General features: G+C 37.7%; 1 protein-coding gene and 1 pseudogene across 1 annotated transcript; both read right to left on the bottom strand.

Annotated features, from left to right (window-relative positions):
* Nucleotides 1-37,104: 37,104 nt before the first annotated feature.
* LOC123905145 lies at nt 37,105-47,902 on the bottom strand (annotated as a pseudogene).
* Nucleotides 47,903-48,573: 671 nt separating this feature from the next.
* Nucleotides 48,574-51,186, bottom strand: LOC123909316 (two-component response regulator ARR14-like). Its single transcript, XM_045960141.1, has 5 exons — nt 50,265-51,186; nt 50,021-50,167; nt 49,585-49,926; nt 49,194-49,270; nt 48,574-49,072 (listed from the first exon to the last, which is right to left on the bottom strand). Exons 1-5 carry the CDS (start codon nt 50,383-50,385, stop codon nt 48,746-48,748), a joined length of 1,014 nt encoding a protein of 337 aa, XP_045816097.1. The 5' UTR covers nt 50,386-51,186; the 3' UTR covers nt 48,574-48,745.
* Nucleotides 51,187-55,205: the final 4,019 nt, after the last annotated feature.

Genomic DNA, 55,205 nt, shown 5'->3' with positions numbered 1-55,205 from the left:
TGAGATTATGGTGACATCTTCAGCAGCATCATAATCTGAGTCACTGGATGACTCTTTCTTCCTCTTCAGTGTATCCTTTTTCTTGCCAGGAGGGGAGAGAACCTTACTCCAACCTTTGACTGGTCCAACACCTTTTGTTTTCACTCTTGGTGCAGGAGTCTTGCTCGTAGTGGCCACAGCCTTCCCTGTACAGCTTCTCAACCTTTTTGTTATACCACCAGTTGGTTTTACAGCAGTCTTGGCGGTGACATAATCATCAACATCTACTACATCCTTTTCTTTTTCCTTCTCAGCTTCTGCAGATTTGTCAGCTTCAATCTCTGGTTCTTCGGTGGGGATGGACTGGTTGCTTTCTTCAGATTGAGTGTCCCCTTCATTATCATAAGTACCCTCATCAGCAGTTCCAGTTTCTTCATCTGTGGACTCAGATGTTGTGACAGTTGTCTCAACATTTTTTTCAGCAGCAGTTTCCTTCACAGGTTCTTCCTCAGCAGTTGCAGTTTCAACTTCTTCATTCACATTCAAGGATGTTTCAACATCCTCCATGACAACTTCTTCAGTAACAACAGGGGTTGATTTTTCAGCCACCATCTCAGCAATTGTTGGTGATTTATTAGCAGTTTCTGTTTCAACCTCTGTAGGAGTGTCTTCCATCTCAGTTTCAACAGGAATAGAATTAAGATCTCTCTTTTCAGCTTCAGATCCCAAATTTTCTTGATTAGGGTTACCAGCAATTGAAATAAGTGTTTCAACAACTTCAGACACAGATATAGGGTTCTGAGATTCAACTTCAGTTGTTTTCTCGGATGTGTTAACATTCGATTCAAAAACCAAATCAGACATAGAAAGAGCAAACTTAGATTTATAATCCCTTCTATTCCTTTTAGAAGTTCCTTTCTCAGATTTATTATCAGATGGTGAGATAGCATCACTTACTTTTGAAGTTTTCTTCTTTTCAACCGATTTTCCCTTCCCTTTCTTCTCAGCAACACTTGATTGGACTTTGGGTTTGGAAGCACGAACAGTTGTAACCGGTACAGCATCCTTGATGATTTTTTAGGGTTCGATCTTTGCTTTTGATCGAGTAGAACGACCGAACTTTGTAGTTTGGGAAGATTCAGACATGTTTGGATGATGATTTTTGAGTTTTAGGAAGTTGAATGGATGAAAGTTGAAGTTGGAAGTGGAAGAATAGGGTTCACGATAAAAAATTAGGATTTGAGTGGAAGTGTATTGATAGCGTGTACAGACACATTTAAGGGAAGTTTGTAATGATTTCCCTAAATTAGCGTGCATTGATTGATGGGAGAGAAAACGGTTTCCTTTTGCACGCCTCAACTGCTGTAACTGTTATGCTTCTTCATGCAGGCAAATTCCCAATTTGCCCCTTAAAAATTCAAACTGATTAGCATCAAGCGCCTTTGTAAAAATGTCAGCTAGCTGTTCACTTGTATCAATGTGCTTGAGTTCCACACAATTTTCTTCAACAAGGTCTCTGATGAAATGATGCCTGATGTCTATGTGTTTGGTTCTTGAGTGTTGAACTGGATTCTTTGATATATTGATTGCACTCAAGTTGTCACAATATAATGTCATGACATCTTGGTTGACATTATATTCTTTCAGCATCTGTTTCATCCACATCAGCTGGGAACAACTGCTACCTGCAGCTATGTATTCAGCCTCTGCAGTAGATAGAGACACACAATTCTGCTTCTTGCTGAACCATGAGATTAAATTGTCACCCAAAAAGAAGCATCCTCCTGAGGTACTCTTCCTATCATCAGCACTTCCAGCCCAATCTGCATCACAATACCCTATCAAAGTAGAATTCTTTGTCTGGGAGTACAGAATCCCATAATCACTGGTGCCCTTTATATACTTCAGAATCCTTTTGACTTGTACAAGATGGCTTATCTTTGGCTTGGCTTGATATCTTGCACAAACACCCACAGCAAAGGTGATGTCTGGTCTACTAGCTGTAAGATACAAGAGACTGCCAATCATGCTCCTGTATAGGCTTTGGTCAACATCAATGCCATTCTCATCTTTGGTTAGCTTCAGATGTGTAGCAGCTGGAGTTCTCTTGTGTGCTGCAGTGTCCATTCCAAACTTCTTGATCATATTCTTCGCATACTTGCTTTGAGAAACAAATATGGTGTCTTCCATTTGTTTGACTTGCAGACCAAGGAAATATGTCAGCTCACCTACCAAACTCATTTCAAACTCTGATTGCATTTGTTGTACAAAATGTTGCACCATCTTTTCAGACATTCCACCAAATACTATGTCATCAACATAAATCTGGGCAATCATCAGCTTCTCTTCTTGTTCTTTAACAAACAAGGTTTTGTCATGGCCTCCTTTTCTGTATCCTTGACTAACAAGAAAATTTGTCAGCCTTTCGTACCAGGCCCTTGGAGCCTGTTTCAGTCCATAAAGAGCCTTCTTCAGCTTGTACACATGATCAGGATTAGCAGGGTCTACAAAACCTTTTGGCTGCTCCACATAAACTTCTTCATGTAAGTACCCATTAAGAAAAGCACTCTTGACATCCATTTGGTACAGCTTAAATTTGAAGATGCATGCTATACCAAGAAGTAGCCTAATAGATTCCAGTCTTGCTACTGGCGCAAATGTTTCATCAAAATCAAGTCCTTCAACCTGAGTATACCCTTGAGCCACTAATCTTGCCTTGTTTCTTGTTACAACACCATTTTCATCTGACTTGTTCTTGAACACCCATTTTGTGCCTATGACATTAACATCATTGGGTCTAGGAACAAGATCTCACACATCACTTCTTCTAAACTGAGTTAGTTCATCTTGCATGGCTTCTATCCAAAACTCATCAGTGAGAGCCTCTTTTACATTTTTAGGCTCAACCTTTGAGACAAAACATGAATTAGTAACCACTTCATTTGTCCTTCTGGTAGCAATTCCCTGGTCAGGATTTCCTATGATGAGATCCTTGGGATGGTTCTTCTGTATTCTTATTGAAGGAACTTTTCTCACAGGACCAGGTGTAGGAATTATTGATTCATCATCTAAATCAGATTCTTTCTCTGCTACAGCTTCTTCAGATGTTGGCAAAGTTGTTGCAACATCATCTTCAGTATCAGATGTTTTAGCAGATGTCAAATCATCTATCACAACATTGATAGATTCTACTATTACCTTGGTTCTCTGGTTGTAAACTCTATAGGCCCTGCTGTTTGTTGAGTATCCAAGAAACAATCCTTCTTCACTTTTAGGATCCATTTTTCTTCTGTGCTCTCTATCAGATAGGATATAACACTTACTTCCAAACACATGAAAGTGTTTGACAGTTGGTTTTCTGCCTTTCCACAGTTCATATAGTGTAGTAGAAGTTCCAGTTCTGAGTGTGACACGATTGTGAATATAACAAGCAGTATGCATGGCCTCAGCCCAGAATTGATATGGAAGATGTTTTGCATGCAACATCACTCTGGCTGACTCTTGTATTGTCCTGTTCTTCCTCTCAACAACACCATTTTGTTGAGGTGTGATTGGAGCTGAGAATTCATGCTTGATTCCTTCAGAGATGCAGAATTCAAGAAAGCTTGCATTCTCAAATTCTTTACCATGATCACTTCGTATCCTTACAATAGCAGAGTTCTTTTCTCTTTGGAGTTGAAGACAGAGTTCTTTGAATGCATCAAAACTTTCAGATTTGTCTTTTAGAAATTCAATCCATGTGAACCTTGAAAAGTCATCTACCATGACAAACGCGTACCTTTTTCCTCCAAGGCTCTCCACTTGCATTGGCCCCATCAGGTCTATGTGCAGTAATTCTAGAACCCTTGTTGTGGTAAGATGTTGCAACTTTGGATGCGACATCTTTGTCTGCTTCCCTATTTGACATTCTCCACATATACTTCCTTCCTCAATTTTGAGTTTTGGAAGACCTCTGATTGCCTCTTTAGCTATTGCCTTCTTCATGCCTTTGAGGTGCAGGTGGACAAGTTTTTGATGCCACAACTTTACCTCATCTTCTTTACTAATAAGACATGTTGGTACATCTTCTTCCTTAGGGATCCAGAGATAGCAGTTGTCTCTTGATCTTACTCCTTTCATCAACAGCTCTCCTTGCTCGTTTGTAACTAGGCATTCAGCTTTTGTGAAGTTAACTTTCATGCCTTGATCACAAAGTTGGCTTATACTGATTAGATTAGCTTTAAGCCCTTTTACAAGCAGCACATTATCTAGCTTTGGTAAGCCATGGTTTGCAAGTTTACCAACTCCCTTGATCTCTCCTTTGGCTCCATCTCCAAAGGTTACAAAACTGGTAGCATATGACTTCAAGTCTTCAAGATAGTGTTCAACACCTGTCATGTGTCTAGAACAGCCACTATCAAAGTACCAGGTTTCTCTTGAAGAAGCTCTCAAGGATGTATGAGCTATTAGACCTGTGATCTTCTTCTTTTCTCTCCATTCCTGTCTTGTTGTAACATTAGGGAAGACAGGAGTATAGAAATCTTGATGAACTCTCCTTGGATATCCATGCAGCCTATAGCAGAAAGGCCTAATATGTCCTTTCCTTCCACAATGATGACATGTCCAGTTATAGAACCTGGGCACAGGATGTTCCATAAGATGTTGCGACAATCCTCCTGACACAAACGTGTTGTTGATTGGTGTAACGACCCATTTTTCGTATTCGTATATTTTATTAAATGTTATTTTATTTATTAATTGGCTTTTATTATTTTAGTGAGCGACGAATAATTATTTAGCCGATCGTAAGTTATTAGGCGCGAGAACCTTGTTTTAGGCTTAAAGGGGCGTGAGAGGCATGGGCCTAAGCCATTTGGGCTTGGTTCATGACATGAGAAGTAGTATAAGTAGCAAGTCAAACATATGAATAGTATCATAAATTCATTTCTTTGAGTTTGAGTGAGTAGAAGCAAGATAGAGCAAGAGCTAGGGTTTTGGCTAAGAGAAAGCTTGAGCAAGAGAAGGCTTGGATCATCATCTTTGCTTAAGGTAAGAGATTAGAATTCATGATTCTTGAGTGGTAAGGAGAGGGGAGATTGTCTATGTCTCCGTTCCCGAACTCTCCCACTCAATTTCTTTTAGATTTTGATTAAGCTTTTGTATGTGAGTATGATGTTCTTCATCATCACTTTGTATGTGTTAATCACTAGTTTGATTTCATGAAAAATATGTATGTGTTTGGATCATGTTGAAAAAGTTTATGAAAGTTGCTTAAAACTCAAGTAATTGCCATGATTTTGATTGTTAGAGGTATTTGGATGTTTGGAAGGGATGATTAATGTTCCTTGATACCATATATGTTTGGAATGGCTGTTTATATGAATTTATAACATGTTTGAATGAATTTTTGAGTTGATTTAATGTTAAACCGCCTTAGATAACTCAAGAACAGATATTCTGTTCTGGTGTGGTTCGCTAAGCGACCAGGAGTTCGCTGTAGCGAACAGGTTCGCTGAAGCTCGCCAATGCTCGCCATGAGCAGGTGACTTCCGGGTGAGGTTCGCGTAGGCTCGCTAAGCCTTCGCTCAGCGAATAGTTCGTTGAAGCTCGCCAATGCTCGCCATGAGCAGGTGACTTCCGGGAACGTGGTTCGTTATGTCTCGCTAAGGCTTCGCTTAGCGAAGGCCTCTGTGACAGCAATTCTTGTTGATGGTTGTAAGTGTGATTAGGCACTTGTAACATGGTTTAAGGGTATCCTTACATGATTGTTGATACATGTTGATACTGTTAATGCTTATTGTTAATCGTTATATGATTGATAAACGTGTATGCAATAAGTTGTAGCTTAATATGAGCAATGTTATGTTTTGGCATTAATTTGCAATGTTAAGTGAATGTGTTAGGATTGTATTCCCGCATTCATAAAAGAGTAGCTTCGAGCTAGAGAATATCATATGGTTGATATGTGTATGCATACATGCATTCATGATTGTATGTGAACATTGGAAACTTGGGTTCCAATAACGAAAATGGATTATGTGTCCATAATGAAGCCGAGGATCGGATTAGATGAATCCATGAGTCCAGAGCTGCTATCCAACAGGATATAAAACTGTTTTGGCTTATCCAAGGGAGATAAGATGGTTCGGTAAGTTCCGACATATCCAGCATGATATAAAACTGTTCTTGGTCCACCGTTGGTGTGACATCTTGGTACCACATGCATTTAGTTATGTCTAGGGATGGCATGACAGTGAATTAATTGGCATTAGATACCTTAGGGTAAATGCGCATATATTTGATAAATGGTACGTGACATTATTTGGTTGAATTGTGTTGAACTTTATTAATTGATAATCGTTTAGTGCGATGTTTTGGCGTGAGTTAGAATATGTATGATGTAGTTCGAAAGTGTAAGGTCTTTCTTATGCTCGTATGATATGCGATTATGTTTTCTAACTCTCTGCTTTGTGTTATTTGCTGGACCTTTGGGGGTTCAGATATTCAGGCTGAGGATTGTGCCGACGTTTAGACTGCTGTTCTAGCGTGGTGTTGAAGTACCTTTTGGTGAGGAGACTTAGCATAGATTACTCCTCTTAGTACTATCTTTTGACTAGAGTTTGTAAATAGTGAATGCTCTGGTAATGTAACATCGAGTCGGGGTTTACGCTTGGATTTCATCGTATATCGGTGTTACCTTTTTGTTATGCTAGTTCTTGTATAAGTGACATCCTTAGGGATGAATATGGCTTATGTATATATATATGTATATATATGCATGCTTGGTTTGATTGGAATCCGCTGTTGCTTTTCATGTTAAATTTCATGATGCTCTGTGTGTATGCTTGTGTTTAATTACCGCGTGGCACTCTGCCTTTACACTTGTTGAAAAGTTTTTAAAATTACGTTTTTAAGGGTAGTATGGGTTAGGGTGTTACAATAGTGGTATCAGAGCAGGTCGGTTCGTGTGAACCAATTAGGACTTTTCTTTTCCCCGTATGAGCATGTGTAGGGAACACTGTTAGTACTTTCTAACGTCTAGTTGTGATTCGTTCAGGAATCATGGCTGCTGCGAGAACGAATGCTCAGATTGCGGAGGCTTTGGCCGCACTCACCAACATAGTGGTTAGAGATCATCAACCTGGAAGAGAGGTAGAGATGAGGTTGGAAAGGTTCATGAAGCAGAAACCGCCAACATTTACCGGAGGTTACAACCCGGATGGAGCTCACAAGTGGCTGGAGGAACTTGAGATAATTTTTGAAGCAATGGATTGTTCCGAGGAAGGGAAGACAACCCTTGGGACATATGTGTTGCGTGAGGAAGCGAATGTGTGGTGGAAGAATGCTAAGTTGAGGCTAGGACCCGGTGGTATGGCTATACCATGGGCAATGTTTAAAAGAGAATTTTTGGTCAAGTATTTTCCTGTGGATGTGAAGAACAAGAAAGTGGTGGAATTCATGGAACTGAAACAGGGAAATATGACGGTAGCTGACTATGCCGTCAAGTTTGAGACTTTGTGTGCGTTTAGCCCGCATTACAACACTTTGGAAGCGGAGAACGACAAGTGTGTGAAGTTTGAAAGTGGTCTACGTCCAGACATTAAGCATATGATTGGATTTTCGCAGATAAGGGATTTTGCGACCCTTGTGAACAAGAGTAGGATCTGTGATGAAGATGGTAGAGCTAAGGTGAACTACTACAAGGCTGCGAATGACCGAAAAGGGAAAGGACAAGAGCGCGGAAAACCTTATGACAACCGCGGTAAAGGGAATACCAGTGGTGGTAAGAAGCCGGTGAATGGAAGTTGTTACAACTGTGGAGAAAGGGGTCATATGTCTTATGATTGCCCTAAGAAAGGAGATAGGTGTAAGAATTGTGGAAAGCTGGGCCACAAGACCGAAGTGTGTAGGACAAGGGTGGTGTGTTTCAACTGTGGTGAAGAAGGCCACAAGAGTCCGACTTGTAAGAAGCCCAAGAAGGTGATGGGCAAGGTGTTTGCTTTGAGTGGAGAGGATGCTAGCCTTGAGGACAATCTCATTAGAGGTACGTGTTTCATCTATAACACTCCTTTAATTGCGATTATAGATACGGGAGCGACGCATTCTTTTATTTCTTTGGATTGTGTGAAGCGTCTTAGTATTCCTTTAACGGATATGATGGGTAGGATGGAAATAGAAACTCCTGCTAATGGTTCAGTGATTACCCGACAAGTATGTCGTAACTGCCCCGTAACCATTTTTGGTAGGCACTTTGGTATGGATTTAGTGTGTATTCCACTTAGTGGTATGGATGTGATTTTTGGTATGAATTGGTTAATCTTCAACCGAATTCATATCAACTGTCGTGAGAAGGCCGTTGTTTTTCCGAAGCCGGAGGAGAACTTGCATTTGATGAGCGGGAAGGAAGTATCGGAAGCGTTGAAAGAACATGCCGAGATGTTCATGATGTTTGCATCATTGAAACTCGAAGGAGGAGTTAAGATAGAAGAGTTACCGATCGTTTGTGAATTCCCAGATGTGTTTCCGGATGATATATCTGACGTGCCTCCAAAGCGAGAGGTAGAGTTTTCTATCGACCTAGTACCTGGAACTAGTCCGATATTGATGTAGGAGGATTTCTTCAGTATTTTATTATTTTAGTTAGATTTAGTTTTATTATATTTTAGGTAGATTTCTTATTTTTATATTTCACCTAGATTAGTTATTTTTATATTTTAGGTAGATTTGTTATTTTTATTTAGCTAGGTTTGTTATTTTTATTTTTACAATCTTTTAGAAGATTTGTTATTTTTATTTTTCACTACTATTTAAGGTAAACTATTGTAGCCTTGAAGGCAACTTTTTCATTCAATAAAATTATAGAGAATTTTCTCAAATTTGGTGGACTCCAAATTACTCTTTCGGTGGACTCCGAAACCCTATTTTGACAAGTTTGTGTTTGCGGCTTGTCTTTATCCATTAGGTTTAGCGTTTTGCTAACCTTCACGCTTCCGTTCTGCGTCAGATATCGATGGCGCCGTATCGAATGTCAGCGTCTGAGTTGAATGAATTGAAGAAGCAACTTGAAGAGCTGCTTGAGAAGAGGTTTGTTCGACCGAGTGTTTCGCCATGGGGAGCGCCGGTATTGCTTGTGAAGAAGAAAGATGGAAGCATGAGAGTATGTATAGACTATCGTCAGTTGAACAAAGTGACGATCAAGAATAAATATCCACTCCCGAGGATAGATGATTTGATGGATCAACTAGTTGGAGCTTGTGTGTTTAGTAAGATCGATTTGAGATCTGGATACCATCAGATTAGAGTGAAGACGGAAGACATACCTAAGACTGCATTTAGGACGAGGTATGGGCACTACGAGTATTCAGTTATGCCGTTTGGTGTGACCAATGCACCTGGAGTTTTCATGGAGTATATGAACCGAATTTTCCATTCATTTTTGGATAGATTCGTGGTGGTGTTCATCGACGACATTTTGATTTACTCAAAATCCGAGGAAGAGCACGAGGAGCACTTGAGGATTGTTTTACAAGTCTTGAAGGAGAAGAAGTTGTATGCCAAGTTGTCAAAGTGTGAATTTTGGATGAAAGAGGTGAGTTTCTTAGGGCATATAATTTCAAGTGGAGGAATCGCGGTAGATCCTGCGAAGGTTGACGCTGTGTCACAGTGGGGAACGCCGGAATCTATTTCAGAGATTAGAAGTTTTCTTGGTTTAGCCGGTTATTATAGAAGATTCATCGAAGGTTTTTCGAAGTTGGCTTTGCCGTTAACCAAGTTAACGAGGAAAGATCAAGCGTTTGTTTGGGATGGTATTTGTGAGAAGAGTTTCCAAGAGCTCAAGAGAAGATTGACTACTGCACCTGTGTTGATTTTACCTGATGCCAAAGAGTCGTTCGTCGTGTATTGCGATGCTTCGAAGTTAGGACTTGGTGGAGTGCTTATGCAAGGGGGTAATGTGGTAGCATATGTTTCAAGACAACTGAAGGTTCACGAGAGGAACTATCCAACGCATGATTTGGAGTTAGCCGCAGTGGTGTTTGCTTTGAAAGTGTGGAGACACTACTTGTATGGATCGAGGTTTGAAGTGTTTAGTGATCACAAGAGTCTGAAGTACTTATTCGACCAGAAGGAGTTGAATATGAGGCAACGGAGATGGCTCGAATTCTTAAAGGACTACGATTTTGAATTGAGTTATCACCCTGGAAAAGCCAATGTAGTGGCCGATGCATTAAGTAGGAAAACTTTGCATATGTCATCATTGATGGTGAAAGAGTTAGAGTTGATTGAAGAATTCCGAGACTTGAGTCTTGTGTGCGAGGTTACTTCTTCAAGTGTGAAGCTTGGAATGTTAAGATTGACGAATCCTTTTCTTGAAGATATTAAAGAACGTCAGAAATCGGATAAGAAATTGATGGAGAAGATGGTACTCATCAATGAAGGCAAGGAGACCAATATCAAGATTGACGAGAGTGGAGTCATGAGATTTCACGGAAGAGTTTGTGTACCGGATGTACCCGAATTGAAGAGAATGATCATGGAAGAAGGTCACAGAAGTGGTTTGAGTATTCATCCTGGAGTAACCAAGATGTATCAGGATTTGAGGAAGTTGTTTTGGTGGCCGGGAATGAAGAGGCAAATTTCTGAATTTGTTTATTCATGCTTAACTTGTCAGAAATCGAAGATTGAGCATCAGAAGCCGTTTGGTTTGTTACAACCAATGTTTATACCCGAATGGAAATGGGATAGCATTGCAATGGATTTTGTAGGAGGTTTACCGAAGACCAAGAAAAGTAACGAGGTGATTTGGGTAGTAGTAGATCGTTTGACGAAGTGTGCTCACTTCATTGCTATCAGGAAAGGTACTTTGGTGCCTAAGTTGGCCGAGATTTATGTGGAGCAGATTGTGAGGCTACATGGTATTCCAACAAGTATTATTTCGGATAGAGATCCGAGATTTACTTCCAGATTTTGGGAAAGCTTGCAAGAAGCTTTAGGAACGAAGTTGAGGTTGAGTTCAGCTTATCATCCTCAGACAGATGGTCAGTCGGAGAGGACGATACAATCCTTAGAGGATTTGTTGAGGGCTTGTGTTTTGGAGCAAAACGTGAATTGGGATTCTTGTTTGCCGTTGGTAGAGTTTACATACAACAACAGTTACCATTCTAGTATCGGAATGGCACCGTTTGAGGCTTTGTATGGGAGAAGGTGTAGGACAGCTCTGTGTTGGTATGAAACTGGAGAAGGTGCAATTCTTGGACCAGAGATTGTACAAGAAACAACAGAGAAGATTCGGATGATTCGTGAGAAGATGAAAGTGTCTCAGAGTCGACAGAAGAGTTATCATGATAAGAGGAGGAAGGACATTGAATTCCAAGAAGGGGATCATGTATTCCTACGAGTTACATCGACTACTGGAGTAGGACGTGCGTTGAAGTCAAGGAAGTTGACATCGAGGTTTATTGGACCGTTTGAGATTTTGAAGCGAGTTGGGAAAGTTGCGTATAGGATTGCATTACCGCCATCATTGGCGAATTTGCACGATGTTTTTCATGTATCACAGTTGCGCAAGTATGTGTCTGATCCGACACACGTAATTGAATCGGACGATGTTCAAGTGAGGGATGACTTGACCATCGAGACTGTGCCTTTGAGAATCGAAGGGAGAGAAGTGAAGAGGTTGAGAAACAAAGAGATTGCATCCGTGAAAGTCGTGTGGGGAGGACCGGCTGGTGAGAATGCGACGTGAGAGTTGGAAAGCAAGATGAGAGATTCTTATCCCGATCTGTTTCTAGGTAATTTCGAGGGCGAAATTCTTTTAAGGGGGGTAGGATTGTAACGACCCATTTTTCGTATTCATATATTTTATTAAATGTTATTTTATTTATTAATTGGCTTTTATTATTTTAGTGAGCGACGAATAATTATTTAGCCGATCGTAAGTTATTAGGCGCGAGAACCTTGTTTTAGGCTTAAAGGGGCGTGAGAGGCATGGGCCTAAGCCATTTGGGCTTGGTTCATGACATGAGAAGTAGTATAAGTAGCAAGTCAAACATATGAATAGTATCATAAATTCATTTCTTTGAGTTTGAGTGAGTAGAAGCAAGATAGAGCAAGAGCTAGGGTTTTGGCTAAGAGAAAGCTTGAGTAAGAGAAGGCTTGGATCATCATCTTTGCTTAAGGTAAGAGATTAGAATTCATGATTCTTGAGTGGTAAGGAGAGGGGAGATTGTCTATGTCTCCGTTCCCGAACTCTCCCACTCAATTTCTTTTAGATTTTGATTAAGCTTTTGTATGTGAGTATGATGTTCTTCATCATCACTTTGTATGTGTTAATCACTAGTTTGATTTCATGAAAAATATGTATGTGTTTGGATCATGTTGAAAAAGTTTATGAAAGTTGCTTAAAACTCAAGTAATTGCCATGATTTTGATTGTTAGAGGTATTTGGATGTTTGGAAGGGATGATTAATGTTCCTTGATACCATATATGTTTGGAATGGCTGTTTATATGAATTTATAACATGTTTGAATGAATTTTTGAGTTGATTTAATGTTAAACCGCCTTAGATAACTCAAGAACAGATATTCTGTTCTGGTGTGGTTCGCTAAGCGACCAGGAGTTCGCTGTAGCGAACAGGTTCGCTGAAGCTCGCCAATGCTCGCCATGAGCAGGTGACTTCCGGGTGAGGTTCGCGTAGGCTCGCTAAGCCTTCGCTCAGCGAATAGTTCGTTGAAGCTCGCCAATGCTCGCCATGAGCAGGTGACTTCCGGGAACGTGGTTCGTTATGTCTCGCTAAGGCTTCGCTTAGCGAAGGCCTCTGTGACAGCAATTCTTATTGATGGTTGTAAGTGTGATTAGGAACTTGTAACATGGTTTAAGGGTATCCTTACATGATTGTTGATACATGTTGATACTGTTAATGCTTATTGTTAATCGTTATATGATTGATAAACGTGTATGCAATAAGTTGTAGCTTAATATGAGCAATGTTATGTTTTGGCATTAATTTGCAATGTTAAGTGAATGTGTTAGGATTGTATTCCCGCATTCATAAAAGAGTAGCTTCGAGCTAGAGAATATCATATGGTTGATATGTGTATGCATACATGCATTCATGATTGTATGTGAACATTGGAAACTTGGGTTCCAATAACGAAAATGGATTATGTGTCCATAATGAAGCCGAGGATCGGATTAGATGAATCCATGAGTCCAGAGCTGCTATCCAACAGGATATAAAACTGTTTTGGCTTATCCAAGGGAGATAAGATGGTTCGGTAAGTTCCGACATATCCAGCATGATATAAAACTGTTCTTGGTCCACCGTTGGTGTGACATCTTGGTACCACATGCATTTAGTTATGTCTAGGGATGGCATGACAGTGAATTAATTGGCATTAGATACCTTAGGGTAAATGCGCATATATTTGATAAATGGTACGTGACATTATTTGGTTGAATTGTGTTGAACTTTATTAATTGATAATCGTTTAGTGCGATGTTTTGGCGTGAGTTAGAATATGTATGATGTAGTTCGAAAGTGTAAGGTCTTTCTTATGCTCGTATGATATGCGATTATGTTTTCTAACTCTCTGCTTTGTGTTATTTGCTGGACCTTTGGGGGTTCAGATATTCAGGCTGAGGATTGTGCCGACGTTTAGACTGCTGTTCTAGCGTGGTGTTGAAGTACCTTTTGGTGAGGAGACTTAGCATAGATTACTCCTCTTAGTACTATCTTTTGACTAGAGTTTGTAAATAGTGAATGCTCTGGTAATGTAACATCGAGTCGGGGTTTACGCTTGGATTTCATCGTATATCGGTGTTACCTTTTTGTTATGCTAGTTCTTGTATAAGTGACATCCTTAGGGATGAATATGGCTTATGTATATATATATGTATATATATGCATGCTTGGTTTGATTGGAATCCGCTGTTGCTTTTCATGTTAAATTTCATGATGCTCTGTGTGTATGCTTGTGTTTAATTACCGCGTGGCACTCTGCCTTTACACTTGTTGAAAAGTTTTTAAAATTACGTTTTTAAGGGTAGTATGGGTTAGGGTGTTACAATTGGAGTATGTATAGTGGCATTGTTGAACTTCATCTGTTGCTTTACTCTTTCATGTTCAAAACCAATGGGCTTAGGTTTCCCGTAGTTTTGTCTTTGTAACATTTCCTCAAAGGCATCAGTACCTTTGGTCATCATTTTAGCCACTTTTGTGACTTGATCCAAGTCAGCATTTAACTTGGTCACTTCTTCACCTTGTTCAGCAACTTTACACAGGAGGTTAGACTTCTCCATTTCCAACTGTTGAATTTGACTATTCTGATCTTCAACCTTAATGTTGAGATTTTCAATGTTCATGAGTAAGTCATTTTTCTCAGCTTGTAGTTTACCATTGATCTTCTTTTGTTTCTCTAATGCTTTGCAAACTTCTATACTTCTATTATGAAGATCTTTATAAGTAGCAGCTAGTTCTTCATAAGTTACCTCCTCATCACATGATTCTGAGTCAGATACACAAACCCCGGTTAAAGCATTAACAAATTTGGCAGATTCTTCCTCCTCTGAATCTGTATCAGACCATGAAACCACAAGGCTTTTCTTTTGCCTTTTTAGAAAGGTTGGACATTCAGGTCTGATATGGCCAAAACCTTCACATTCATGACATCTAACTCCTCTTTCATCTTCATTTGCCTTTTTCTAAGAACTGGACTGTTTGTTGTAGTTGAATCGACCATTTGGCTTGGACCTTTGATCTACTTTCTTCATCAATTTGTTGAATTGTCTCCCTAGCATAGCCATAGACTCAGCTAAGCTTTCTTCTCCTTCAGATTCAACTTGTAAGTCAGCAGCATTGCTTTTTGAGGAAAAGGCTAGATTCTTATCTTTCTTTTCATTCCTCCTGTTCAAGCCAATTTCATAGGTCTGAAGTGATCCTATGAGTTCATCTAAGTTTAGGCTGGAGAGATCATGAGCCTCCTCAATGGCTGTCACCTTCATATCAAATCTTTTAGGCAAAGATCTGAGTATTTTTCCAACCAACTCCTCATCTGAGATAGGTTTTCCAAGCGCATCAAATGAATTTGCGAAATCAAGCACATTCATTTGAAAGTCATGAATGGTTTCTTCCTCCTTCATTCTGAGATTCTCAAAATTAGTTTTGAGCATCTGAAGCTTAGATAGCTTTACTTTTGATGTTCCTTCATGAGCCTTTCTCAGAATTTCCCAGGCATGCTTAGCAGTAATACATCTCTTTACAAGCCTGAACATGTTAGCATCCACACCATTGAAAATATCATACAAGGCTTTGGAGTTGCCAAGTGCCAGATCATCCTCATCTTTTGTCCATTCATCATGTGGCTTCTTAACATCAGTTTTATTGCCATCTTTGTCAAGAACCATTGGTGGTTCCCATCCACGTAACACAGCCTTCCATGTCCTGCTGTCAATTGATTTTATGAAAGCCTCCATACGAGATTTCCAATAATCATAGTTCTCAGGACCTGTCAGTAAAGGGGGTTTAGACACTGACCCTCCTTCTTTATCCATTGTACCAGAAAGTACTCTCCCTGGAGCTCACCCAAAATAACAGAACAGGGTGCCTGCTCTGATGTCAATTGAAATTCTGGTATCACTAGAATGATGTTACCTAAGATGTCCCAACAACTACTTTGTGAATAATGTTGTTTTCTATTGTTGGCACATCTAATATCACATATAAAAACTGACAGAGAATAAATAAATGACACAAGTAATTGTTAACCCAGTTCAGCCAACTGCCTACTCTGGGGGATACCAATCCAGGAAGGAAATCCACTAATAGCTCTAGTTACTAAGACCTCCAGCAAACCCTAGGATTTACGCCTTAAACTAAGACCTCCAGCAAACCCTTGGTTTACGCCTTATAACCTCGACACTACTCATGCAACTTCTGCCTAGGAACTCCTAGACATGAGATCCCATCTCACTTCCACTCACACAACACAACCTGTGTTGTTTAAACAATGTTAGGAATGATGTGGCGACAACTTGTCAAGACAACACTTCACTTTTGCTTAAAAGCTTCAAGTGAATCACACACGGTAAACTCCGTACTTCAAAGCTTAGGAGTCACCTTAAAATAATAAACTTACTTCTTAACTCGTGTTATAGAATCCACAAGCAAGAATTACAATCAAACAATAAAAGACTCAACAAAGACTCAATATGTGTAACTAATACTTTTCAATTGAGATACCTAGTCTTGAGCTTGGTCTTTGTATATATAATGATTAGGCACGCTCCCCTTTCTTCACAAATGCTCAGACGCTCCTTGAGAATCATAAAGGGTGATCTGATACTTTTTCAATCTTCATTAAGGATATATCAAGACTTTCCAAAAGTGTTTAAAGGACTTTATATGATAGGATAAGTCATCCAGCTATTTCATTAAGTTTGTCTTATCCTTAAAACTCCTGATCAGATCAAATCTCCATTAAGCGTGCTCTTTAAGTGAATTTCCATAAATAGCAGATGCTCTCATAAATGCGCGAGATTTCCTTGAATAAATATGATGTTGTAACATGTTTTCCAACATCTTGTTAGTATATTTGTTTTAGCAAAATTAAGCCAATTCAAATATCCAACAATCTCCCCCTTTGGCAATTTTTGGCTAAAACAATTACAGGCCATTACCCTTGAGAGATTAAAAAGCGCAATCCTTCAAATCACCATGGTCACACAAAAGAAGGAATAATGTTAGAGCATCATTTAAACAAAATTTCACATAGGTGAAAAATGTATGCATCAAAGGCAGCAGCAGCGGAGTTATCATCAAAAAGCCTCGAGCAAAATAAAACGTGGTTTTAGAGCAAATGATTAATCATATCATATGTCATATGTCATCAAAGGTGTTGTGACATATGGGAGCACATCTTCTAGCACCTGTTCGTCCAATCAGGGCAGCATCCATTCAGTAGCAAACTCCCCCTGACTTCATCAGCTTGTGCATCATCTCAGGGTAAAATTTTTACTCCCCCTGAATACTTGCTTACTGCTACTTAAAACATGTCATAACAAAAGACACAACAACATGTAGCAGAAACAAACAAACCAAAATACTACTCCCCCTTTTTAGCCACAAAATGTGCCAAAACAGGAAAGTTAAGTATCCAAAGTGCAGAATTAAACAAAATACAGACCATGCACTCAGAAGGTGCTAAAATCCAGGGCACAAACAACCCACAAACCAAATAACAAAGTGCAGTAAAAAACAGTAAACAGATTACAAAATCATTCATCATCACTGCTATCAGAGGCTTCATCCTCATCTGTAGCAGTATCATAACCTTCTTCCTCATCTGCATTGTTTTGTTCACCTGCAGCAGCCACATTTGCACTAGCTTTCACAGGTACCTCATCAGCTTCCAATCCTTCAATCATCTGCAAGAACACTTTCTTCCTTTCCTCAAGCTCAGCCTGCTGTTTATCTATTTCCTGACATTGAACCTTTAAACCAGCAATAATCTCCTTTTTGGTCATAACACCAGCTCCAGCAGCAGATGTCCCAACATGATCAGTAACATTGTGATTACCAAAAAGCTTATGATGAAAAGTAAAACCAGATTCTCTCTTCTTTGGTGTGTCAGTCACAACCTTGATGTCTGGATATTGGGCCAAGATAATTCCACATAGCAAAGATGGAAATGTTATTGGCATCTTCACAGCAGTTGATCTAATATGCTTGATGGTTTGATCAAAAATAAAGGTCCCATAGTCATAGTCAAACTTGGTTCCTACAGCATATATAAATCTACCCAGGTTTGTAGCAACATTGGTTGCATGCTTGGTTGGCACCCAATTTGTTGACCCTATCCTATTGAGGATGGCATATTTGACATTCAATTTACTAGTGGGTATCAGCTTCTTTGTGGGCCAGACCTTAACCTTACCAGCAGTTATTTCAGCACTCACAACATCATTAGCAACCTCTAATTCAGCCTTAGGTTCTACAGATCTTCCTAAGTAATTATTGATCACTACAGGAGAAAAATTGATACATTTACCTCTGACAAAAACTTTGTGGTAGTCCTTGCTCAGTGGGTTATCACATTCTTCAGGGATGTTCACAAGAAACTCTTTCACCAGCAGCTCATAGCAGGGACTGAAGTCACAAACTGTCTTCATCAGACCAGCTTCCTTGATGTAGTCAAAGATGTCTTGACATTTGAGAGCATCTTTGGTCAGTTCCCTTTCAACAGCCAATCTCCTTTGATAGATATAGTCTCATCTCAGTGCAAAGGCAGCACGATGGAAAGAGATGTTATCACATGGGGCTTCTTCAACACCTTGAGGAGCCTTCTTTGCAATAGACTTCTTAGGGTTGGGAGATGAGATTATGGTGACATCTTCAGCAGCATCATAATCTGAGTCACTGGATGACTCTTTCTTCCTCTTCAGTGTATCCTTTTTCTTGCCAGGAGGGGAGAGAACCTTACTCCAACCTTTGACTGGTCCAACACCTTTTGTTTTCACTCTTGGTGCAGGAGTCTTGCTCGTAGTGGCCACAGCCTTCCCTGTACAGCTTCTCAACCTTTTTGTTATACCACCAGTTGGTTTTACAGCAGTCTTGGCGGTGACATAATCATCAACATCTACTACATCCTTTTCTTTTTCCTTCTCAGCTTCTGCAGATTTGTCAGCTTCAATCTCTGGTTCTTCGGTGGGGATGGACTGGTTGCTTTCTTCAGATTGAGTGTCCCCTTCATTATCAGAAGTACCCTCATCAGCAGTTCCAGTTTCTTCATATGTGGACTCAGATGTTGTGACAGTTGTCTCAACATTTTTTTCAGCAGCAGTTTCCTTCACAGGTTCTTCCTCAGCAGTTGCAGTTTCAACTTCTTCATTCACATTCAAGGATGTTTCAACATCCTCCATGACAACTTCTTCAGTAACAACAGGGGTTGATTTTTCAGCCACCATCTCAGCAATTGTTGGTGATTTATTAGCAGTTTCTGTTTCAACCTCTGTAGGAGTGTCTTCCATCTCAGTTTCAACAGGAATAGAATTAAGATCTCTCTTTTCAGCTTCAGATCCCAAATTTTCTTGATTAGGGTTACCAGCAATTGAAATAAGTGTTTCAACAACTTCAGACACATATATAGGGTTCTGAGATTCAACTTCAGTTGTTTTCTCAGATGTGTTAACATTCGATTCAAAAACCAAATCAGACATAGAAAGAGCAAACTTAGATTTATAATCCCTTCTATTCCTTTTAGAAGTTCCTTTCTCAGATTTATTATCAGATGGTGAGATAGCATCACTTACTTTTGAAGTTTTCTTCTTTTCAACCGATTTTCCCTTCCCTTTCTTCTCAGCAACACTTGATTGGACTTTGGGTTTGGAAGCACGAACAGTTGTAACCGGTACAGCATCCTTGATGATTTTTTAGGGTTCGATCTTTGCTTTTGATCGAGTAGAACGACCGGACTTTGTAGTTTGGGAAGATTCAGACATGTTTGGATGATGATTTTTGAGTTTTAGGAAGTTGAATGGATGAAAGTTGAAGTTGGAAGTGGAAGAATAGGGTTCACGATAAAAAATTAGGATTTGAGTGGAAGTGTATTGATAGCGTGTACAGACACATTTAAGGGAAGTTTGTAATGATTTCCCTAAATTAGCGTGCATTGATTGATGGGAGAGAAAACGGTTTCCTTTTGCACGCCTCAACTGCTGTAACTGTTATGCTTCTTCATGCAGGCAAATTCCCAATTTGCCCCTTAAAAATTCAAACTGATTAGCATCAAGCGCCTTTGTAAAAATGTCAGCTAGCTGTTCACTTGTATCAATGTGCTTGAGTTCCACACAATTTTCTTCAACAAGGTCTCTGATGAAATGATGCCTGATGTCTATGTGTTTGGTTCTTGAGTGTTGAACTGGATTCTTTGATATATTGATTGCACTCAAGTTGTCACAATATAATGTCATGACATCTTGGTTGACATTATATTCTTTCAGCATCTGTTTCATCCACATCAGCTGGGAACAACTGCTACCTGCAGCTATGTATTCAGCCTCTGCAGTAGATAGAGACACACAATTCTGCTTCTTGCTGAACCATGAGATTAAATTGTCACCCAAAAAGAAGCATCCTCCTGAGGTACTCTTCCTATCATCAGCACTTCCAGCCCAATCTGCATCACAATACCCTATCAAAGTAGAATTCTTTGTCTGGGAGTACAGAATCCCATAATCACTGGTGCCCTTTATATACTTCAGAATCCTTTTGACTTGTACAAGATGGCTCATCTTTGGCTTGGCTTGATATCTTGCACAAACACCCACAGCAAAGGTGATGTCTGGTCTACTAGCTGTAAGATACAAGAGACTGCCAATCATGCTCCTGTATAGGCTTTGGTCAACATCAATGCCATTCTCATCTTTGGTTAGCTTCAGATGTGTAGCAGCTGGAGTTCTCTTGTGTGCTGCAGTGTCCATTCCAAACTTCTTGATCATATTCTTCGCATACTTGCTTTGAGAAACAAATATGGTGTCTTCCATTTGTTTGACTTGCAGACCAAGGAAATATGTCAGCTCACCTACCAAACTCATTTCAAACTCTGATTGCATTTGTTGTACAAAATGTTGCACCATCTTTTCAGACATTCCACCAAATACTATGTCATCAACATAAATCTGGGCAATCATCAGCTTCTCTTCTTGTTCTTTAACAAACAAGGTTTTGTCATGGCCTCCTTTTCTGTATCCTTGACTAACAAGAAAATTTGTCAGCCTTTCGTACCAGGCCCTTGGAGCCTGTTTCAGTCCATAAAGAGCCTTCTTCAGCTTGTACACATGATCAGGATTAGCAGGGTCTACAAAACCTTTTGGCTACTCCACATAAACTTCTTCATGTAAGTACCCATTAAGAAAAGCACTCTTGACATCCATTTGGTACAGCTTAAATTTGAAGATGCATGCTATACCAAGAAGTAGCCTAATAGATTCCAGTCTTGCTACTGGCGCAAATGTTTCATCAAAATCAAGTCCTTCAACCTGAGTATACCCTTGAGCCACTAATCTTGCCTTGTTTCTTGTTACAACACCATTTTCATCTGACTTGTTCTTGAACACCCATTTTGTGCCTATGACATTAACATCATTGGGTCTAGGAACAAGATCTCACACATCACTTCTTCTAAACTGAGTTAGTTCATCTTGCATGGCTTCTATCCAAAACTCATCAGTGAGAGCCTCTTTTACATTTTTAGGCTCAACCTTTGAGACAAAACATGAATTAGTAACCACTTCATTTGTCCTTCTGGTAGCAATTCCCTGGTCAGGATTTCCTATGATGAGATCCTTGGGATGGTTCTTCTGTATTCTTATTGAAGGAACTTTTCTCACAGGACCAGGTGTAGGAATTATTGATTCATCATCTAAATCAGATTCTTTCTCTGCTACAGCTTCTTCAGATGTTGGCAAAGTTGTTGCAACATCATCTTCAGTATCAGATGTTTTAGCAGATGTCAAATCATCTATCACAACATTGATAGATTCTACTATTACCTTGGTTCTCTGGTTGTAAACTCTATAGGCCCTGCTGTTTGTTGAGTATCCAAGAAACAATCCTTCTTCACTTTTAGGATCCATTTTTCTTCTGTGCTCTCTATCAGATAGGATATAGCACTTACTTCCAAACACATGAAAGTGTTTGACAGTTGGTTTTCTGCCTTTCCACAGTTCATATAGTGTAGTAGAAGTTCCAGTTCTGAGTGTGACACGATTGTGAATATAACAAGCAGTATGCATGGCCTCAGCCCAGAATTGATATGGAAGATGTTTTGCATGCAACATCACTCTGGCTGACTCTTGTATTGTCCTGTTCTTCCTCTCAACAACACCATTTTGTTGAGGTGTGATTGGAGCTGAGAATTCATGCTTGATTCCTTCAGAGATGCAGAATTCAAGAAAGCTTGCATTCTCAAATTCTTTACCATGATCACTTCGTATCCTTACAATAGCAGAGTTCTTTTCTCTTTGGAGTTGAAGACAGAGTTCTTTGAATGCATCAAAACTTTCAGATTTGTCTTTTAGAAATTCAATCCATGTGAACCTTGAAAAGTCATCTACCATGACAAACGCGTACCTTTTTCCTCCAAGGCTCTCCACTTGCATTGGCCCCATCAGGTCTATGTGCAGTAATTCTAGAACCCTTGTTGTGGTAAGATGTTGCAACTTTGGATGCGACATCTTTGTCTGTTTCCCTATTTGACATTCTCCACATATACTTCCTTCCTCAATTTTGAGTTTTGGAAGACCTCTGATTGCCTCTTTAGCTATTGCCTTCTTCATGCCTTTGAGGTGCAGGTGGACAAGTTTTTGATGCCACAACTTTACCTCATCTTCTTTACTAATAAGACATGTTGGTACATCTTCTTCCTTAGGGATCCAGAGATAGCAGTTGTCTCTTGATCTTACTCCTTTCATCAACAGCTCTCCTTGCTCGTTTGTAACTAGGCATTCAGCTTTTGTGAAGTTAACTTTCATGCCTTGATCACAAAGTTGGCTTATACTGATTAGATTAGCTTTAAGCCCTTTTACAAGCAGCACATTATCTAGCTTTGGTAAGCCATGGTTTGCAAGTTTACCAACTCCCTTGATCTCTCCTTTGGCTCCATCTCCAAAGGTTACAAAACTGGTAGCATATGACTTCAAGTCTTCAAGATAGTGTTCAACACCTGTCATGTGTCTAGAACAGCCACTATCAAAGTACCAGGTTTCTCTTGAAGAAGCTCTCAAGGATGTATGAGCTATTAGACCTGTGATCTTCTTCTTTTCTCTCCATTCCTGTCTTGTTGTAACATTAGGGAAGACAGGAGTATAGAATTCTTGATGAACTCTCCTTGGATATCCATGCAGCCTATAGCAGAAAGGCCTAATATGTCCTTTCCTTCCACAATGATGACATGTCCAGTTATAGAACCTGGGCACAGGATGTTCCATAAGATGTTGCGACAATCCTCCTGACACAAACGTGTTGTTGATTGGAGTATGTATAGTGGCATTGTTGAACTTCATCTGTTGCTTTACTCTTTCATGTTCAAAACCAATGGGCTTAGGTTTCCCGTAGTTTTGTCTTTGTAACATTTCCTCAAAGGCATCAGTACCTTTGGTCATCATTTTAGCCACTTTTGTGACTTGATCCAAGTCAGCATTTAACTTGGTCACTTCTTCACCTTGTTCAGCAACTTTACACAAGAGGTTAGACTTCTCCATTTCCAACTGTTGAATTTGACTATTCTGATCTTCAACCTTAATGTTGAGATTTTCAATGTTCATGAGTAAGTCATTTTTCTCAGCTTGTAGTTTACCATTGATCTTCTTTTGTTTCTCTAATGCTTTGCAAACTTCTATACTTCTATTATGAAGATCTTTATAAGTAGCAGCTAGTTCTTCATAAGTTACCTCCTCATCACATGATTCTGAGTCAGATACACAAACCCCGGTTAAAGCATTAACAAATTTGGCAGATTCTTCCTCCTCTGAATCTGTATCAGACCATGAAACCACAAGGCTTTTCTTTTGCCTTTTTAGAAAGGTTGGACATTCAGGTCTGATATGGCCAAAACCTTCACATTCATGACATCTAACTCCTCTTTCATCTTCATTTGCCTTTTTCTGAGAACTGGACTGTTTGTTGTAGTTGAATCGACCATTTGGCTTGGACCTTTGATCTACTTTCTTCATCAATTTGTTGAATTGTCTCCCTAGCATAGCCATAGACTCAACTAAACTAAGCTTTCTTCTCCTTCAGATTCAACTTGTAAGTCAGCAGCATTGCTTTTTGAGGAAAAGGCTAGATTCTTATCTTTCTTTTCATTCCTCCTGTTCAAGCCAATTTCATAGGTCTGAAGTGATCCTATGAGTTCATCTAAGTTTAGGCTGGAGAGATCATGAGCCTCCTCAATGGCTGTCACCTTCATATCAAATCTTTTAGGCAAAGATCTGAGTATTTTTCCAACCAACTCCTCATCTGAGATAGGTTTTCCAAGCGCATCAAATGAATTTGCGAAATCAAGCACATTCATTTGAAAGTCATGAATGGTTTCTTCCTCCTTCATTCTGAGATTCTCAAAATTAGTTTTGAGCATCTGAAGCTTAGATAGCTTTACTTTTGATGTTCCTTCATGAGCCTTTCTCAGAATTTCCCAGGCATGCTTAGCAGTAATACATCTCTTTACAAGCCTGAACATGTTAGCATCCACACCATTGAAAATATCATACAAGGCTTTGGAGTTGCCAAGTGCCAGATCATCCTCATCTTTTGTCCATTCATCATGTGGCTTCTTAACATCAGTTTTATTGCCATCTTTGTCAAGAACCATTGGTGGTTCCCATCCACGTAACACAGCCTTCCATGTCCTGCTGTCAATTGATTTTATGAAAGCCTCCATACGAGATTTCCAATAATCATAGTTCTCAGGACCTGTCAGTAAAGGGGGTTTAGACACTGACCCTCCTTCTTTATCCATTGTACCAGAAAGTACTCTCCCTGGAGCTCACCCAAAATAACAGAACAGGGTGCCTGCTCTGATGTCAATTGAAATTCTGGTATCACTAGAATGATGTTACCTAAGATGTCCCAACAACTACTTTGTGAATAATGTTGTTTTCTATTGTTGGCACATCTAATATCACATATAAAAACTGACAGAGAATAAATAAATGACACAAGTAATTGTTAACCCAGTTCAGCCAACTGCCTACTCTGGGGGATACCAATCCAGGAAGGAAATCCACTAATAGCTCTAGTTACTAAGACCTCCAGCAAACCCTAGGATTTACGCCTTAAACTAAGACCTCCAGCAAACCCTTGGTTTACGCCTTATAACCTCGACACTACTCATGCAACTTCTGCCTAGGAACTCCTAGACATGAGATCCCATCTCACTTCCACTCACACAACACAACCTGTGTTGTTTAAACAATGTTAGGAATGATGTGGCGACAACTTGCCAAGACAACACTTCACTTTTGCTTAAAAGCTTCAAGTGAATCACACACGGTAAACTCCGTACTTCAAAGCTTAGGAGTCACCTTAAAATAATAAACTTACTTCTTAACTCGTGTTATAGAATCCACAAGCAAGAATTACAATCAAACAATAAAAGACTCAACAAAGACTCAATATGTGTAACTAATACTTTTCAATTGAGATACCTAGTCTTGAGCTTGGTCTTTGTATATATAATGATTAGGCACGCTCCTCTTTCTTCACAAATGCTCAGACGCTCCTTGAGAATCATAAAGGGTGATCTGATACTTTTTCAATCTTCATTAAGGATATATCAAGACTTTCCAAAAGTGTTTAAAGGACTTTATATGATAGGATAAGTCATCCAGCTATTTCATTAAGTTTGTCTTATCCTTAAAACTCCTGATCAGATCAAATCTCCATTAAGCGTGCTCTTTAAGTGAATTTCCATAAATAGCAGATGCTCTCATAAATGCGCGAGATTTCCTTGAATAAATATGATGTTGTAACATGTTTTCCAACATCTTGTTAGTATATTTGTTTTAGCAAAATTAAGCCAATTCAAATATCCAACAATCTCCCCCTTTGGCAATTTTTGGCTAAAACAATTACAGGCCATTACCCTTGAGAGATTAAAAAGCGCAATCCTTCAAATCACCATGGTCACACAAAAGAAGGAATAATGTTAGAGCATCATTTAAACAAAATTTCACATAGGTGAAAAATGTATGCATCAGAGGCAGCAGCAGCGGAGTTATCATCAAAAAGCCTCGAGCAAAATAAAACGTGGTTTTAGAGCAAATGATTAATCATATCATATGTCATATGTCATCAAAGGTGTTGTGACATATGGGAGCACATCTTCTAGCACCTGTTCGTCCAATCAGGGCAGCATCCATTCAGTAGCAAACTCCCCCTGACTTCATCAGCTTGTGCATCATCTCAGGGTAAAATTTTTACTCCCCCTGAATACTTGCTTACTGCTACTTAAAACATGTCATAACAAAAGACACAACAACATGTAGCAGAAACAAACAAACCAAAATACTACTCCCCCTTTTTAGCCACAAAATGTGCCAAAACAGGAAAGTTAAGTATCCAAAGTGCAGAATTAAACAAAATACAGACCATGCACTCAGAAGGTGCTAAAATCTAGGGCACAAACAACCCACAAACCAAATAACAAAGTGCAGTAAAAAACAGTAAACAGATTACAAAATCATTCATCATCACTGCTATCAGAGGCTTCATCCTCATCTGTAGCAGTATCATAACCTTCTTCCTCATCTGCATTGTTTTGTTCACCTGCAGCAGCCACATTTGCACTAGCTTTCACAGGTACCTCATCAGCTTCCAATCCTTCAATCATCTGCAAGAACACTTTCTTCCTTTCCTCAAGCTCAGCCTGCTGTTTATCTATTTCCTGACATTGAACCTTTAAACCAGCAATAATCTCCTTTTTGGTCATAACACCAGCTCCAGCAGCAGATGTCCCAACATGATCAGTAACATTGTGATTACCAAAAAGCTTATGATGAAAAGTAAAACCAGATTCTCTCTTCTTTGGTGTGTCAGTCACAACCTTGATGTCTGGATATTGGGCCAAGATAATTCCACATAGCAAAGATGGAAATGCTATTGGCATCTTCACAGCAGTTGATCTAATATGCTTGATGGTTTGATCAAAAATAAAGGTCCCATAGTCATAGTCAAACTTGGTTCCTACAGCATATATAAATCTACCCAGGTTTGTAGCAACATTGGTTGCATGCTTGGTTGGCACCCAATTTGTTGACCCTATCCTATTGAGGATGGCATATTTGACATTCAATTTACTAGTGGGTATCAGCTTCTTTGTGGGCCAGACCTTAACCTTACCAGCAGTTATTTCAGCACTCACAACATCATTAGCAACCTCTAATTCAGCCTTAGGTTCTACAGATCTTCCTAAGTAATTATTGATCACTACAGGAGAAAAATTGATACATTTACCTCTGACAAAAACTTTGTGGTAGTCCTTGCTCAGTGGGTTATCACATTCTTCAGGGATGTTCACAAGAAACTCTTTCACCAGCAGCTCATAGCAGGGACTGAAGTCACAAACTGTCTTCATCAGACCAGCTTCCATGATGTAGTCAAAGATGTCTTGACATTTGAGAGCATCTTTGGTCAGTTCCCTTTCAACAGCCAATCTCCTTTGATAGATATAGTCTCATCTCAGTGCAAAGGCAGCACGATGGAAAGAGATGTTATCACATGGGGCTTCTTCAACACCTTGAGGAGCCTTCTTTGCAATAGACTTCTTAGGGTTGGGAGATGAGATTATGGTGACATCTTCAGCAGCATCATAATCTGAGTCACTGGATGACTCTTTCTTCCTCTTCAGTGTATCCTTTTTCTTGCCAGGAGGGGAGAGAACCTTACTCCAACCTTTGACTGGTCCAACACCTTTTGTTTTCACTCTTGGTGCAGGAGTCTTGCTCGTAGTGGCCACAGCCTTCCCTATACAGCTTCTCAACCTTTTTGTTATACCACCAGTTTGTTTTACAGCAGTCTTGGCGGTGACATAATCATCAACATCTACTACATCCTTTTCTTTTTCCTTCTCAGCTTCTGCAGATTTGTCAGCTTCAATCTCTGGTTCTTCGGTGGGGATGGACTGGTTGCTTTCTTCAGATTGAGTGTCCCCTTCATTATCAGAAGTACCCTCATCAGCAGTTCCAGTTTCTTCATATGTGGACTCAGATGTTGTGACAGTTGTCTCAACATTTTTTTCAGCAGCAGTTTCCTTCACAGGTTCTTCCTCAGCAGTTGCAGTTTCAACTTCTTCATTCACATTCAAGGATGTTTCAACATCCTCCATGACAACTTCTTCAGTAACAACAGGGGTTGATTTTTCAGCCACCATCTCAGCAATTGTTGGTGATTTATTAGCAGTTTCTGTTTCAACCTCTGTAGGAGTGTCTTCCATCTCAGTTTCAACAGGAATAGAATTAAGATCTCTCTTTTCAGCTTCAGATCCCAAATTTTCTTGATTAGGGTTACCAGCAATTGAAATAAGTGTTTCAACAACTTCAGACACATATATAGGGTTCTGAGATTCAACTTCAGTTGTTTTCTCAGATGTGTTAACATTCGATTCAAAAACCAAATCAGACATAGAAAGAGCAAACTTAGATTTATAATCCCTTCTATTCCTTTTAGAAGTTCCTTTCTCAGATTTATTATCAGATGGTGAGATAGCATCACTTACTTTTGAAGTTTTCTTCTTTTCAACCGATTTTCCCTTCCCTTTCTTCTCAGCAACACTTGATTGGACTTTGGGTTTGGAAGCACGAACAGTTGTAACCGGTACAGCATCCTTGATGATTTTTTAGGGTTCGATCTTTGCTTTTGATCGAGTAGAACGACCGGACTTTGTAGTTTGGGAAGATTCAGACATGTTTGGATGATGATTTTTGAGTTTTAGGAAGTTGAATGGATGAAAGTTGAAGTTGGAAGTGGAAGAATAGGGTTCACGATAAAAAATTAGGATTTGAGTGGAAGTGTATTGATAGCGTGTACAGACACATTTAAGGGAAGTTTGTAATGATTTCCCTAAATTAGCGTGCATTGATTGATGGGAGAGAAAACGGTTTCCTTTTGCACGCCTCAACTGCTGTAACTATTATGCTTCTTCATGCAGGCAAATTCCCAATTTGCCCCTTAAAAATTCAAACTGATTAGCATCAAGCGCCTTTGTAAAAATGTCAGCTAGCTGTTCACTTGTATCAATGTGCTTGAGTTCCACACAATTTTCTTCAACAAGGTCTCTGATGAAATGATGCCTGATGTCTATGTGTTTGGTTCTTGAGTGTTGAACTGGATTCTTTGATATATTGATTGCACTCAAGTTGTCACAATATAATGTCATGACATCTTGGTTGACATTATATTCTTTCAGCATCTGTTTCATCCACATCAGCTGGGAACAACTGCTACCTGCAGCTATGTATTCAGCCTCTGCAGTAGATAGAGATACACAATTCTGCTTCTTGCTGAACCATGAGATTAAATTGTCACCCAAAAAGAAGCATCCTCCTGAGGTACTCTTCCTATCATCAGCACTTCCAGCCCAATCTGCATCACAATACCCTATCAAAGTAGAATTCTTTGTCTGGGAGTACAGAATCCCATAATCACTGGTGCCCTTTATATACTTCAGAATCCTTTTGACTTGTACAAGATGGCTCATCTTTGGCTTGGCTTGATATCTTGCACAAACACCCACAGCAAAGGTGATGTCTGGTCTACTAGCTGTAAGATACAAGAGACTGCCAATCATGCTCCTGTATAGGCTTTGGTCAACATCAATGCCATTCTCATCTTTGGTTAGCTTCAGATGTGTAGCAGCTGGAGTTCTCTTGTGTGCTGCAGTGTCCATTCCAAACTTCTTGATCATATTCTTCGCATACTTGCTTTGAGAAACAAATATGGTGTCTTCCATTTGTTTGACTTGCAGACCAAGGAAATATGTCAGCTCACCTACCAAACTCATTTCAAACTCTGATTGCATTTGTTGTACAAAATGTTGCACCATCTTTTCAGACATTCCACCAAATACTATGTCATCAACATAAATCTGGGCAATCATCAGCTTCTCTTCTTGTTCTTTAACAAACAAGGTTTTGTCATGGCCTCCTTTTCTGTATCCTTGACTAACAAGAAAATTTGTCAGCCTTTCGTACCAGGCCCTTGGAGCCTGTTTCAGTCCATAAAGAGCCTTCTTCAGCTTGTACACATGATCAGGATTAGCAGGGTCTACAAAACCTTTTGGCTGCTCCACATAAACTTCTTCATGTAAGTACCCATTAAGAAAAGCACTCTTGACATCCATTTGGTACAGCTTAAATTTGAAGATGCATGCTATACCAAGAAGTAGCCTAATAGATTCCAGTCTTGCTACTGGCGCAAATGTTTCATCAAAATCAAGTCCTTCAACCTGAGTATACCCTTGAGCCACTAATCTTGCCTTGTTTCTTGTTACAACACCATTTTCATCTGACTTGTTCTTGAACACCCATTTTGTGCCTATGACATTAACATCATTGGGTCTAGGAACAAGATCTCACACATCACTTCTTCTAAACTGAGTTAGTTCATCTTGCATGGCTTCTATCCAAAACTCATCAGTGAGAGCCTCTTTTACATTTTTAGGCTCAACCTTTGAGACAAAACATGAATTAGTAACCACTTCATTTGTCCTTCTGGTAGCAATTCCCTGGTCAGGATTTCCTATGATGAGATCCTTGGGATGGTTCTTCTGTATTCTTATTGAAGGAACTTTTCTCACAGGACCAGGTGTAGGAATTATTGATTCATCATCTAAATCAGATTCTTTCTCTGCTACAGCTTCTTCAGATGTTGGCAAAGTTGTTGCAACATCATCTTCAGTATCAGATGTTTTAGCAGATGTCAAATCATCTATCACAACATTGATAGATTCTACTATTACCTTGGTTCTCTGGTTGTAAACTCTATAGGCCCTGCTGTTTGTTGAGTATCCAAGAAACAATCCTTCTTCACTTTTAGGATCCATTTTTCTTCTGTGCTCTCTATCAGATAGGATATAGCACTTACTTCCAAACACATGAAAGTGTTTGACAGTTGGTTTTCTGCCTTTCCACAGTTCATATAGTGTAGTAGAAGTTCCAGTTCTGAGTGTGACACGATTGTGAATATAACAAGCAGTATGCATGGCCTCAGCCCAGAATTGATATGGAAGATGTTTTGCATGCAACATCACTCTGGCTGACTCTTGTATTGTCCTGTTCTTCCTCTCAACAACACCATTTTGTTGAGGTGTGATTGGAGCTGAGAATTCATGCTTGATTCCTTCAGAGATGCAGAATTCAAGAAAGCTTGCATTCTCAAATTCTTTACCATGATCACTTCGTATCCTTACAATAGCAGAGTTCTTTTCTCTTTGGAGTTGAAGACAGAGTTCTTTGAATGCATCAAAACTTTCAGATTTGTCTTTTAGAAATTCAATCCATGTGAACCTTGAAAAGTCATCTACCATGACAAACGCGTACCTTTTTCCTCCAAGGCTCTCCACTTGCATTGGCCCCATCAGGTCTATGTGCAGTAATTCTAGAACCCTTGTTGTGGTAAGATGTTGCAACTTTGGATGCGACATCTTTGTCTGTTTCCCTATTTGACATTCTCCACATATACTTCCTTCCTCAATTTTGAGTTTTGGAAGACCTCTGATTGCCTCTTTAGCTATTGCCTTCTTCATGCCTTTGAGGTGCAGGTGGACAAGTTTTTGATGCCACAACTTTACCTCATCTTCTTTACTAATAAGACATGTTGGTACATCTTCTTCCTTAGGGATCCAGAGATAGCAGTTGTCTCTTGATCTTACTCCTTTCATCAACAGCTCTCCTTGCTCGTTTGTAACTAGGCATTCAGCTTTTGTGAAGTTAACTTTCATGCCTTGATCACAAAGTTGGCTTATACTGATTAGATTAGCTTTAAGCCCTTTTACAAGCAGCACATTATCTAGCTTTGGTAAGCCATGGTTTGCAAGTTTACCAACTCCCTTGATCTCTCCTTTGGCTCCATCTCCAAAGGTTACAAAACTGGTAGCATATGACTTCAAGTCTTCAAGATAGTGTTCAACACCTGTCATGTGTCTAGAACAGCCACTATCAAAGTACCAGGTTTCTCTTGAAGAAGCTCTCAAGGATGTATGAGCTATTAGACCTGTGATCTTCTTCTTTTCTCTCCATTCCTGTCTTGTTGTAACATTAGGGAAGACAGGAGTATAGAATTCTTGATGAACTCTCCTTGGATATCCATGCAGCCTATAGCAGAAAGGCCTAATATGTCCTTTCCTTCCACAATGATGACATGTCCAGTTATAGAACCTGGGCACAGGATGTTCCATAAGATGTTGCGACAATCCTCCTGACACAAACGTGTTGTTGATTGGAGTATGTATAGTGGCATTGTTGAACTTCATCTGTTGCTTTACTCTTTCATGTTCAAAACCAATGGGCTTAGGTTTCCCGTAGTTTTGTCTTTGTAACATTTCCTCAAAGGCATCAGTACCTTTGGTCATCATTTTAGCCACTTTTGTGACTTGATCCAAGTCAGCATTTAACTTGGTCACTTCTTCACCTTGTTCAGCAACTTTACACAAGAGGTTAGACTTCTCCATTTCCAACTGTTGAATTTGGCTATTCTGATCTTCAACCTTAATGTTGAGATTTTCAATGTTCATGAGTAAGTCATTTTTCTCAGCTTGTAGTTTACCATTGATCTTCTTTTGTTTCTCTAATGCTTTGCAAACTTCTATACTTCTATTATGAAGATCTTTATAAGTAGCAGCTAGTTCTTCATAAGTTACCTCCTCATCACATGATTCTGAGTCAGATACACAAACCCCGGTTAAAGCATTAACAAATTTGGCAGATTCTTCCTCCTCTGAATCTGTATCAGACCATGAAACCACAAGGCTTTTCTTTTGCCTTTTTAGAAAGGTTGGACATTCAGGTCTGATATGGCCAAAACCTTCACATTCATGACATCTAACTCCTCTTTCATCTTCATTTGCCTTTTTCTGAGAACTGGACTGTTTGTTGTAGTTGAATCGACCATTTGGCTTGGACCTTTGATCTACTTTCTTCATCAATTTGTTGAATTGTCTCCCTAGCATAGCCATAGACTCAACTAAGCTTTCTTCTCCTTCAGATTCAACTTGTAAGTCAGCAGCATTGCTTTTTGAGGAAAAGGCTAGATTCTTATCTTTCTTTTCATTCCTCCTGTTCAAGCCAATTTCATAGGTCTGAAGTGATCCTATGAGTTCATCTAAGTTTAGGCTGGAGAGATCATGAGCCTCCTCAATGGCTGTCACCTTCATATCAAATCTTTTAGGCAAAGATCTGAGTATTTTTCCAACCAACTCCTCATCTGAGATAGGTTTTCCAAGCGCATCAAATGAATTTGCGAAATCAAGCACATTCATTTGAAAGTCATGAATGGTTTCTTCCTCCTTCATTCTGAGATTCTCAAAATTAGTTTTGAGCATCTGAAGCTTAGATAGCTTTACTTTTGATGTTCCTTCATGAGCCTTTCTCAGAATTTCCCAGGCATGCTTAGCAGTAATACATCTCTTTACAAGCCTGAACATGTTAGCATCCACACCATTGAAAATATCATACAAGGCTTTGGAGTTGCCAAGTGCCAGATCATCCTCATCTTTTGTCCATTCATCATGTGGCTTCTTAACATCAGTTTTATTGCCATCTTTGTCAAGAACCATTGGTGGTTCCCATCCACGTAACACAGCCTTCCATGTCCTGCTGTCAATTGATTTTATGAAAGCCTCCATACGAGATTTCCAATAATCATAGTTCTCAGGACCTGTCAGTAAAGGGGGTTTAGACACTGACCCTCCTTCTTTATCCATTGTACCAGAAAGTACTCTCCCTGGAGCTCACCCAAAATAACAGAACAGGGTGCCTGCTCTGATGTCAATTGAAATTCTGGTATCACTAGAATGATGTTACCTAAGATGTCCCAACAACTACTTTGTGAATAATGTTGTTTTCTATTGTTGGCACATCTAATATCACATATAAAAACTGACAGAGAATAAATAAATGACACAAGTAATTGTTAACCCAGTTCAGCCAACTGCCTACTCTGGGGGATACCAATCCAGGAAGGAAATCCACTAATAGCTCTAGTTACTAAGACCTCCAGCAAACCCTAGGATTTACGCCTTAAACTAAGACCTCCAGCAAACCCTTTGTTTACGCCTTATAACCTCGACACTACTCATGCAACTTCTGCCTAGGAACTCCTAGACATGAGATCCCATCTCACTTCCACTCACACAACACAACCTGTGTTGTTTAAACAATGTTAGGAATGATGTGGCGACAACTTGCCAAGACAACACTTCACTTTTGCTTAAAAGCTTCAAGTGAATCACACACGGTAAACTCCGTACTTCAAAGCTTAGGAGTCACCTTAAAATAATAAACTTACTTCTTAACTCGTGTTATAGAATCCACAAGCAAGAATTACAATCAAACAATAAAAGACTCAACAAAGACTCAATATGTGTAACTAATACTTTTCAATTGAGATACCTAGTCTTGAGCTTGGTCTTTGTATATATAATGATTAGGCACGCTCCTCTTTCTTCACAAATGCTCAGACGCTCCTTGAGAATCATAAAGGGTGATCTGATACTTTTTCAATCTTCATTAAGGATATATCAAGACTTTCCAAAAGTGTTTAAAGGACTTTATATGATAGGATAAGTCATCCAGCTATTTCATTAAGTTTGTCTTATCCTTAAAACTCCTGATCAGATCAAATCTCCATTAAGCGTGCTCTTTAAGTGGATTTCCATAAATAGCAGATGCTCTCATAAATGCGCGAGATTTCCTTGAATAAATATGATGTTGTAACATGTTTTCCAACATCTTGTTAGTATATTTGTTTTAGCAAAATTAAGCCAATTCAAATATCCAACAAAAACTGAATGGGAAAAAATGACGTTGTTAGCTTCATATTGTTCATATTTTTCTTCATCTCAGTTTCAATAATAAGGGGAAACTCTTATTGTTAGCAAGGTACATTTGCCTGATATACCAACAATGGCGAAAATGTTTAAGCCACTTAATCACTTATATATATATATATATATAGCTTCCATGGTGACGAAGTTATAAGCAGCAAAACCGTAAGGGTTAAAAGCGCGTTTGATTATTCGGTTTTCAGTTGCACGTTCAGTGGGAACGGTTGAAACTAACAGTGGAAGCAGTGGAAAGATTGAAAACTTTGCTCTTTCCAACTTAAATTGTATCATGGTTACCTCATCCTCTTCACTTCTTAACCTGCCAGTTAATTGAGCAAATAAATGTTGGATCCTCAGTAGTTTTCTGACTATTTTCGTTGAATCGATTGTAACTTTTTCGCAGACTGCCTGCCAAAACACGCGTGTCGATAAAAGATTATACTCATGTTAACCTAGGAAGGTCTAAAATGAAACAAAACATCGAGTGTTGCATTATATAGTCCACACTTCCAAGGTCGGATTTTTTTTTTCGAAATTTGGAGGACCAAAATTGTGGATTTATAAATGTATTGGGAAGTGTATATCCTTTAATAAAGCAATTCATGCAAACAATTGTAAAACTTGCCTCTAATTTTCTTCTTATGGTCTCTCTTACTATAGTAAACTCGATGTCGTCCTTCAGACTGTATGACCAAAACCAAACAGAAAACAATAAGAAAAAATCACAAGCATCGATGAAAACAACCATTAAACAACAATATTTAAATCAAAGCCTTAAGCAACAAGGTAAACCTGGTAAGCAAGTCAATTTCAATTTGATGGTCTAGTTCTAGTGACACTCCTCTAGCACGGGTTGCGGCCAAAGCATCACTAGTGATATGTAGGCCTTTTCTGTGAAATAGTTGCTCTGGCTATTCATCAAGTACATAAAAATTAAAATGGAAACGTAGCAGTAAAATGTATCATTGCTGCTGATTCAATTCAAAATAGAGTTTCAAGAAAGGTTGTCCACCTTTTGAGGTAAACGAAATCATGCTATTTTGACGAAAAATAGATATCTTGAAATTTTAGCATATCTTGAAATAGTAACTTAATGTGTTTCGAATAAATGCTGGTGCATCAGGCGGCTAAAGGAAAAGCTGGTAAGCATTGTCACCTTCAACCTACAATAGTTTTGATCGAGACATAAGAAACTGGCTACTGCATATCATTAAGATAACACTGCACAATTTGCTGGAGACAGAAAAGGAAAGAAAAGTACAACACCTTTAAGCAAGCTAACCACGTTTGAGGATCGATAATAGCAGTAGGCACTACTCTAGAGCTCCGTGCTAGAACAACCTGAGTTTCCAATATGGAAGAAGAAATTGAGCTTTTCAAATGATTTCTTGCAACACAAGGAATGATGCAAAAGCTAAGAAGGAAGCAATAGAGAAACAATTTGGACAAAAATAAGCAGCAAGATTGAGATGTAGTTGACCTTGGAGAGTGAAGAATCATTTCGCTCTATCATCTGCAAAGCTTTATTAACAGCAAGATTCCAATCTAATTTACTAGGAATGTTATGGCTTCTTAGTATCAATGCTGGAGCTTGCTTAGGAAACTTCACTATGGAAGAAGAAACCTGCAGCAAAAAAAATGTATGGTTAATCCCTCAACTAAATCTATTAACAATGTTTGATCATGCATTGAAATCCATTTTTTTCTAATTAATTCCATTTTTGGCCATTCAAAGAATATTAAATAAGGAAAACACTAGGACACAAGAGGTTGGGTCAAAATATGAAAAATACAAAAAGAGAACACACGATACTTGATCACGGAGTTCGACCAATTGTGCCTACGTCTCTGACTGCAGAGTGGCTTCAGTGCCTTTGTATTAATTGTGTTTAAATACTATAGCCCATTTTAAAAAATTACCGCCGAGAGTGACCTGCCCACTTATATGAGTAAACTATGAGCTGTACTACCCGATACAATTAGTAAGGCATGCAAAGTGAGATCAGTCATAACATTTTATTTTTTTTTTGACAAAAGATCAGTCATAACATGTGATTAGAAAAATATGGTAATATAATTAGAACAATAAAAGTTCTCAATGTAAACTAGAATAGAGACATTGTAAAGAGTATCTCAATTATTTCAACAAATCATCCTCCTGATAATCTATAAACCACTCACTTAAATCTCTATTTACACTCACTTTGTAAAGTGTTTCTTGAAGTGCACTCATTGCATTTTGCCATGACACAAGAAAGAGCATTATCCCAAGCAATAGTAGTGGTAAGCATTGATCCTCCTTCAAGCTCATTAAATATAACCTGTCAATTTTTTTCGGTCAGGTATCTCTGGCTTTCAATGCTATAAATACTAACACAGTAACACAAATGGAATAGCTAATTAGTTTTTTTGGAAATAACACGATGTATGCACCTGAGGAATCATGAAGTAGAAAGAACCAAAAGCCAGCCACTCTGATGAAACCTTGGCTTTTGCATTGAATCGGATAGCACCATATGCACGAATTAAAGGGCATCGCTCAGAAAGAAACCTTCAAAGTGCTTCTGGAAAACGTAATTCTGCTGGGCCAGGGCCCAATATCCCTTTCTGCTCGCTGATCTTGCCGATGCCTACCCCAATAGAAGGATCTACTACAACAAGTCCATTTATTTCATCCTCTCACCAAATTATTCCGTGTCAAAAATGTACCATGCAAATGCAAGTGAGTACCATCAACAAAAAACTAAAATATTTTAGATGCAAAATAATTTAAATTTTACATTTTATAAAACAATTGAAAAAACAGAAGCTGTCACAAATATCGAGGCCTAACTCATCCTTACAAAACCGGCTTGTAAGGTGAGGATTGCCTCCTCTTTATAAACTCTTCTCAAGAGTCCTATCTATCCGATGTGGGACTAAATCCCACCGAGTGTTGGCCACTAACACACCCCCTCACGCTTCAGCCCGGCCCAATGGGCCTGAAGCGTGAACGATGTCGGAAGCCCAACGATAGACCCGATAGGCTCTGATACCATGTCACGAATATCGAGGCCTAACTCATCCTTACAAAACCGGCTTGTAAGGTGAGGATTGCCTCCTCTTTATAAACTCTTCTCAAGAGTCCTATCTATCCGATGTGGGACTAAATCCCACCGAGTGTTGGCCGCTAACAGAAGCAACAGGTAGAAGGCATTTGCGCAAAATTCGCAAATTTCAGAATTGTCAGTCTTAAAGAAAAAAGCTTATTAGTTGCTTGCTTTTCCCTGAAGAAAGCAAGTTACACGAAAAAGGGTGGAACGTTAACCACTTTAGATTGATGATTTTGATAATGGCCTTTCTACCTTATTATATATCACTTCAAAAAAACTTTTCAACTATTTTGATCTAATTGTCAAAATTTATCACTGAGTTCAGACTTTTTCACTTATTCTCTTAAATGACTGGCCAATATATTGGAAGATTTACTAGTTTATTTACAATTAAACAATATAGAGTGTCGCCCACAATGTGAATGACTAGAATGTTTAAAAATCATGTCATATAATATGACTTGTTAAGGGAAATGATAAAAAGAAACAAGCACCTGATACATTCTTGATTCTAGGAAAGTAAAACCAAAACTGATCAAAATATAAATTCTTATAAAAGTAGTACAACATCGAGGTAAAATAGCTCAAAATAATTATTAATTACCTCGTCAAGATTATAACTAGCATCTTGCAATATTGGAGTTGCAATTGGCGGTGTTATGTCTGGTTCAGGCTTTTAAATATAAATGTTGTATAGAGACCTGCATTAGAGTGGAAAATCCCATGAGTATTTTAATAAACAATTGTTGAAAGTAAACCAAAGAAACGTACAAGTAATAAAGTGTTGGAAAATATTTAGTTTCCTAGTTTGTTATTTCTAGGAGATTCTAAGCTTATCTATTATTTCCTTTTATGTTTGTACTCTTCCTATTTAAACCAGCCTTGAGCTGAGGAATAATACACAACAGTATTCACTTATTATTTTCTACATGGTATCGAGAGCTCCCGATATTGGGGGTTTCGCTTCCGCAAAACCCTAGCCGCCGTCGTGTTCACAATCTGACCACGACGACTGATTTTGTGTGCGGTACTGTTCACCCGTGGTACTGTTCACGCGCACTGTTCATTCAAAAATACTGTTTATCAGAGGCACTGTTCATATGCACTGTTCACGCGATTGCTGTTCACGCGTACTGTTCACCGGCGTTACTTTTCTTTGCTGCTTCCGGTACTCCTTGGCTAAGATTATTAATTATGACGTTTTTTTATTCTCGACGACGATCATCCACTTTCAAATACCGTCGTGAATGCAAATATTGTCATCGTTTGGAACATACTATTTTTCAATGTTGGAAATTACATGGTCTTCCGCGACCTTCAAATCAGAAGAACAAAGGTGGAGGTGAGGGTCATACATTCCAAGCCAGTAATTCTGATCAAGAGCATCAGTCTTCTTCAATTCAGCTTTCATTCACGATGGAACAACTAGACAGACTGTACAAAATTCTTGAATCTAACACTCTTTCTGGCTCTGTTGCCCCCAAAGGTACTTCTGCCCTTTTTAGTGTCAGTCCCAGTCGTGCTTGGATAGTAGATTCGGGTGCAAGTGATCACATGACTGGTGATTCTACTCTGTTTTCTTCTTATAGTCCATGTGCAGGTAACCATAAAATAAAAATTGCGGATGGATCCTTTTCAGCCATTGCGGGTAAAGGTTCGGTTGTGTTGTCTCCAAGTCTAACCCTTAAAGATGTTCTTCATGTCCCAAATCTATCTTGTAGTCTCATGTCTGTCAGTAAATTAGCCCAAGATAGAAATTGTCAAACTAATTTTTTCCGTACTTATTGTGTTTTTCAGGATTTGAACTCGGGGAAGATGATTGGTAGTGCTAAGGAGAGTGGAGGACTCTACTACTTCGACATTGAACCTGAATCACAACTACCTTCCAAACCAATAAGTTCATGCTTTGAATCTTTTTTAGTTCTGAATAATAATAATGATGATGTTATGTTATGGCATTCACGATTAGGTCATCCTAGTTTTCCTTATTTAAAACACTTATTTCCTGAGTTATTTCGTAATAAGGATTTATCTTTTTTTAAATGTGAAGCATGTGAATTTGCAAAACATCATCGTTCTCATTTTCCATTACAGCCCTACAAACCATCAAAACCTTTTTCTGTTATTCACAGTGATGTTTGGGGCCCTAACCGAACGAGTACACTTTCTCATAAAAAATGGTTTATCACATTTATAGATGATCACTCAAGAGTTAGTTGGGTGTACTTGTTAAAGGGGAAATCTGACGTTTGTCAGGCCGTAAAAGATTTTGTTAAAATGGTGCAAAATCAATTTCAAACAAATATTCAAGTATTTAGAAGTGATAACGGCAAAGAATATTTTAACACAATGTTGAGTGATTTTTTTCGTGAAAATGGAATTGTGCATCAAAGTTCATGTCCTAACACTCCCCAACAAAATCGAGTTGCAGAAAGAAAAAATAGGCACTTGTTGGAGGTGGCTAGAGCTTTACTTTTCGCAAGTAAAGTACCAAATTATTTGTGGGGTGAAGCAGTTTTAACTGCTGCATACTTAATTAACAGAGTGCCCTCCAAAGTTCTTAATTTTAAAACTCCAATTCATATTTTCAAAGAATGTTTTCCTAATGATCGTGTTTCAAACGATTTGACCTTAAAAATCTTTGGTTGCACTGCATTTGTTCATGAACATAAGAATATTAGCAAACTCGAACCGCGTGCTATAAAATGTGTTTTTGTTGGGTATTCTCCAACCCAGAAGGGATATAAATGTTTTGATCCAAAAAACCAGAAAATATTTGTCACCATGGATGTTACATTCTTTGAAAACAAACCTTTTTTTGACACGCATCTTCAGGGGGGAAATTTAAATGAAGATTCGTCTCAAACTGAGGACATGAGTTTTTTTAACTCGTTTCAAACTGAGGACATGAGTTTTTTTAATAATTTATCTTTGCCGGTATCACAAAGTTCTAAGACTTATACTTCTGCACCAACGAAAAATGGCCATGATTTTTTATCTAATCCTACTCCTGTTATGAGTAGTGAGCTTGGTGAATCCGAGCCTACATTTTCTCATGAAGAAAACAATGAGAATCTTGAAAACAATGATAATGATGATCTAATTGAAATGCCACAAAATAATGAGTCATATAAAGATAATAGGTTTGAAGCAGGAAACAAGACTTGGAAAGGAAAGATTTTTGTGAGAAAGAATCACAAAGAAAGTGATGAGTCCACATCTCAACACTGTCATGAATCTGAACTGGGGGATGATCAACTACCTAAAAAAAGAAAAGGTAAGTCTATCTCTGTTTCTGAGAGTCGTATTTTGTATCCTGATATCGATGATCTTGTGGCTGTTAGAAAACCTGTTAGATCTTGCACTAAATACCCATTGTCCAATTTTATATCATATTCAAATTTGTCTTCATCTTTTTCTGCCTTTACCTCAAAATTGTCTAGTGTAGAGATTCCAAAAAATGTACAGGTTGCTCTAGAAGTTCCAAAGTGGAGGGAAGCTGTACTTGAGGAGATGAAAGCTCTTGAAAAGAACAAAACCTGGAGTGTTATGACACTACCGGATGGCAAGAAGACGGTTGGATGCAAATGGGTGTTTACTGTGAAGTATAATTCAGATGGGTCAATCGAAAGGTACAAGGCTCGATTGGTGGCTAAGGGTTTTACTCAAACCTATGGTATAGACTACTCAGAGACTTTTGCTCCTGTTGCAAAATTGAACACTGTCCGAATTCTCTTGTCTCTTGCTGCTAACTTAGATTGGCCCCTACATCAGTTGGATGTTAAGAATGCTTTTCTCAATGGTGATTTAGAAGAAGAAGTATATATGGACATTCCTCCTGACTTTGAAGACAAGTTTGGATCAAATGTATGCAAGCTAAATAAGTCTTTGTATGGATTAAAGCAGTCTCCTAGAGCTTGGTTTGAAAAGTTCACTTATTCCATGAAGAAACAAGGATACATTCAAGGACAAGCTGACCACACCTTGTTCACAAAGTTCTCCCAAGATGGAAAAATTGCTGTCCTAATTGTTTATGTTGATGATATCGTCCTTACTGGAGATGATATAGTTGAAATGGCAAGAGTAAAAGAGAAATTAGCATTAGACTTTGAAATCAAGGACTTGGGATCCATGAGATATTGTAGTTTCCCAGCAAAAATACATTCTAGATTTATTGAAAGAAACGGGAATGAGTGGATGTCGACCAGCAGATACTCCCATGGATCCTAATGCAAAACTTTGGGAAGAAGGTAGTGTTCCTGTTGATACTGGAAGGTACCAGAGATTGGTTGGGAAACTGATTTATTTGTCACACACTAGACCTGACATTGCTTTCTCGGTTAGTGTAGTAAGTCAGTTTATGCATTCTCCTTTTGAGGAACATCTTGAGGCAGTCTATAGGATACTGCGATATTTGAAAGCAAATCCTGGAAAGGGATTATTTTTTAAGAACACTAATGAAAGAAATGTGTCTATCTTTACCGATGCTGATTGGGCAGGTTCAGTCACTGACAGAAGATCAACCTCCGGATATTGTACCTATGTTTGGGGTAATCTTATGACATGGAGGAGCAAGAAACAAGGAGTTGTAGCAAGAAGTAGTGCAGAAGCTGAGTTTAGAGCTATGGCTCAAGGTATTTGTGAAGGATTATGGATCCACAGAGTCCTAGAAGAGCTTAAGATGAAAATTGAGCTTCCATTGAAATTATACTCTGACAGTAAAGCCGCTATTAGCATAGCTCATAACCCAGTTCAACATGACAGAACCAAGCATATTGAGATCGATCGACATTTCATAAAAGAGAAGTTAGATGCCGGAATCATATGTCTACCTTTTGTAACTTCGAGTCAGCAAACTGCAGATATCTTGACCAAAAGCTTAGCAAGACCCACCTTTGAGCATTTGATCGGCAAGTTGGGCATGATAGATATCTATGCACCAACTTGAGGGGGGGTGTTGGAAAATATTTAGTTTCCTAGTTTGTTATTTCTAGGAGATTCTAAGCTTATCTATTATTTCCTTTTATGTTTGTACTCTTCCTATTTAAACCAGCCTTGAGCTGAGGAATAATACACAACAGTATTCACTTATTATTTTCTACATAAAGTGATAAAAAGAAATTATTAAGGCATTACCAAGCATGTCATATGATCGAGGAAGAAGTCTACCCCTAGTATCCAAAAGGTTCGGAGCATAGTTCGTAAGCAAGCCTGCCAATTGTGCTCTTGCAGCAACAATCAAGGAAACTAAATTCAGTCTTGCAATTTGCAAACTCCAAAATTGTTAATAATGCAAATTATATAATTGAAGGATTTAGCATAGAAGGATCAGTATCCTCCAGAGACGGTGATACTAACCTGTTGTCATCGTAAAATTCGGTTAAATTTTGGATCTCCACATACTCAAGTCCAGCTTCCCTAGCCAGCCTGTGTTTTATGAAGCAATAGATACATGAGATCTATTTACAAGTCATGATTGAAGATACGAACCTATTAACCTAAACACTACAAGCAGACACCCATTTCTTCAGAATTTTAAGTTTTGTTATCCATATCTAACAAAGTCAATTGCAGTTGCAGCACATTTGGCATTTCTTTATGTGTGAAATCTAAGAAAATCAAGCTTTGTCATTTTATAAACCAGATTTTCTTGGTAATTATTACACCAGAGTGGATTTTATACAGTGCATTGGCCAAACCAGCAGATTAGAAGGATACCTGATTAAACTTGGAAAGTGAACCAAACAATGGTGGGTTTCAGCAGAGACATCATTAGTGAACTTCAGCTGATATTTCTTTCCAAATAATGGAAACCTGGAAACGTTATGAAAATTTAAATGAATAACATTAAACTGTAATTGAAAGCAAAGTATAAGCAACACGCAGTTAATACATTATGGAGATGTGTACTTTTCTTCTTCAACTTCAAAAGTAATCATGTAATTCTCTGTTCGGATGCAGTTGGGAACGATGTTTGGCTTCATGCCACTGCCTTTGTTGTGATAGGATTCAATATTCTTCTGATACTTTGCCCTACATGCGGATAATGTTAATATTGTTCGGTATATATATTCGTGTGCAAAGATCTCGCACAGATTTTATATAAACTCTAGGAGAATAAATACTCAATTTGGTCCCTGAAATTGTAAGACCGTATAAACCTAGCCCTCTACATTATCAATATTCTAAAATGATCCTAGAATTCCAATTTTTTGAATATTGTTGATGTTAGGCTGGGTTGATACAGTCCTACAATTTAAGGAACCAAATTAGGTATTTACTCAATGCTCGGAAAAATAAAATGGTGACAAAAGTAACAGAGCTCAACCGCAAAAGTGGCGTGATGGATGAATTCCATTATGCAGAAAATAGAAAGAAAAAATTACAAGTAGAAGCACAATGAAAATTGCGTAAACACTACAAGATCATTCGCTCTAACTCTGGACTTCATTTTATGTGGATTTCATCTGAAACCACTGGACAGAAATAGATCTCATTATTATTATGAAAGCACGGCAGAACTGAAATAAATAAATCATCCCGACAAAAGGGAAAAGGAGTCCACCTTAAAGACAGTCACTAGCAGAAAACTCTAAACTAAGCTGAGGATCCATCCGGAGATCAAGTTTGACACTACTTTTTGAACATTCAGGATAGCTCAAGGATGTCATTCAGAAAAGAACTACTAGATTATTCCCAAAAATTGAGAGCTACTAGAAATTTCAGTGTGAAAATTAGGTATTCTAATACAGCCTCTACTCTAATCCCAATGGAAAATTAAGCCAAAAAAAGAAAACACAGGGATTTTATCCAATTAAGTATCAAGTTTAAGAGATGAAACTGAATAAGAGGGACAATGTACTTGAACGTATTTTATTCCCAAGACACGGTTTTTCAAAATAATGGAAACATTTTTTATTTCAGTAATGATCAAAAAGCAGATGAATCGAAGAAAATTCAAATTCTAAATACTGAAGCGACCTATACAATGCCGTCGAAGTAGTTCATTCAAAATTGAGTGTACAATGACACTTTTATTTGATGCATGTGATGTCATATGAGTAAACCCAACCCCAAATCTACAAAAACTTGTTTGGACACCATATGTTATGAATTTTCTTCCCCTAATGGAGAATACACAAAAAAAATATAGAGAGCATGCAACTAAACAGGTGAATAATATGCCTTTGACAATTGAGTCCCATACCATATAGTAGATGAGTCAGGAGTAATACCGAGAAAAACCTGTTGATGTAAGAAAGTTGAATGATTGCGATTTTATAGAGACTAAAACATCTTTTTGCGAGGTACTTACAGGTCTTGGAATGACGAAACCAGAGAAGAGGTTAAAGATTCCGTAGAATGCTGCTGCAAAGATTGATGCAACTTGATGGTTTGGCGTGATGGAAACAGCCATCATTCCATAGTATGTGAAGTATAGGAAGGAGAAGAAGCTGACAAAGACGAACCAAAAGAACTTTTCTACTTTCCGTGGAAAGCCCACCATAGCATACACTAGGAGTGAGTAATATAATGTTTGAAATAGCACAAATGGTACTTCTATCAAAACCTGCAATTAAAAATGAAGTAACATAACATAAGGTAAAATTCACAAGAGAATGAAAATCATAACTAGTAACTTGCACACAAGTTATAAGACTCTTACCTGTGCTAAGGCATATGGCAAAGGAGCATACATTCCAGAGGCTCTTTCTCTATAAAACACTGTTCTTTCAATGGTGACAATTGGTTGAACTGTTTGACAATTGTTAATTCCAACAAAAATAACAGCAGCATACATCGCTCCTATAATCAGTGTCAGATCAGTCGAACTCTCCCTAAACAAAGATAATAAGAAAGAATCTAAAATCAAGAACTAATAATACTTGAAAAAATTACTAAAGTTAGATTTCAATATAAATGACGAAGTCCTCACTTGTGTTTGCCGACTCTCCAAAATGCTGTCCCTATCATGAGAGCACAAGCCAAGGTGAAGAAGTATCTGACTAGATTGTAATCTGGACTTCTCCAATATGTCAGCCACTGCTTCCAAAGACAAGATTTGAATTGTCCAACTGTTGATTGGGAGTACTCTAAATTACAAGAAATTTAGAGTGGATGCTGAGAATGAAAGGCAACATAAGGCAATTGTGTTGTTGAATCATGATCCATCAGCTTCTGCGAGCTATCATATTACAGCACCAAATTCAATGGCAGTGGATACTTAGTTTTTACCAGTGTGAGCAATATTATAAAACTCACGCACACATACACGAACGCACGCATGTACGCACATAGTACTAGGTGATAGTTCGTTTATTTTTTATTTTTTTTTTACTAAAGGTGATAGTTAGTTCTTTGTCACCCCTCTTCATCATTTTATTTTCTTCGACTCCAAATATAAGGCATTTTTATCTTTATTCAAAGCTATGTGTTATTGGTTGTACTTCCTCTTCATCAATTAATTCAAAGCTGCTACTTAAGGCAATTTTATCTTGTGAACTCTTACATTCAACCACTTTTGTTTCTTATAAAAAGGATCGGAGGGAGTACTTTCCATACTCATAAAATAAATGGATAGAGAGAATACAAACCCAGTGAAATTAAATTGCTTGAGCAGAGTAAAATAGATCTCATCATCTATCTAAAAACTTTGCACTTAATTTCTCAAATAACATGACATCACATCACCTCATGCTAATTGTTAGGGAAGGGAAGGAGACTATGGCAGCCACCCAACCAACCATGGATGTACAGGTAAATAATACCCTTGTAATTTTATTTATTTTATTTTAAAAATCCTTAAATTCAATTTTTGATCAATCTCTAGAATTTATATTTTCATAACAAATAATTGATGATACGACCAAGCTTTATTTTATGATGATGATGATGATAATAATTATTTATGCGGAAGATTTAGTCTTATTAAAAATGTATTGTTTTAAATAATTTTTAAGGAGGCCTCAACCCTCAATAGCAGTAACACAACAGTACCAAACTGAAGACAGAATACCAAACAAATGGATTCACATAACACTAACACATTTATTTTAACAAATCTTCCTCTTGATAATCTATAAGACAATCTATATACACTTACTTTGCAAAGTGTTTCTTCAAGTGCGCTGATTGCATTTTTCCCATGACCAAGAAAGAACATTGTCCCAATCAAGCTCATTAACCTCAACCTGCCAATTGTTTTCTGCTATGTATCTCTGCCTGTCAATGCTATAAACATTAACACAGTAACACAAATGGAATAGTAAATTAGTTGTTTTTGGAAATAACACAATATATGTATGCACTTGAGGAGTCATGAAGTAGAAAGAATCAAAAGCTACAACTTAGACGAAACCTTAGCTTTTGCATTGAGTCGGATAGCTCCATATGCAAACATATGAGAAGACGTTAGTCACTACATTCAAGTTTGAGCATATTTCCAACATAATTGCCTTCAAGTGCAGGGGAAGTATGGCACCACCGAACACAATCAGCCTCGGACCAATCAATGTACACAGGCCTCTCCGACTGAACCCACTGGTGCCTTACCAGTGAAACTATCAGAAGAATCCATGAAAATTCAAATTCTAAATATTGAAGCAAACCTATACAGTACCGTCGAAGTAGTTCATTCATAATTGAGTGTACAACGACACTTTTATTTGATGCATGTGATGTCAAATGGGTAAACCCAACCCCAAATCTACAAAAACTTGTTTGGACACTATATGTTACGAATTTTCTTCCCCTGATGGAGAATACACAAAAACATATATAGAGAGCATGCAACTAAAAGGGTGAATAATATGCCATACCATATGGTAGATGAGTCAGGAGTAATACCGAGAAAATATCCCCCTGGTTTCAGTAGAGATGACACGTTTAGAAGAAGTCTCCGCACTTTCTCTTCAGTTTCAAAACACAACTGCATTAAAGATATCAATCCAAAGAGGACCAGCAAGCAAATCCGAGAGGACTAAATATCAAGAGAGCAAAAAAGTGTCAGAAATGATAATGACTGCAAGCAAAAACTAAAATATCTCAAAAGCAGTTGTTGAGACACTGCCTATCTATCTGCATTTACTTACTCTATCCTCATTTTTTAGGACTTATCATGCAGAGTAAAAACAAAGGGTTATAAGATAAGACACTATCAAAAAATGAGAAAGTAAATATGAGACCTGCAAATGCTGCAAACAGCAGACAAAATCAGCTGTATTGGTCTTCTCCTCCAAATGCACTTCTACATTTTCCAGTCAAGAAAAATAAGTTAGTATTAACAATAGATACGGAACAGAATTGTATTCTGCTATGTATCTCTGCCCGTCAATGCTATAAACATCAACACGGTAACACAAATGGAATAGCAAATTAGTTGTTATTGGAAATAACACAATATATGTATGCACTTGAGGAGTCATGGAGTAGAAAGAATCAAAAGATACCACTTCTACGAAACCTTAGCTTTTGCATTGAGTCGGATAGCTCCATATGCAAACGTATGAGAAGACGTTAGTCGGTACATTCAAGTTTGAGCATATTTCCAACATAATTGCCTTCAAGTGCAGGGTAAGTGTGGCACCACCGAACACAATCAGCCTCGGACCAATCAATGTACACAGGCCTCTCCGACTGAACCCACTGGTGCCTTACCAGTGAAACTATCAGACAGGACCAGCCCCAGGTACATACTACAATACAATGGACCTGAAAGTATACTAACACACCTGCAAAAGCTGAAAGAGTCTCAACCTGAATATGGATGACATTGTTAATAATTGGTTGGTTAAATCAATTAATTGACACTATAATAAAGCAGAACCAATCAACCATCAATTGACACTATAATAAAGCAGAACCAATCAACCATCAATAAAGTACTCTGCAGAATGGAAAAAGGTGCTGAAAATTCTTAATGGAATGCATTAAAAAAAATATATTTTTATTGATTCAATATGAACAAAACACAGAAATGGGCCTTTTATAATAGTGCCCTTGTTACAAAACATAAGCCTAAAGCTTAATTGATATACTATGACTAAAATAGAAACAAATGTCGTGAAGGTGGAATGAGATATTCAATGTTGCCTTCTTTATAGTCACCACATCCCATTGTGTATCTCATCGTTAAGATTGGGGAATAAATCGGTCAAATTAGAAAATATGTCGGAATCGTCACATTGATCAGGTGGTGTCATTGAATATTGACCAAGCTGTGGAAGAGAGGTGCTAGGGGAATCAATGCTCTCAGCTAAAACAGCATAGTTGTTATTGTGTATATCATCATCGTTAAGATCGGGGAAAAAATCAGTCAAGCTAAAAAATACTTCGGTTTCATCAATTTCTTGATCCTGTGCTTGTGTTTCATTGTTCTTCTGATTCATCTTTGAATTTTTTATCCCACCATCTAAATACATTTTATATTTCTGCAAAAGAACATAACAGGTACAGAAGTGTTAGTGATAAAACACTTCATAAATTTCAGATTCAAATTACACAAAACACTAATGTATGAAATTTAAACAAGAAACTAATATAAAAACCAACCTGCAAATGACTAGCTACATGCTGTAATTCCAAGCCAGGACAATCCATGATCTTCAGAACATTTTTAGGCTTTGCATCTGAAAGAAAAGGATGCACATAAGTAAGTTTTTTGAAATGCAAACAATTTATTAAGCCTCCGATCAAGGCACATGAAGGGCCAAGAAAGGGGGGAAGCAGGAAAACAATGAAAGGTGGAGCTAGAGCTCTAACCAAAGAGCAAGTTACAGACCCAAAAACAGAGTAAAGAAACACAACAACAAATACGACAAGCAGCAGAACAAAACAAACATAAAACTGATGCACATAAGTAAGTTGATTATCATTATTGAGTTCTTGAAGAATAGAATACAAACAAATGCAAAAAACAAAAAGTCTGAGGAAAGATTCATACTTTTAATCCCAAGATGATCCACGGCCGACACAAATTTTTGGTGCAAATCATCTGTCCAAGAGAAACGAGCTTTCTTTGCCGGAGGTTGTTTAGAAACATGAACCTCATCATCTCTTCCTCGCTTTTTAAGCCCTTTAGCCTCGCTTTCCATTTGCACTGGATGTTCTCTTCCTCGCTTTTTAAGCCCTTTAGCCTCGCTTTCCTTTTGCACTAGATGTTGCCGCACGACATATTGCCACATATTTTTGAATAGATTTTCATCCAGTGGTTTGGCCCAGTAACTACAAGCCCCGTTGGAAATGGAATCCATAACAGAACAGGTTCGGTTATCAAGCGACATCACTACAAAATAAAAATAATAACAGGGTGAGTCACATTTGTTAATTAATTAATGGAAAGGTGTAACCAATGATGAGTTTAAGGAAGAACTACTTACTAATCACCGGAATTTTCAAATGTGAAGTCACTTGTTGAACAAATGCATAAGTATCTTGCTGTGGAATATGAGTTTCGACGAGTATGATGTCGAAATGTGATGTCGACAAGAGCTGCTTTGCTTGAGAAATTGTAGAACATGATGTAACTGCAATAAAAAAAAACATTAAGAGTTAGAACAAAAAAAGATGAAAAGTAGTTTAGAATAATAATTAAGGTGTGTGAGTGAGTGAGAAAGTAAGTACCTTGATAGTGTAATTGATTGCAAATGTGGTGAATAGTGTAGAAATCGTAGGTGTCATGATCGACTGCAAGTACTCTAAGCCCAGCGGGGAATGATGGATTGTTAGTAGTGAAAAGGTTCATATTTGCGATGAATGAATGAATGAAATGGAATAATGAATGAATGAATGGATTGTAATGAATAATAATGGAAGTAAGAGAGTGAGTGAGTGAAGAGGGTAGAAAGTAGAAGGAAGAATGAGTCTGAAAATCAACAATGAATAAACAAATTGCATAAGTAATCGAAGCGATGAAATGAAAGAAAGAAACTCAGAAATTAAAGAAAGATGAAAACTTTACCAAATTGATTGAGTCTTGAATGAAATGAAACCAATGGGTCAGAGAGCGATGAACCAAGGAAGGAACTTCGGTGAGAGCGATGAACTTCAGTGAAACTAACGAAGCAGATGAACAGCGATGAACCAAGTAAGGAACTTCAATTGATTGAGTCTCTCAGTGATGAACACAGCGGTGAGTGAGAGCGATGAACAGCGGTGAGTGAGAGCGATGAACTTCAGCGGTGAGTGAAACTAACGAAGCAGATGAACAGCGATTTTTGTGAAAGTGAGTATTGTGAGAGTTAAGGAATGAAATTAAAACGGCGCAAAAGCCTTTGTATGTATTTATAAGAAGAATTAGGGTTTCATTCTCCCCAACGGTCAGAAAATGATGAATGGTAACATACAGCTGTGATGCGAATTTAAACAGCTGTCTGTGATGCGCGTGAAAGCGGGACATAAATCGGGTCGGGTCGGGTCGGATTGTTGTTAACAATCGGAGCAGGATTTGCATCACTTCCTGTTTGTGTCACAATCGAACCATGTAAAAGATCCCATTTTTTTATGTTGTTTTGTTGATAGCAAGCAAGCAAGTTTGAGTTTTATGTTAAGTGAGTTGACTCGAGCTGAGTCACGACCGAGTCGTGACAAGATCAGAGGAGATCTATCTAGACATTATTTTGTTTTTATTTTTTTGGTACAAAGATCTGGGCTTGTGTTATTACTTCCTAGTTTTGGAAAAAATAACTTGTAAATTATCCCTTTCTTTTAAAACACATAAGGTACATTTTGAAAAAAAACATATAGACGAAGTAAGTTAATTTTCTCATTAATAATTTTAAAATTTTATGTTTTATTCCAAAATTAATAATGAACTAGCATAGAAAATAGGTTAGTTTTTAAATTTTATGTTTTAAAGGAAAACTAAGTTTTTAAAGATAGAGAGAATTTTAAGAAACACTCGATGTTAGGACTCAGGAACACATTTATTTTCATAAAAAAAATATATTTCCTCCTAATTTATAATTTTGAATAGGATTACCGTCACAATAATTTTTTATCGATATTCAAATCTCAATTAATTGTTTTTTTTACTAAAATTTCAATTAATTGTTATATTAATAAAGCACCTACTATTCTATTTTTAAAATTAATAAAATATCTCTATATATCATATAAATATTTTTTCACGAAAAGAACCGCTAATTTTTTTTAAGGAAAAAGTACCACTAATTTATTTACTAAATTTGGTGTTATTGTTCAAATAAAACACTACTTTAAGAAGAATTTTGAAATATTAATGTATAATAAAATTAAATGAATATATTAAATATACTACATAATTTCTTTAATAAGAATGAAATTATCAATCAAATAAAAGTATTTTGAAATTGAATACTTTAAAAAAAAAAGTTATAATAAGGGATATATATATATATATATATATATATATATATATATATATATATATATATATATATATATATATATATATATATATATATATATATATATATATATATATATATATATATATATATATATGACATAATACAACATGTATTTTGAAATTGAATATGTGCGTGACCACTCATCTCAAAAAAAAAAAAAAAAAAAAGCAAATTTAGTCCTAAGCTCCCTCTACATAACTACCAAATGTAGAGTGTTTGTTTGTACTAAAGGCTAACTATTAATGTTAATTAGTTATTGTTATTTCTACAAATATCGTTTTACTACTACTTTATTTCATCGGTTTCAAATTACTTGTCGTTTTAGGAAAAAAATTAAAAATTAAAAAAAATGTATTTTTACACCTTATTTTTCTATTATGCTTTTTTTTTTAATGTTTATTATATACTCTTATTCCAACTTTTCATCCATCCACCCGTGTTTTCAACTAAATAAGAATCTGACGATTCTGAATGTTTCGCTATGAATTCGTGATGATTTTGTTCGCTTGAAATAGCACTTCTCTTCGCTTTGGTTAATGCTACTTGTAGCGAAAAAGTTGTCGTGAAACAACACGACATAGTGGTGTAACTCAAGTTGGCTTTTTCAACTTTTCATCCATCCACCCATGTTTTCGACTAAATAAGAATTTGACGATACTGAATGTTTCGCTATGAATTCGTGATGATTTTGTTCGCTTGAAATAGCACTTCTCTATTGCTTATAGCATTAGGTGCAAAACAGGGTAATAGATGAACTGAAGAAAAAAAATTGTGGATTTCAGGTTTACACATACTATATTTTTAAAAATTTTACTACTTAATATATTTTCATTTAAATACTTAATAAAAGTCACTAGATTTGGTCTAGTAGTGAGAGATTTGGATAGTATACTATAGGTTCTGGGTTTAATTCTCACCTCATTGAAAACCAAAAAAATTTAAATACTTAATAAATATTTAAGGGCATCAAATTTTATATTTTGGGGTTGAAGTTTGAACCCCAAAGCCCACTTAACTATCTTAAATGTGAAATTTTTAGTCACTAGACTGTTTGACAACAAATATTCGATCACTTCAACTTCAAGTTAACATCTTGATTTTTTCTTTCTTCTAAATAGGTTGTTGGGTCATGATGAGGGAGTAGACGAGGATCATTCACATTGGACTTAACAACCATACAAATGAGTTGGACACCACTACTTTATCCAAAACCTTAAGGCGTTAGGTTTATAGGCAATCTCACTTATAAAGTGTTCCACCTCGATTTTTTCAAAAAATGTAGGATTTAATTCACCTCACACTTGTCACAACAATCTCCCTCTCAGGTGTGAGTCATTCAATTATTTATGCTCTCCTTCAATCATAAGACTTTCGATACAAGGAGGTAGTCAAACCCTTTATCGAACCATCGACTCTGATACAACTGTTGGATCATGAGGAGGGGAAAACCGGGAGGATTATCCACTTTGGGATTTAAGAGCAACCATACAAGTGCCCATCCCCACCCCCAAAATGACATTTTTGCACATGCGAATGAAGTTCATAACTTTATTCGCCAATTGTCCTGGACTGGATCTAAGGCCCAATCATCGAAAAAGTCCTCCCTTTTATGTCATCGAGCAAAGCCCAATCGCATAACAGCCCATGAAGACAACTCCAGTCAACACGTGACTTGAGCATCGGAGCACCTGCAGCTTGCACCATTTAGAGCGGAACACAACTCATCCCATTTATTGGAACGAAAGAGAAGCACCACCGACGACGTCATTTCTGATCCAGGTACGATCACTAACCTCCACTTTTCACAAATAAATTTACTTTTTTTTTAACAATTATTTATTTGTTAAATTATAATTATATAGTTTTTGAACATTAGAAACCCACTTATTGGGCAAATGAAGGAAGCATTAAAAATTCGTCAGAAATAGAAAAGCATTAGAAATTAGACTGTGCAGTTAAAAAGTGAATAATGAAAATTTCACGATTAAAATAGTGATAATTAACTAAAAAAAATACCTATAACTAAATTGGAAGGAGCATCTAAGCTTAATTTTGTTTATTTTTGGTAGTGAAGCTTAATTTTTGTAAAGAAAATCATATACTCTCAGAATATATATTGAGCCAAATAATACAAAGACTCACAATATAAAAGTGAATGTTACGTTCCCGTGAGCTTAGCTCAGTTGATAGGGATATCGCACTATATGTGCAGGAGTCCAGGATCAAACCCGGAACACTCCACTTATACACGTTTAAGGTGGATTTTCTAACCACTAGACTACTTAAAAAAAAATGATAGACACAATACAAATTTTTTTAGATAAATATATAAAATAGTTACACATGAATAAATGATAAACAATTTGAAAATACATTACCAAAAACTGACTTTTGGACACTAGCACAACAAAAAATAAATGCATGAAAAATCTAAAGACCAAAAAACACCGAAGAAGTCTAATGAAGAAGATGCATGCCGGAAATTTAAGGTTGAGGTGAATTTTGCAGTAACCCAATAAATCACACTAACAGAGACTAAGAGTGGTTTCCATTGTTTAAAATATTTGTAACCGCACCAACAGCACCAGCCCCTTTTTCTTTGAACCCTAATTTCTCTTGTTTATTTTTTTCTTGACAAAATCCAAAGAAAGGGGGATTATATAGAGGCTCATGCTAGGGTGAGAGACCATCTCATATCTCTCACCGGTGCATCACAAGTATTATGCATCGGATTGAATCTGATGCATGATATTATGGTATACCGTCAGTATTATATAATTTTTTTTTTTACACTCTCTTTTGTATATCAGCAATATTTTTTTAGGTGAACATTTCGAAACTGTTTTCCCCGAATAAATCGGGAACATTGTTTCCAAAAAAAATTTCTCGAAAATATTTGAAACTTTTTTTTTCTGATATCCGAATAAAATATCGGAAGTTTTTCTAGAAAAAAAATCGGAAACTTTTTATCGGAAAATATCCGAAACTTTTTTTTTCGAATAAAATATCGAAACTTTTTTTCGACAAAAGATCGGAAACTTTTTTTCAAAAAAAATCTCTGAAATTGTTTTTATCTGAAATCGAAATTTTTTTTCCCAAAAAATGAAAAAAAAATTCCCAAAAAAATATCGAAAACTTTTTTCCGGAAAAATTGAAAACTTTTTCCCAAAAATTA

The sequence above is a fragment of the Trifolium pratense genome, linkage group LG2 (genome assembly GCF_020283565.1).
Source record: "Trifolium pratense cultivar HEN17-A07 linkage group LG2, ARS_RC_1.1, whole genome shotgun sequence".
Lineage (NCBI taxonomy): Eukaryota > Viridiplantae > Streptophyta > Magnoliopsida > Fabales > Fabaceae > Trifolium > Trifolium pratense.
Note: the sequence above shows the minus strand (reverse complement) of the source record. Positions and strands in the feature narration are given on the sequence as shown.

Coding starts and splice junctions, on each gene's coding strand:
- LOC123909316 (XM_045960141.1), bottom strand. CDS start 50,385: ATGAACCTTTTCACTACTAACAATCCATCATTCCCCGCTGGGCTTAGA. Junction 49,271..49,584: donor GGATCATCTTGGGATTAAAA/GTATGAATCTTT, acceptor CTTTTCTTTCAG/ATGCAAAGCCTAAAAATGTT. Junction 49,073..49,193: donor ATGTAGCTAGTCATTTGCAG/GTTGGTTTTTAT, acceptor GTTCTTTTGCAG/AAATATAAAATGTATTTAGA.